A 72,089-nucleotide genomic window follows, 5' to 3' on the forward strand; every position below is an offset into this window, starting at 1 on the left:
AGCAGGGCACCATATCCACCTGTTTGCAATCATTACCCATGCCAGTCCTCTTTCAGGCCCAGGATATCCACCTCTGGGCACAGGACTGCCCGCATCCGACTCTTTTGGGTACAGGACTGTGCACATCCAAGACCAGTACCATGGACGACTTGCATCACTGTATACGCTGCTGGTGCCAGGCTATTCAGCTGCCCTGGGTGCTGGCTTCGCTGACCAGTACCTCCATGCACTCAGCCAGCACTCTGCAGGCCTCTGCTCTACACACCAGCACACTGACATGGCACCTCACACCTGACACACCCATACCACTTACTGCAGGGCTTTTAACACACAAACCTGTGGCCTTAACCCACATAGAAAACCCGGACCAGAAATCTGTGACTCCCATGCACACCTATGGACTTCATCCGTCTCCATGCACAACCTGGGGAGAACACACAGCGACCCCTACCAGTGTCACTGCCTCACATTGTAATCACAGCTACACCTGTGACTGCCATGCACACCTATGGCCTTCATACGCCTCTGTGCGCATTCTGGGGAGCACAAACAGTGCCCCCTCGCTGTAACAGGGGTCACTGCCTCACAGAATCCATGGTTACTTGTTATGGGTCAATAACTTTAATAGCCATGAATTTGTAATTCAGAACACTTGAGGAGAACTAATATCTACACTTACAATTTTTAAGCAAACCTTAAAATATAGAAATATTGTGTAGATTTTAAAGATTACATAACCATAATTTATCCATGTAAGTGGGCATAACTATGATATTTTCCGTAAAGATGTGAGAAGAATAGAATATTTCTGCCCGGTGGCCACTCATTGATAGTTGCTTTTAGTAAATGGAGCTTTACATATATCAGGAATTTGCATTTCCATTGCATTCATTGATTTCATACAATGTACAATAATTTGCATCCACAGTTCTGACTTCCCATTCTCTCCCCTCAGTTCTCGCCATGCTATTTAACGCCTATAAACAAAAGCTTATTTGTTTCATGTTAGCTGATATCGGATGAATGATCTACTAGAGAGTGTTGGCAGTGCTGCCGTCTCAGGGAATTGGGCTCCATATAGTGTAAAATTCCTAAGTGCTGTCAAAAGGAAGATAAGGCGCTCGGTGGGAGCAGGTGGATGACAACAACCTGGAAATCAAATTACTGTCTCCAAAGACAAATGTCTTCTGAGTCAAATTACAATTGCTGCAAATTATGTGGTATAATGAGGACAAGGGGCGTCACGCTGATGCAGAAGTGCAAGTATTTCAACTGGCAGCGAGGTTCACTCTCCAGGGAGAGTACCAGGTATGTGATGTATTTATTGTGACAGTGAGTAGATGTAGCATAACAGTGCGGAGAGTACGGAAACAATGATGAAAAGAAGAAACTGACAAATCTGCTCAACACTATACAAATCCAGTTTTATAAAACTTTCCAGGTATTCTACAATTTTTTTGCACACTATTAGAACTAAATCATTAGACTCTGTACACTTGTGTTAGGTGTCCTCATACTAGTGTTAGAAGTCTTCATAATTTTGTTGGCGGTCTTAATACCTGTGTTAGGGTCTTCATATTTGTGTTAGGATTCTTTATACTTGCGTTAGGTGTCCTCATACTTGTGTTATGTGTCTTCAAACTTGTGTTAGGAGTATTCATAACTGTGTTAGGGTCTTCATACCTGTGTTAGGGTCTTCATACTTATGTTAGGAGTCTTATACTTATGTTAGGGTCTTCATATTTGTGTTAGGATTCTTTATACTTATGTTAGGTGTCCTCATACTTGTGTTAGGAGTCTTATACTTATGTTAGGGTCTTCATATTTGTGTTAGGGTCTTCATACTTGTGATAGGTGTCCTCATACTTGTCCATTAGGGTCTTCATACTTATATTAGGGGTCTTTTTACTTGTGTTAGGAGTCTTCATACTCACATTAGTGGCCTTCATATTTGTGTTAGGGGACTTCATGCTAGCGTTAGGACTCTTTATACTTGTATTAGAGGTCTTCATATTTGTGTTAGGAGTCTTCTTATACTTGTGTTGGGACTCTTCATACTTGTGTTAGTGGTCTTTATGCTTGTGTAGACTACATGTGAATGCTTTTTCTGGTTTGCCAGGACCAGATGTTGAACAGTTCAGTGAGGGAGACCACCATTTAAATATTTTTTTTACTAAATGTGAACTTGGTAGGTAATATATAAAAGAGATAGCAGATACACAGTCTTATAAACATTTCCCTTACAGCTGAAAGCATTTTCCACACAGTATCCTCTCTTTGTTTCTCTATTGTTCTCTATATCCACCATGACTCTTTATTTGTCCTCTGTTTCCACTGTTTATCACTACTTTATCATAACCCCGCTTGGCACTGCAGTCCTGCTTACCAAGGGTCATGTACTCATCCCGTGTCTTCTTTCCCTAAGGGTGCTAGTATTCCCGGTACTTACTCCTCTTTTGCTGATGCTCTGGAACTTCCGCTTGGAGCATTTTACTCATCTCACACACTCAGTCCAGTTTAGACCCGTTACCTTCAAGAGTTATAAATTCTGGGCCATGTGACTAGACGTCTTCTCCCAGGACTCTGTCCGATCGATCACTCTATGTCTTAGTCACTTCTGCTCCAGATGCAATGAAGAAAGAAGTGTGTATATAGTATTTAGAATATCCAATTGTAAAAAATATAAGATTTTATTGAAGAACAAACAACATAATTGTTAAAAACAATTACCGTACATAAAAAGGTACCCACAGAAATAAATGAGTTGTTCGAAAAACTACCCTAGAGTAAGCCCTCATAGTTAATACAATATAAATGCCAAAGGACACGAAATAAACCTTTGTAGCGCTCATGATAAATGAGTATACTGCCCTAGAAAAATACAAGGACAACAGCTTTATGATAAGAACCACATGAATGTAAGGAATCATATGAATCGATGTGCAAATATGCAAAATAATTAGATAAATTAATGAAGATACATACCTCCTTATACAATCAAAACAATTATGCAGCTAAGCATAATTTGTATCCCAAAACAAATTGTTGAATGCACATTGTAACACTAAATGATAGGAGAAATATAAAGACATGCGATTGAAAAAAGGTTAAATACTATACCAAATTGCTTCTGTAGGAAATGAATGTAGACCCAAAATCATGAATGAGCTACAGAAATATCAGTTGTGAGCGCATCTGGCCAATGGAACATATAAAGTAAAGATCAAAGATCTAACAACCTCATAATCAAGATATTGTGGTACCTATCTGTGGCATGGTATATGGAGAGGGGACCCCAATGTGTATCGCCACAAAGCATGGCTTCCTCAGGGTGTTTGGTGAGAAATGTATGAAGTCTGTCTTATTTATATTCACCTTAACCCCTTAACCCCTTAACAACCGCCGATACACCTTTTAACGGCGCAGAGAAATAAGTGTAGCGGCCCTGGGTTAGGGTTGGGCTAAAGGTAGGGTTGTGGCTATGGTTGTGATTACGGTTAGGGTTGGGGTTATGGTTGGGTTGAGATTAGGGTTAGGGGTGTGTTGGGGTTAGGGTTGTGGTTAGGGTTATGGTTGGGATTAGGGTTAGGGTGTGTTGGGGAAGGGTTGGAGTTAGAATTGGGGGATTCCACTGTTTAGGTAAGTTAGGGGGTCTCCAAACGCGACACCATTGATTCCAGCCAATTTAGCGTTCAAAAAGTCAAATGATGCTCCCTCCCTTCTGAGCCCTGCCATGTGCCCAAACAGTGGCTTTCCCCCACATACGGAGTATTGGCGTACTCAGGAGAAGTTGCACAACAAATCTTGTACTCCATATTCTTCTGATACCCTTGTTAAAATAAAAAAAATTTGTTCCAAAGTAAATATTTTGTGAAAAAAGTTAAATTGCTTTAGTTCTTGTGAAGCACCTGAAGGGTTAATAAACTTCTTGAATGTGGTTTTGCACACCTTGAGGGGTGCAGTTTTTAGAATGGTGTCACTTTTGGGTATTTTCTGTTATATTGACTCCCAAACTCACTTGAAATGTCAGGTGGTTCCTAAATAAAATGGTTTTGTAAATTTTGTTGGAAAAATGAGAATTCGCTGGTCAACATTTAACCCTTATAACGTCCCAACAAAAAATGTATATTTCCAAAATAGTGCTGATGTAAAGTTGACATGTGGGTTATTTATTAACTATTTTGTGTGACACCAGTCTGATTTAAGGGTACAAAAATTAAAAGTTTGAAAATTGCAATATGTCACGAAAAACATTCTCAGAATCAGTAGGATACGTTGAAGCGTTCTAGAGCTATAACTTCATAAAGTGACCATGTCCAAAATTGTAAAAAATTGGCTTGGTCATTAGGTACCAAACTGGCTCTGTCACTAAGGGGTTAAATGATAATTACCATGTGTCTGGCCCGACAGGAGAGTGATGGATCGGAGTGTCATCTGGAAGTCTGAGCTGTGCTTGTGCACAGCATGTCTCTGCAAGAGAAATTGACATGCTGCAGTCTAGAGAGACGTGCCGCATGTCCGTCTCCACGAGAGGACCACAGGTGAATGTAGACTCATAGCGGGCATGGGATTTCTTGAAACCCTATCCACTATGCTGTAACATTTGGACGCTGCACAAGTATGTAGCGTCCAACCCACAGCGTTTACTGATCTTTTGCACATACCCTCATACCTCGAAAATCAGAAATGCGGTGTAAAGAAAGAACAAACTTTAGGCCTAGTCATCCAGGAAAGTACAGACGACTTTTGCATCTGCCAACTTTCCTTTTTGAAACATAACATAAAATAATAATAATATTAAAAATTATTATTATTATTATAACATAAAATACAAAGGAAATGTGTCATCTTTAACTTTTTGAGCTTTTTAGAGATCATTTCATGTTCAACTATTATCAGTAACAGTAATTTTGACCAGGGGTGCCCAAACTTTTTTTTTTTACATGCCACTGTATTTGTTCAAAACGCATTCTGTCTAAATGGTATCATTATGGCATCCAGTTTTTAGCCACCCATTGCGTTCTACGGGTAAGTCTCATATGAAAAAGGGAGACTCAATCCATATAAAAATTAGGAAATTCTTTTACATTGGTCTTTGTGCTATGTTTTGCACATGGACAGAATGTAGAACAAAAGGTGCATTCCCTTAAGAAGGCCTCACACTAAAAAAAACCTGTGTTCAGGGGCTAATGATAAATTATTGAATTGTCCACAGTGTCAACTAAAAACAGTCCCACGTAGGACCTATAAGTGCAAGTGCTGCATGTTTACATCTTGTATCCTCCTTGTCTGCTCCATACTTTTCACATTAGTGATGCAAGATACTGTCTTGTCCACTTCAATAGAACACACCGGTGCAATTTCTTGAATGGTTGGTAAAGTTTGGGTTTGAATGAACCAGCTTGCAAGCTGCTGTGAACATTGAAGAGGCTACAGCACACACACGAGTAGCACAGTCCCTACAAACAGCTAGTCGGAAAGGGGGCTGATAGTGGGACCCTCACTGATCTAATATTAGTGGTCTATCGCAAGGGCCACATGCACATGTTTTTTACATCAGTATTTGTAAGCCCAAACCAGGAGTGGGGGAAAAATACAGAAGTGGTGACGTGTTTCTGTTATACTTTTCCTCTGATTGTTCCGCTCCTGGTTTTGGCTTACAAATACTGAGGTAAAATACTGACCAAATACTGAACATTTGAATATAGCCTTAGAATAACAGGCTGAATTGTCCCTTAAATACAATTCTGAATCTCATATCTGAATGTTTATTATTGTCTCTTTTTATGGCATATTCTGTGCTGCAGGGAATGAAGGAAACTCCCATCTGTCAGTCACTATGGGCTATTAGCAAGGTGTCATATGATCTGCCAGGTATTCGTCTACGTAATCAGTCACTTGACTATTTTCTTACTCGCCCCACCCAGTATCCCAGGTTAGTCTGCTGGAAGTTGCCATTCAAGTTTTACTTGACAGGAAATGACAGGTGTCTGACTACGAGATCAGATCTGTGAATTTTTCTCGGCATTCAGAGCTCATTGTGAAGGATCTCACTGGATAAATATTCCTAACTGGGACGAGTCAGAACATCAGATACAACAATGAGTAAGATCTCCAAGCTTTTCAAGTCATCTGGAGGATCTGGTTCCTCTTCAAAAAGTCGTAAAGGGGGTCCGAGTCCTCAGGAAGCTTTATTCAGGCTCCGAGAAACTGAGGAAATGTTAACCAAAAAACAGGAGTACTTGGAAAAGAAAATAGAACATGAGCTTGCTACAGCGAGGAGGCACGGGACCAAAGACAAGAGAGGTAAGAGGAGGACATGGCTGAACCCTAACCCTGACCTGTCTGAGGTCTCATCTTTAGTAAATATCACATGTATAGGTTAGAAAACCTCTTTATCACCTTCTATCAACTCTATCTAAGATTATTTCCTGAATTAGACTAATATTTCTGAACCTAAAAACCCAAAGCCTCAACCTGTAACATCCTTTTCTTTGAGTTGTGGTCTTCTCTCAGTCTAGTTATTGATCTGTTCAGATCATTTTTAATTAAGACTGTTTTTGGTAAAGTATGATGACAACTATTACAGTGCCCATTACAATCTCCAAAAGGCTTCTTTACGGGCTTTCTCATAGTGTAGACTTATATATCTTGATATTCCTAGTCAGGCAGATCTACTGTGAGATGTTTTACTACCTAACTAGGAAAATTTGCCTTTAAGGAATCTAGAAAAGCCGGGAAATAAGTTGGAGTTATTATGGTGGCCTTTATCATTTATATACTGGGTTCTTACAAAAAAATAAAAAGGACAAATAAAACTTTATTACAGGTTGTTTTGTATTTTTCTAGTTTTAATTTTTTTTATGATAAATTATATTCATTCCAGGTGGAAAAACAATATTCTGAAAATCTTGATAATCAAGCTGGTTTATTGATTTATTAGCTAATTTATTCCTTTATTTTGTCATATTGGAATTTTTCTTAATTAACTCTTATATAATAAAAATGTTCCTCAGAAGAACATGGGGTTAAGTAAACCCAGGGACTTCTAAGAAAACATCACACTTAAGATCCAGGTCTATTCTTAGGCCCAAGCAGGAAAGGCGTGCCTTGTTTTCCTTCTATTATAATAACTGTGTGATTATAGTCATTGCACTACAGTTACGCTTCATAACCTCTGCTGGGAGAAACATAATAATAATAAATAATAATAATTTTATTTATATAGCGCCAACATATTCCGCAGCGCTTTACATTATAGAGGGGACTTGTACAGACAATAGACATTACAGCATAACAACATCGTCTTCAATGTACATGGGCTAAGGGTTTCAATACATGAATGTCTTCTAATGGATTATTAATGGATATGCCTTGCTAAAGAATTGGGTAGTGGAATAGTATCCTGGAGTAAGGGAACTCGTGTTTTGTCTATGTAGGTGGAAACCTAAAACCACTGATACTAAAGATTTGTATCCCTATCATTGTACTCAAAGGTGTGTAGAATGCCTCCTGTGTAACATGAAAATTCAGGATAAATTGCATTTTCATTGTCCTTTCCTCCTGTCAAGTTGTCATTGTGGGGAAATCTCTTGTAGGTTATGTTCATATTTAGCATTGCAAAACGCAGGCTATGGCCTGAAAACCAGAGCATAAATTACACATATTGTTGGTGCATTTTTATGTGTTTTTTATGCAGTTTTTGGTGCTAAGCCATTTTAATCTTAATGAAGAAAAACTGCAGTAAACATTCTGGAAAAAAATTGGCATGTTTCATTTTTTATTTTTTTAAACAGATAGAAAAAAAACGCAATGAGAAAAAAACCTACCATGTGAATGCAATTTTAGAAATCTGTTTAATTTTTTTATGTACAGTTATATGAAAAAGTTTGGGCACCCCTATTAATCTTAAGCTTAATGTTTTATAAAAATTGTTTTTTTTGCAACAGCTATTTCAGTTTCATATATCTAATAACTGTTGGACAACAGTAATGTTTCTGCCTTGAAATGAGGTTTATTGTACTAACAGAAAATGTGCAATCTGCATTCAAACAAAATTTGACAGGTGCATAAGTATGGGCACCCCACCAGAAAAGTGACATTAAAGGGAACCTGTCACCCCGTTTTTTGAGATTGAGCTATAAATACTGTTAAATAGGGCCTGCGCTGTGTGTTACTATAGTGTATGTAGTGTACCCTGATTCCCCATGTATGCTGAGAAATACATTACCAAAGTCGCCGTTTTCGCCTGTCAATCAGGTTGGTCTGGTCAGGTGGGCGTGTTCACAGCGCTCTTTTCTTCCCCAGCTTTCCGTTGGTGGCGTAGTGGTGTGCGCATGTCCAGAGTTCCGACTTCCCTGCGCCCACGTGAAGACACAGCGCGCGATCTGCGCTGTAATCCCTTGCATCCGTGGGGGCGGCCATCTTCCTGTGGCCGCGCGTGCGCAGATGGAGTACTCTGCTGCACGGGGCTTCAGGAAAACGCGCGTGCGCATTAGAGATCGCGGCGGCCATTTTCCCAAAGCCGAGTTTGCATCTCGGCTTTGGGAAAATGGCCGCCGCGATCTCTAATGCGCACGCGCGGCTGCCCGCGGCCATTTTCCTGAAGCCCCGTGCAGCAGAGCACTCCATCTGCGCACGCGCGGCCCCAGGAAGATGGCCGCCCCCACCGATGCAAGGGATTACAGCGCAGATCGCGCGCTGTGTCTTCACGTGGGCGCAGGGAAGTCGGAACTCTGGACATGCGCACACCACTACGCCACCAACGGAAAGCTGGGGAAGAAAAGAGCGCTGTGAACACGCCCACCTGACCAGACCAGCCTGATTGACAGGCGAAAACGGCGACTTTGGTAATGTATTTCTCAGCATACATGGGGAATCGGGGTACACTACATACACTATAGTAACGCACAGCGCAGGCCCTATTTAACAGTATTTATAGCTCAATCTCAAAAAACGGGGTGACAGGTTCCCTTTAATATTTAGTAGATCCTCCTTTTGCAAAAATAACAGCCTAGTCTAGTCGCTTCCTGTAGCGTTTAATGAGTTCCTGGAGCCTGGATGAAGGTATTTTTGACCATTCCTCTTTACAAAACAATTCCAGTTCAGTTAAGTTAGATGGTCGCCGAGCATGGACAGCCCTCTTCAAACGATCCCACAGAAGTTCAATGATATTCAGGTCTGGGGACTGGGATGGCCATTCCAGAACAGTGTAATTGCTCCTCTGCATGAATGTCTGAGTGGATTCGGAGCGGTGTTTTGGATCATTGTCTTGCTGAAAGATCCATCCCCTGTGTAACTTCAACTTTGTCACTGATTCATGAACATTATTGTCAAGAATCTGCTGATACTGAGAGGAATCCATGTGTCCCTCAACTTTAACAAGATTCCCGGTGCCGGCATTGGCCACACAGCCCCAAAGCATGATGGAAACTCCACCAAATTTTACTGTGGGTAGAAAGTGTTTTTCTTGGAATGCTGTGTTTTTTGGCCGCCATGCATAAAGCCTTTTTGCATGACCAAACAACTCAATCTTGGTTTCATCAGTCCACAGGACCTTCTTCCAAAAAGAAATTGGCTTCTCCAAATGTGCTTTTGCATACCTCAGCCGACTCTGTTTGTGGTGTGCTTGCAGAAACGGCTTCTTATCACTCTCCCATACAGCTTCTCCTTGTGCAAAGTGCGTTGTATAGTTGACCGATGCACAGTGACACCATCTGCAGCAAGTTGATGCTGCAGCTCTCTGGAGGTGGTCTGAGGATTGTCCTTGACTCACCATTCTTCTTCTCTGCCTTTCTGATGTTTTTCTTGGCCTGCCACTTCTGGCCTTAACAAGAACTGTACCTGTGTTTCTTCCATTTCCTTACTATGTTCCTCACAGTGGAAATTGACAGGTTAAATCTCTGAGACAGCTTTTTGTATCCTTCCCCTGAACAACTATGTTGAATAATCTTTTTTCAGATCATTAGACAGTTGTTTTGAGGAGCCCATGATGCCACTCTTCAGAGGAGATTCAAACAGGAGAACAACTTGCAAGTGGCCACTTTAAGTAGCTTTTCTCATGATTGCATACACCTGGCTATGAAGATCAACGCTCAGTGAGGTTAGAAAACCAAAAAAAGTGCTTTAGTAAGTTAGTAAAAAGTAGGTAGGAGTATTTAAAACAAGAAAATGATAAGGGTGCCCATACTTATGCACCTGTCAAATTTTGTTTGAATGCAGATTGCACATTTTCTGTTAGTACAATAAACCTCATTTCAAGGCAGAAACATTACTGTGTCCAACAGTTATTACCGTATATACTCGAGTGTAAGCCGACCCGAGTATAAGCCGACCCCCCTAATTTTGCCACAAAAAACTGGGAAAACTTATTGACTCGAGTATAAGCCTAGGGTGGAAAATGCAGGAGCTACCGGTGAATTTCAAAAATAAAAATAGATCATTCTTGCCCCATAGCTGTGCCATATAGTGCTCTGCACCGTTCATATTTCCCCATAGCTGTGCCATATAGTGCTCTGCACCGTTCATATTTCCCCATAGCTGTGCCATATAGTGCTCTGCACCGTTCATATTGCCCCATAGCTCTGCCATATAGTGCTCTGCACCGTTCATATTGCCCCATAGCTCTGCCATATAGTGCTCTGCACCGTTCATATTTCCCCATAGCTGTGCCATATAGTGCTCTGCACCGTTCATATTGCCCCATAGCTCTGCCATATAGTGCTCTGCACAGTTCATATTTCCCCATAGCACTGCGATATAGTGCTCTGCACAGTTCATATTTCCCCATAGCTGTGCCCCATATAGTGCTCTGCACCGTTCATATTTCCCCATAGCTGTGCCCCATATAGTGCTCTGCACCGTTCATATTTCCCCATAGCTGTGCCCCATATAGTGCTCTGCACCGTTCATATTTCCCCATAGATGCTCCACATAAATCTGTGCCGCTGCTGCTGCTGCTGCAATAAAAAAAAAAACGCCATATTCACCTTTCTTGCTTGCAGCTCCCGGCGTCCGGTCCCGGCGTCTCTCCGCTCTAACTGATCAGGCAGAGGGCGGCGCTCACACTATATGCGTCATCGCGCCCTCTGACCTGAACAGTCAGAGCAGAGAGACGCCGGGAAGATGGAGCGACGCCGGGAAGATGGAGCGACGCCCGGCGGCTGGAACTCGGACAGGTGAATATGCGATACTTACCTGGTCCCGGTGTCCGGCTCCTTCTCCCGCACAGCTGGTCTTCGGTGCCGCAGCTTCTTCCTCTATCAGCGGTCACCGTTACCGCTGATAAGAGAAATGAATAGGCGGCTCCACCCCTATGAGAGGTGGAGCCGCCTATTCATTTCTCTAATGAGCGGTCCCACGTGACCGCTGAACAGGGGAAAAGCTGCAGCACCGAAGACCGTGGGACAGGCGGGGAGCGCCAGGATCGCTGGAAGCAGGTAAGTATGCCTCAGCACCCTCTCCCCCTCACCCGCCGACCCTGCCACCCACCTTGACTCGAGTATAAGCCGAGAGGGGCACTTTCAGCCCAAAAATTTAGGCTGAAAATCTCGGCTTATACTCGAGTATATACGGTAGATATATGAAACTGAAATAGCTGTTGCAAAAAAACAATTTTTATAAAACATTAAGCTTAAGATTAATAGGGGTGCCCAAACTTTTTCATGTAACTGTATGTAGAATGTGTTGTTTGTTTTTCCTTAACAAGCCCTAACTCAAATAAAACGTAAATTCCCTGCTGATATCTCATTGAGGCCTTGCTCACACAAGCGTTAAACACGGCCGAGAGGTCTCCGATGTTTTATCGGACAGTCGTGAATTATTGGACATATCACATCTGCGATTATTTTCTCATGCTGATTCAAAAATTGCAAGGTCATTGTCTTGTTGGAAGGTGAACCTTCGGCCAAGTTTGAGGTACAGAGTACTCTGGAAGAGGTTTTCATCCAGGATATCTCTGTACTTGGCTGCATTCATGTTTCCTTCAAAGACAACCAGTTGTCCTGTCCCTGCAGCTGAAAAACTCCCCCATAGCAGGATGCTGCCACCACGTTTCACTGTTGGGATTGTATTGTTCAGGTGATGAGCAGTGCCTGGTTTTCCTCACACATACTGCTTAGAATTATCACAAAAATGGTCTATTTTCGTCTCATCAGACCAGAGAATTTTATTTCCCCTAGTCTGGGAGTCCTTATTGTGTTTTTTAGCAAGCACTGTGCGGGCTTTCATATGTCTTGCACTGAGAAGAGAGAGGCTTCCATTCGGCCACTCTGCCATAAAGGCCCGACTGGTGGAAAGCTGCAGTGATAGTTGATTTTGTGGAACTTTCTCCCATCTCCTTACTGCATCTCTGCAGCTCAGCCACAGTGATCTTGGGGTTCTTCTGTACCTCTCTCACCAAGGCTCTTCTCTCAAGGCTCAGCTTGGCTGGACGGCCAGGTCTAGGAAGACTTCTGGTGGTCCCAAACTTCTTCCATTTAAGGATTATGTAGGCCACTGTTCTCTTAGGTACGTTGAGTACTGCAGAAATTGTAACCTTTGCTAGATCTGTGCCTTGCCACAATACTGTCTCTGAGCTCCTTGGCCAGTTCCTTTGACCTCATGATTCTCATTTGGTCTGACATGCACTGTGAGCTGTGAGGTCTTATATAGACAGGTGTGTGCCTTTCCAAATCAAGTCCTATCAGTTTAAACACAGCTGGCCTCCATGAAGGAGTAGAACCATCTCAAGGAGGATCACAAGGAAATGGACAGCATGTGACTTAAATATGAGTGTCTGAGCAAAGGGTCTGAATACTTATGACCATGTAATATTTCAGTTTTTCTTTTTTATTAAATCTGCAAAAATTTCTATATTTGTTTTTTTTTAAGTCAAGATGGGGTGCAGAGTGTACATTAATGAGACCAAAAAGATTTTTTTTTAATTTACCAAATGGCTACAATGAAACAAAGAGTGAAAATATTAAAAGGGTCTGGATAATTTCCACACCCACTGTAAGTACATGTGTATCTGGGGAACCAACCTCTAATAACTTTTTGACCAAAAGCACCAAATGTACTGATCAGCCATAAATTTAAACCAACATATAAACATTGTGTAGGCTTTTTTTGTCAAAACTATTTTGACCTCTTGGTGAAGGATCTGGCAGATGTTAAATTAAATCTTGATCAGATTCTTTTTCCAACAGATCCAACAGATCCTAAAGATGGTAGATAGCTTCCGGATTCTCAGATCTCAGACCCAAGTCAACACCGTTTGTCAAGTGATTGCTAGTCAATTGTCTCAGTGTGGCTGGGCGGCATTATCCTGCTGAAAGCATTAGGGCGTAGACTTGACATGAGGAGGTATACCGTACTTGATCTGTAAATGTTTTGGCAGGGTGTATGAAACCAAGTATCAACTACATAAATGTATGAACACTAGGTTTGGTAGCAGAACATTGCACAGAACATCACATTATTTTTTACAACTTGCCTTCTTCCCATAGTGCAACCAGGTGACAAGTTAATGACTCAGACCTAGCCGTTCACATGATGTAAAAAAAATATATGACTCATCACACCCATCCATTCTTTAAATTGTGCCTTAAAGGGAACCTGTCACCCCGTTTTTTGAGATTGAGCTATAAATACTGTTAAATAGGGCCTGCGCTGTGTGTTACTATAGTGTATGTAGTGTACCCCGATTCCCCATGTATGCTGAGAAATACATTACCAAAGTCGCCGTTTTCGCCTGTCAATCAGGCTGGTCTGGTCAGGTGGGCGTGTTCACAGCGCTCTTTTCTTCCCCAGCTTTCCGTTGGTGCCGTAGTGGTGTGCGCATGTCCAGAGTTCCGACTTCCCTGCGCCCACGTGAAGACACAGCGCGCGATCTGCGCTGTAATTCCTTGCATCGGTGGGGGCGGCCATCTTCCTGTGGCCGCGCGTGCGCAGATGGAGTGCTCTGCTGCACGGGGCTTCAGGAAAATGGCCGCGGGCAGCCGCGCGTGCGCATTAGAGATCGCGGCGGCCATTTTCCCAAAGCCGAGTTTGCATCTCGGCTTTGGGAAAATGGCCGCCGCGATCTCTAATGCGCACGCGCGGCTGCCCGCGGCCATTTTCCTGAAGCCCCGTGCAGCAGAGCACTCCATCTGCGCACGCGCGGCCCCAGGAAGATGGCCGCCCCCACCAATGCAATGGAATAACAGCGCAGATCGCGCGCTGTGTCTTCACGTGGGCGCAGGGAAGTCGGAACTCTGGACATGCGCACACCACTACGCCACCAACGGAAAGCTGGAGAAGAAAAGAGCGCTGTGAACACGCCCACCTGACCAGACCAGCCTGATTGACAGGCGAAAACGGCGACTTTGGTAATGTATTTCTCAGCATACATGGGGAATCGGGGTACACTACATACACTATAGTAACGCACAGCGCAGGCCCTATTTAACAGTATTTATAGCTCAATCTCAAAAAACGGGGTGACATGTTCCCTTTAACAACAGCCTAAGGGTACCGTCACACTATACGATTTACCTACGATCACGACCAGCGATATGACCTGGCCGTGATCGTAGGTAAATCGTAGTGTGGTTGCTGGGGAGCTGTCACACAGACAGCTCTCCAGCGACCAACGATGGCGGGGTCCCTGGGTAACCAGGGTAAACATCGGGTAACTAAGCGCAGGACCGCGCTTAGTTACCCGATGTTTACCCTGGTTACAAGCGTTAAACTAAAAAAAAACAAACAGCACATACTTACATTCTGGTGTCCGTCAGGTCCCTTGCAGTCTGCTTCTCGCACTCAGTGACTGCCGGCCGTAAAGTGAAAGTGAAAGCACAGCCGCTGTGCTCTGCTTTCACTTTACGGCCGGCAGTCACAGTGCGGGAAGCAGACGGCAAGGGACCTGACGGACACCAGAATGTAAGTATGTGCTGTTTGTTTTTTTTTAGTTTAACGCTTGTAACCAGGGTAAACATCGGGTAACTAAGCGCGGTCCTGCGCTTAGTTACCCGATGTTTACCCTGGTTACAAGCGAACGCATCGCTGGATCGCATCGCTAGATCGCTAGATCGGTGTCACACACACCGATCTAGCGATGACAGCGGGAGATCCAGCGATGAAAGAAAGTTCCATACGATCTGCTACGACGTACGATTCTCAGCAGGATCCCTGATCGCTGCTGCGTGTCAGACACAGCGATATCGTAACGATATCGCTGGAACGTCACGAATCGTACCGTCGTAGCGATCGAAATGTTATAGTGTGACGGTACCCTAAGGCCGGAGTCACACTACCGTATAATACGGGCGAGTGCTATGAGATAAAAAATCGCATAGCACTCTGACTAATGTTAATCTATGGGGCAGCTCCCATCATCGTTTTTTTTTCTCGGCCGTATTATACGTGCGAGTGAAATCCCAGCATGTTGTGATTTGCACCGTATATCGGCCGAGTCTCTCCAATGAAAGTCTAGAAAAACTCGCACACCAGACGGACCATCAGTGTGACTTGCGAGAAATACGCACCGGTGTCCTTTAGAAAAGGCGGCAATTCAGTGTGGTGCAATGTAAAATCACACTGACAGGTGTTAGGTGTCGAGTTTCCGCCTCTGCACAGGGGGGATCTCGAACCATCTCCGCTGCGGTCTCCCATTCTTCTCCAGCCACAGTGGAGCGTGCTCAGCGGAGACGTCAGTCCCAGCGTCTGACTCAGGCTGATACTGGGCGACTGGTTACTACTGTTCTTCCAGGCTGTGCCTGTGTAGCTAGTGCTGATCAGCAGCAAGCAGATCTTTCTGGGACTAAGTCCTGCTTTTCCCATACTGGGCATGCCCACGGGACGACCTCCCATTGGAGGTCGGGGGTCACATGCGCAGGTCCTGAAGCAGTTCCTGTTGGACCACTAGGAAGCTCCTTGAATGCTAAAACTATAAAAGGTTCGCATGGCCGCACAGCCATGCACTAGTATCAAACCAATGTTAAAGAGCTCAGTGCCAGTGTGGTCGTGCTTGTATGTGATCAGGGTTTGGCTGAAATAAGCCCCTAGAATACCGGCACCTCCGGTGAGGAGTTTGTATGTTGGATTCAGGGCCTTGGCTGAAATAAGCCCCTAGAGTACCGGCACCTCTGGTGAGGAGTTGTTTGTCTGCTATTCTAACTGCATGACCACAGTTTTGCTCTGTTTGGTAGCTGTGATCCTCTGTGAGGTTAACAGGGCACAGCATCTTGTTATTCTAGCGAATATGTGAAGTAACAGGGTTCGCTAATACCGCCATATAGTACCGCCTATTACTAGCAGCAGGTTTCTCTCCTGCATGGTGGACCTCGGGTTGCGAACGCGCCAACTGTCTCATATATATATTCGGTGCATTCCGCCAACCCTAACAACAGGTTAAAATAGAATAGATAAAATAAATGTCTACACATAGTATAGAAAAATATTTAGAATTGAGAGTCCTCAGTGGTTGATACCTTTAATGGCTAACTGAAAAGATGGTAACAAATTGCAAGCTTTCGAGACTACACAGGTCTCTTCATCAGGCAAAGACTAAAACAAATTCTGAAGAATCACATATTTATGCACAACATAGCACAGAAAAAAAAGGGAAAAACCATGGATAAGACAGATGACATGAACTTATCCATGGTCACTCTGTCTTATCCATGGCTTTTCCCTTTCCCTCTGCTGGAGGTCATTTTGCAGGGCTCTGGCAGTGCTCCTCCTGTTCCTCCTTGCACAAAGGCTAAGGTAGCGGTCCTGCTGCTGGGTTGTTGCCCTCCTACCGCCCCCTCCACGTCTCCTGGTGTACTGGCGCCTCCAGCCTCTGGACAGTACGCTGACAGACACAGCAAACCTTGCCACAGCTTGCATTGATGTGCCATCCTAGATGAGCTGAACTACCTGAGCCACTTGTGTTGGTTGTAGAGTCCGTCTCATGCTACCACGAGTGTGAAAGCACAACCAACATTCAAAAGTGACCAAAACTTCAGCCAGAAAGCATTGGTACTGAGATGTGGTCTGTGGTCTCCACCTGCAGAACCACTCCTTTATTGAGTGTGTCTTGATAATTGCCAATAATTTCCATCTGTTGTCTATTCCATTTGCACAACAGCATGTGAAATCGATACATACAGTATATATATATATATATATATATATATATATCTACTATATAATTGTCTAAGGGTCACTTCTCTCTTTCTGTCTGTCCTTCTGTCTGTCTTTCTGTCATGGATATTCAGTGGTCGCTGCCTCTGTCTGTCATGGAAATCCAAGTCGCTGATTGGTTGCGGCAAAACAGCCACGACCAATCAGCGACGGGCACAGTCCGGAAGAAAATGGCCGCTCTTTACTCCCCGCAGTCAGTGCCCGGCGCCCGCATACTCCCCTCCAGTCACCGCTCACACAGGGTTAATGCCGCCGGTAACGGACCGCATTATGCCGCGGGTAATGCACTTCGTAACCGCTGCTATTAACCCTGTATGTCCCTGTATGCCTATGCGGCATCAATAGTAAAAAATGTAATGTTAAAAATCATAAAAAAACAAAAAACCTGCTATTCTCACCCTCTGTAGTCCGCTGAGCCGCTCGCGCCGGCCGCCATCTTCCGTTCCTGGCGATGCATTGCGAAATTACCCAGAAGACTTAGCGGTCTCGCGAGACCGATAAGTAATCTGGGTAATTTCGCAATGCATCCTGGGAACAGAAGATGGCGGCAGCTGTTGTGATAGGCAATTCAGTATCACAATGGACATAGCGGTCAGAGCACATACAGTGATCTGACAATAACCCAAAATAATAGAACGAGCTCTGAGACGTGGGAACTCTGCAGACCGCAATCCCTAATCCTCTCCAAACAACACTAGAGGCAGCCGTGGATTGCGCCTAACTCTGCCTATGCAACTCGGCACAGCCTGAGAAACTAACTAGCCTGAAGATAGAAAATAAGCCTACCTTGCCTCAGAGAAATACCCCAAAGGAAAAGGCAGCCCCCCACATATAATGACTGTGAGTTAAGATGAAAAGACAAACGTAGGGATGAAATAGATTCAGCAAAGTGAGGCCCGACTTTCTTAACAGAGCGAGGATAGGAAAGATAACTTTGCGGTCTACACAAAACCCTAAAGAAAACCACGCAAAGGGGCAAAAAGACCCTCCGTACTGAACTAACGGCACGGAGGTACACCCTTTGCGTCCCAGAGCTTCCAGCAAAACAATTAGACAAGCTGGACAGAAAAAATAGCAAACAAATAGCAAAGAAGAACTTAGCTATGCAGAGCAGCAGGCCACAGGAATGATCCAGGGAAAAACAAGTCCAACACTGGAACATTGACAGGAAGCATGGATCAAAGCATTAGGTGGAGTTAAGTAGAGAAGCACCTAACGACCTCACCAGATCACCTGAGGGAGGAAACTCAGAAGCCGCAGTACCACTTTCCTCCACAAACGGAAGCTCCCAGAGAGAATCAGCCGAAGTACCACTTGTGACCACAGGAGGGAGCTCTGCCACAGAATTCACAACAGTACCCCCCCCTTGAGGAGGGGTCACCGAACCCTCACCAGAGCCCCCAGGCCGACCAGGATGAGCCACATGAAAGGCACGAACAAGATCGGGAGCATGGACATCAGAGGCAAAAACCCAGGAATTATCTTCCTGAGCATAACCCTTCCATTTAACCAGATACTGGAGTTTCCGTCTTGAAACACGAGAATCCAAAATCTTCTCCACAATATACTCCAATTCCCCCTCCACCAAAACCGGGGCAGGAGGGTCAACAGATGGAACCATAGGTGCCACGTATCTCCGCAACAATGACCTATGGAATACGTTATGTATGGAAAAAGAATCTGGGAGGGTCAGACGAAAAGACACAGGATTAAGAACCTCAGAAATTCTATACGGACCAATGAAACGAGGTTTAAACTTAGGAGAGGAAACCTTCATAGGAATATGACGAGAAGATAACCAAACCAGATCCCCAACACGAAGTCGGGGACCCACACGGCGTCTGCGATTAGCGAAACGTTGAGCCTTCTCCTGGGACAAGGTCAAATTGTCCACTACATGAGTCCAAATCTGCTGCAACCTGTCCACCACAGTATCCACACCAGGACAGTCCGAAGACTCAACCTGTCCTGAAGAGAAACGAGGATGGAACCCAGAATTGCAGAAAAATGGTGAAACCAAGGTAGCCGAGCTGGCCCGATTATTAAGGGCGAACTCAGCCAAAGGCAAAAAGGACACCCAGTCATCCTGATCGGCAGAAACAAAGCATCTCAGATAGGTTTCCAAGGTCTGATTGGTTCGTTCGGTCTGGCCATTAGTCTGAGGATGGAAAGCCGAGGAAAAAGACAAGTCAATGCCCATCCTACCACAAAAGGCTCGCCAAAACCTCGAAACAAACTGGCAACCTCTGTCAGAAACGATATTCTCTGGAATGCCATGCAAACGAACCACATGCTGGAAGAACAATGGCACCAAATCAGAGGAGGAAGGCAATTTAGACAAGGGTACCAGATGGACCATCTTAGAAAAGCGATCACAGACCACCCAAATGACTGACATCTTTTGAGAAACGGGAAGATCTGAAATAAAATCCATAGAGATATGTGTCCAAGGCCTCTTCGGGACCGGCAAGGGCAAAAGCAACCCACTGGCACGAGAACAGCAGGGCTTAGCCCGAGCACAAATCCCACAGGACTGCACAAAAGTACGCACATCCCGCGACAGAGATGGCCACCAAAAGGATCTAGCCACTAACTCTCTGGTACCAAAGATTCCAGGATGACCAGCCAACACCGAACAATGAACCTCAGAGATAACTTTATTCGTCCACCTATCCGGGACAAACAGTTTCTCCGCTGGACAACGATCAGGTTTATTAGCCTGAAATTTTTGCAGCACCCGCCGCAAATCAGGGGAGATGGCAGACACAATTACTCCTTCCTTGAGGATACCCGCCGGCTCAGATAAACCCGGAGAGTCGGGCACAAAACTCCTAGACAGAGCATCCGCCTTCACATTTTTAGAGCCCGGAAGGTACGAAATCACAAAGTCAAAACGGGCAAAAAACAGCGACCAACGAGCCTGTCTAGGATTCAAACGCTTAGCAGACTCGAGATAAGTCAAGTTCTTATGATCAGTCAATACCACCACGCGATGCTTAGCTCCTTCAAGCCAATGACGCCACTCCTCGAATGCCCACTTCATGGCCAGCAACTCTCGGTTGCCCACATCATAATTTCGCTCAGCAGGCGAAAACTTCCTGGAAAAAAAAGCGCATGGTTTCATCACTGAGCAATCAGAACCTCTCTGCGACAAAACAGCCCCTGCTCCAATCTCAGAAGCATCAACCTCGACCTGGAACGGAAGAGAAACATCTGGTTGACACAACACAGGGGCAGAAGAAAAACGACGCTTCAACTCTTGAAAAGCTTCCACAGCAGCAGAAGACCAATTGACCAAATCAGCACCCTTCTTGGTCAAATCGGTCAATGGTTTGGCAATACTAGAAAAATTGCAGATGAAGCGACGATAAAAATTAGCAAAGCCCAGGAACTTTTGCAGACTTTTCAGAGATGTCGGCTGAGTCCAATCATGGATGGCTTGGACCTTAACAGGATCCATCTCGATAGTAGAAGGGGAAAAAATGAACCCCAAAAATGAAACCTTCTGCACACCAAAGAGACACTTTGATCCCTTCACAAACAAAGAATTAGCACGCAGGACCTGAAAAACCGTTCTGACCTGCTTCACATGAGACTCCCAATCATCCGAGAAGATCAAAATGTCATCCAAGTACACAATCAGGAATTTATCCAGGTACTCTCGGAAGATGTCATGCATAAAGGACTGAAACACTGATGGAGCATTGGCAAGTCCGAATGGCATCACTAGATACTCAAAATGACCCTCGGGCGTATTAAATGCAGTTTTCCATTCATCGCCTCGCCTGATTCGCACCAGATTATACGCACCACGAAGATCTATCTTGGTGAACCAACTAGCCCCCTTAATCCGAGCAAACAAATCAGATAACAATGGCAAGGGGTACTGAAATTTAACAGTGATCTTATTAAGAAGGCGGTAATCTATACAAGGTCTCAGCGAACCATCCTTCTTGGCTACAAAAAAGAACCCTGCTCCTAATGGCGACGATGACGGGCGAATATGCCCCTTCTCCAGGGATTCCTTCACATAACTGCGCATAGCGGTGTGCTCAGGCACGGATAAATTAAACAGTCGACCTTTTGGGAATTTACTACCAGGAATCAAATTGATAGCACAATCACAATCCCTATGCGGAGGTAGGGCATCGGACTTGGGCTCATCAAATACATCCCGGTAATCAGACAAGAACTCTGGAACCTCAGAAGGGGTGGATGACGAAATTGACAGAAATGGAACATCACCATGTACCCCCTGACAACCCCAGCTGGACACCGACATGGATTTCCAATCCAATACTGGATTATGGGCTTGTAGCCATGGCAACCCCAACACGACCACATCATGCAGATTATGAAACACCAGAATGCGAATAACCTCCTGATGTGCAGGAGCCATGCACATGGTCAGCTGGGTCCAGTATTGAGGCTTATTCTTGGCCAAAGGCGTAGCATCAATTCCTCTCAATGGAATAGGACACTGCAACGGCTCCAAGAAAAACCCACAACGCTTAGCATATTCCAAGTCCATCAAATTCAGGGCAGCGCCTGAATCCACAAACGCCATGACAGAATACGATGACAAAGAGCAGATCAAGGTAACGGACAGAAGAAATTTTGACTGTACTGTACCAATGGTGGCAGACCTAGCGAACCGCTTAGTGCGCTTAGGACAATCAGAGATAGCATGAGTGGAATCACCACAGTAGAAACACAGCCCATTCAGACGTCTGTGTTCTTGCCGTTCAACTCTGGTCATAGTCCTATCGCACTGCATAGGCTCAGGTTTAATCTCAGGTAATACCGCCAAATGGTGCACAGATTTACGCTCACGCAAGCGTCGACCGATCTGAATGGCCAAAGACATAGACTCATTCAAACCAGCAGGCATAGGAAATCCCACCATGACATCCTTAAGGGCTTCAGAGAGACCCTTTCTGAATATAGCTGCCAGCGCAGATTCATTCCATTGAGTGAGCACGGACCACTTTCTAAATTTCTGGCAATATACCTCTATCTCATCCTGAGCCTGACAAAGAGCCAGCAAATTTTTTTCTGCCTGATCCACTGAATTAGGCTCATCGTACAGCAATCCAAGCGCCAGGAAAAACGCATCGATATTACTTAATGCAGGATCTCCTGACGCAAGAGAAAATGCCCAGTCCTGAGGGTCGCCACGCAAAAAAGAAATGACGATCCTAACCTGTTGAACTGGGTCACCAGAGGAGCGAGGTTTCAAAGCCAGAAATAGTTTACAATTATTTTTGAAACTCAGAAATTTAGTTCTATCTCCAAAAAACAAATCTGGAATAGGAATTCTCGGTTCTAACAAAGAATTCTGAACCACAAAATCTTGAATATTTTGAACTCTTGCCGTGAGCTGATCCACACATGAAGACAGACCTTTAATGTCCATTGCTACACCTGTGTCCTGAACCACCCAAATGTCTAGGGGAAAAAAAGGCAAAACACAGTGCAAAGAAAAAAAAATGGTCTCAGAACTTCTTTTTTCCCTCTATTGAGAATCATTAGCACTTTTGGCTTCCTGTACTGTTGTGATAGGCAATTCAGTATCACAATGGACATAGCGGTCAGAGCACATAGAGTGATCTGACAATAACCCAAAATAATAGAACGAGCTCTGAGACGTGGGAACTCTGCAGACCACAATCCCTAATCCTCTCCAAACAACACTAGAGGCAGCCGTGGATTGCGCCTAACTCTGCCTATGCAACTCGGCACAGCCTGAGAAACTAACTAGCCTGAAGATAGAAAATAAGCCTACCTTGCCTCAGAGAAATACCCCAAAGGAAAAGGCAGCCCCCCACATATAATGACTGTGAGTTAAGATGAAAAGACAAACGTAGGGATGAAATAGATTCAGCAAAGTGAGGCCCGACTTTCTTAACAGAGCGAGGATAGGAAAGATAACTTTGCGGTCTACACAAAACCCTAAAGAAAACCACGCAAAGGGGCAAAAAGACCCTCCGTACCGAACTAACGGCACGGAGGTACACCCTTTGCGTCCCAGAGCTTCCAGCAAAACAATTAGACAAGCTGGACAGAAAAAATAGCAAACAAATAGCAAAGAAGAACTTAGCTATGCAGAGCAGCAGGCCACAGGAATGATCCAGGGAAAAACAAGTCCAACACTGGAACATTGACAGGAAGCATGGATCAAAGCATTAGGTGGAGTTAAGTAGAGAAGCACCTAATGACCTCACCAGATCACCTGAGGGAGGAAACTCAGAAGCCGCAGTACCACTTTCCTCCACAAACGGAAGCTCCCAGAGAGAATCAGCCGAAGTACCACTTGTGACCACAGGAGGGAGCTCTGCCACAGAATTCACAACAGGCAGCTGTGCTCGTATCGCCGGAGCTTCGGTGGATCCCAGGGGGTGAGTATATAACTATTTTTTATTTTAATTATTTTTTTAACAGGGATATGGTGTCCACACTGCTGTATACTACGTGGGCTGTGTTACATACCGCATGGCTACTATATACTGCATAGGCAGTGTTATATACTGCGTGGGCTGTGCTATATATTACGTGGCCACTGGTATATACTGCATGGGCAGTGTTATATACTACGTGGCTGCTATATACTGCATGGGCTGTGTTATATACTACGTGGCTGCTCTATACTGCGTAGGCAGTGTTATATACTACGCGGCTGCTATATACTGCGTGGGCAGTGTTATATACTACGTGGCTGCTACATACTGCGTGGGCTGTGTTATATACTACGTGGCTGCTATATACTGCGTGGGCAGTGTTATATACCACGTGGCTGCTATATACTGCGTGGGCTGTGCTATATATTACCTGGCCAGTGTTATATACTGTGTGGCCTGTGTTATATACTACGTCGCCTGTGTTATATACTGCGTTGCTGCTGTATACTACGTGGGCTGTTATATAGTACGTGGCTGTGTTATATACTGCATGGCCACTGTTATATATTGCGTGGCCTGTATTAACGCATCGGGTATTCTACAATATGTATGTATATAGCAGCCACATAGTATATAGCACAGGCCACTTAGTATTTGCTATATACTACATGGCTCCTATATACTACGTGGCCTGTGCTATATACTATGTGGCTGCTATATACATACATAAATACATATTATAGAATACCCAATGCGTTAGCATCGGGCCAACATCTAGTATATATATATATTTATATTTCATAGAAAGGTAGCAGAATAGCCTATAATTCAATTGCCGAGTTCTGTAAAATCATTGCAGAAGCTGACAGGATATGACACATGGTTTCCATACCGTATATAAGTTTCTGAACATTTTCCCATGCTGTCAAGTTCATTGCGGGTCAGGCTACTGCTGACGTCACTGAGGCTGCGCAGACTCCCCGCCTGACCCGTGGTGAACTTGACAGCATGGGAAAATGTTCAGAAACCTTCCCACGCTAATGAATCCATGTCCGGTCAGGCGGGGAGGCTGCGCAGGCAGCTTTTCATTCATTACACAGTAGTTTACAGTCGAGGCAGTAGCATTAGCACTGCTCCCGGTTGTAAACTATTTAACCCCTTGAGATGGATTGCAGCCTGAGACTTGACTGTACAACGGACAGGTATGGAATATTGTTGCTTTTTTATTTTGGATTTTTTACAGAAGAATGAGGGCTTCGCTTGGATTGAGAGTATAATAAAGATGGTAAACCTATGTGTTTAACCCCTTCCCGACCTGTGACACAGCGTATGCGTCATGAAAGTCGGTGCCAATCCGACCTGTGACGCATATGCTGTGTCACAGAAGGATTGCGTTCCTGCGGGCCGGGTGACCGGGGTTAATGAAAGTTCACCCGACCCGCAGGTGCAGGGGGACCTATACTTGACCCCAGGGGGGGTGGCTTTGCCCCCCCGGGTCTACGATCACCGCTGCTGACCTTTTTGTCACCCCCCTCTGATCTGATTGGAGCTAGCGTCCATGTGACGCTAGCCCTCCAATTAGATGTGGAGGGGCGGAGAAAAACAATGTCTGCCTCGCTCCTCAGCTTCATCCCATCCGTGGAAGCTGAGGAGCGAGGTGCCTGACTGCCCACCTGCCCCCCCAGACACCACGATCGCCGCCGCAGCCGCCGCACACCTCTTCAAAGTGTCGGCGCCGCTGCTGCCACCGCCTCCCCCACTGCCACTGCCAGTACCGCCGCTGCTGCAGAGGACAGGTACCTTCCCTCTCCTGTCCTCCACTCCCCCCAACCTCCGCTCACTCCCCCCTGCACCCCTGTTCACCCCCTGCTCCGGTGATCACCCCCCTGCCCCCCCTTTGTCACCTGCAGCTGCAGTGATTTTTTTCTGCTCTCCTACCGCCCCCTGCGCCTGTCTGCCCCTCCTCCCCTGGTGATCACTCTCTGCAGTGATCACCGCTAATCACCCCCTGCCCCCCCTGATCACCCCCCGCCCCACCTAATCACCCCCTGCCCCCCCTGTCCACCTGATCACCCTCCTGCCCCCCTTTATCACCTGCTGCTGCCTGCTCCGTTTTCTCCTCTCCTACCCCCCACGCCTGTCAGCCCCTCCTCCCCTAGTGATCACCCTCTTTAGTGATCACCCCCTGATCACCCCCAGCCCCCCCGCTCCCCCTAAGCCCCCCTGATCACCCCCTGCCCCCCACTGATCACCCCCTGCCCCCCCTTTGTCACCTGCAGCTGCTGTGCTTATTTCTGCTCTCCTACCGCCCCCTGCGCCTGTCTGCCCCTCCTCCCCTGGTGATCACTCTCTGCAGTGATCACCGCTAATCACCCCCCGCCCCCCCTGATCACCCCCCGCCCCACCTAATCACCCCCTGCCCCCCCCTGTCCACCTGATCACCCCCCTGCCCCCGTTTATCACCTGCTGCTGCCTGCTCCGTTTTCTCCTCTCCTACCCCCCACGCCTGTCAGCCCCTCCTCCCCTAGTGATCACCCTCTTTAGTGATCACCCCCTGATCACCCCCAGCCCCCCCGCTCCCCTTCCGCCCCCCTGATCACCCCCTGCCCCCCACTGATCACCCCCTGCCCCCCTTTTTCACCTGCAGCTGCTGTGCTTATTTCTGCTCTCTTACCGCCCCCTGCGCCTGTCAGCTCATCCTCCCCTTGTGATCACTCTCTTCAGTGATCACCGCTAATCACCCCCTGCCCCCCCTGATCACCTCCTGCGCCCCTGATCACCCCCTGCCCCCCACTGATCACCCCCTGCCCCCCTTTATCACCTGCAGCTGCTGTGCTTATTTCTGCTCTCCTACCGCCCCCTGCGCCTGTCAGCTCATCCTCCCCTTGTGATCACTCTCTTCAGTGATCACCGCTAATCACCCCCTGCCCCCCCTGATCACCCCCTGCGCCCCTGATCACCCCCTGCCCCCCACTGATCACCCCCTGCCCCCCTTTATCACCTGCAGCTGCTGTGCTTATTTCTGCTCTCCTACCGCCCCCTGCGCCTGTCAGCTCATCCTCCCCTTGTGATCACTCTCTTCAGTGATCACCGCTAATCACCCCCTGCCCCCCCCTGATCACCCCCTGCACCCCTGATCACCCCCTGCCCCCCACTGATCACCCCCTGCCCCCCTTTATCACCTGCAGCTGCTGCGCTAATTTCTCCTCTCTTACCGCCCCCTGCGCCTGTCAGCCCCTCCTCACCTAGTGATCACCCTCTTCAGTGATCACCACTAATCACCCCCTGCCCCGCTGATAACCCCCTGATCACCCCCTGCCCCCCCTGTCCACCTGATCACCCCCCTTTATCACTTGCTGCTGCCAGCTCCATCTCCATCTGACGCTGCATCTCCTCAGCCCCTTCCTGCCCCCCCGCGCTTGACAGCCCCCCCACGCCTGACAGCCGCCCGCGCTTGACAACCCCCCCGCGCCTGACAGCCCCCCGCACCTGACAGCCTCCTCCTGCAGAATAGTTTCACCAAACACTCGCACATACACACGCAACACTATAATAAAGTTTAAATTTTTTATTACACACACGCACACACACCCCACACACAATGTCCCGCTCATCCCAGTCACAAAGGCTGTACTCAGCTGAGGAGGCATATTCCTTTCTTGCCTCCGAAGCTGATAGTGAGGGAGAGGACCCCACTTTTCTGTATTTCTCCCACTCTTCCTCCTCTAGTGACACCGACTCGCCACCCCCAAGATGTCGCAGGTCGAGAAATCGTCCGGAGCCCAGGGGAGGAGAGCCGGAGCCCAGGGGAGGAGAGTCGGAGCCAAGTGTAAGTAACCCCCAACCTAGTGCTAGTCACGCCCAACCTAGCACTAGTGCCCCCGTCTGGACCCCCGTCCCTGAAAATTTTGCTCAACGGATTCCTGATTTCATTCCCCAATCAGGAATCCAATTTGAGACTGCCAACCTCCGGGAAATAGACTTTTTCAAAGTCTTTTTCTCGGAGTCAATTGTCAGTCTCATGGTGGAGCAAACAAATTTGTACGCCCTGCAATTTTTTTCCCAAAACCCAGTTTCATCATTTTCTGCTTGGAGTCCCGTTGACTCTGCAGAAATGTTGAAATATTGGGGACTGGTCCTTCACATGGGGATTGTGAAGAAACCAGAAATTCGCCAATACTGGAGTACTGATATTTTCTATCAAACTCCATTATACGGCTTGGTTATGCATCGCAAACGTTTTGAGGCGATTCATAAATTTCTCCACTTTAGGGACAATACGGACATCCTTCCTCGCGATGACCCGAATTTTGATAGACTGTTCAAAATTCGGCCAGTTATCGAACACTTCAGCAACAAGTTTGCTGAAGTGTACATTCCCCAAAGGGAAATTTGTGTGGATGAATCCCTCATCCACTTCAAAGGGAGGCTTCAGTTCCGTCAGTACCTGCCCAGCAAAAGGGCGAGGTACGGGATAAAACTCTACAAGATCTGTGAGAGTACCTCAGGGTACACTCTCAGCTTTAGGGTTTATCAAGGAAAGGACCGCAGTATCCAGCCCCCAGAATGTCCACCTGCTCTGGGGGTGAGTGGGAAAATAGTGTGGGATTTGGTCCACCCACTGCTTGATAAAGGTTACCATCTGTACGTTGATAACTTTTATACAAGCATCCCACTCTTTCAATCCCTCTCTGCCAGAGCTACCGTCGCTTGCGGTACCGTGCGCAGAAACAAGAGGGGTCTCCCTTTGTCACTAATTGAGCAGGCTCTCCCAAAGGGTGAGAGCCGGGCCCAATGTAGTGGCAACATGCTTGTGGTCAAGTTCAAAGACAAAAGGGATGTCTTTTTCTTGACAACAATCCATGGTCCCGGCACCACGGCCACCACCGTTCGAGGTACCCCAGTACAGGTCCAAAAACCGGACTGTGCCCTGGGGTACAACAAACACATGGGGGGAGTTGATCTTTCTGATCAAGTCCTCCAGCCCTACAGTGCCATGCGGAAAACGAAGGTGTGGTATAAAAAACTGGCTGTGCACATCGTACAAATGACACTGTATAACGCATACGTGCTATCACGATGTGCAGGCCAGACCAACAACACCTTCCTTCAGTTCCAGGAGGCGGTGATAAAGGCCCTGATGTTTGGAGGCGAGGAAGGAGCGGGCCCCAGCACCTCTGGAACTCAAGTTTCCCGTATGGTACCAGGGCAACATTTTCCCAGAGAGGGGATAAGAAAAAGGTGCCGAGTGTGCTATAAAAGGGGGACAAGAAAAACAACTCGTTTCCAATGTGAAACGTGTCCTGACAAACCTGGACTGTGTTTGAATGAATGCTTCAAAATTCATCACACGTCCATTGACTAAACACATCCTGACATGAACTCACCCACACCAGGCTGACATACACAACACCACCCTGACGTACACTATACCACACCACACACCAACGTGACGTACACTACGCCACACACACCAACCTGACACATTACGGCAGGTTGGTGTGTGTGGTGTAGTGTATGTCAGGTTGATGTTTGGTGTAGTGTACGTCAGGTTGGAGTGTGTGGTGTATACACCACACACACACCAACCTGACGTACACTATACCACACCACACCAACGTGACGTACACTACGCCACACACACCAGCCTGACACACTACGTCAGGTTGGTGTGTGTGGTGTAGTGTACGTCAGGTTGGTGTGTTTGGTGTAGTATACACCACAAGCACCAACCTGACGTACACTATACCACACACCAACCTGACGTACACAGCGCCACACACACCAACCTGACACGCTACGTCAGGTTGGTGTGTGTGGTGTAGTGTATGTCAGGTTGATGTTTGGTGTAGTGTATGTCAGGTTGGAGTGTGTGGTGTATACACCACACACACACCAACCTGACGTACACTATACCACACCACACACCAACGTGACGTACACTACGCCACACACACCAGCCTGACACACTACGTCAGGTTGGTGTGTGTGGTGTAGTGTACGTCAGGTTGGTGTGTTTGGTGTAGTATACACCACAAGCACCAACCTGACGTACACTATACCACACACCAACCTGACGTACACAGCGCCACACACACCAACCTGACACGCTACGTCAGGTTGGTGTGTGTGGTGTAGTGTATGTCAGGTTGATGTTTGGTGTAGTGTATGTCAGGTTGGAGTGTGTGGTGTATACACCACACACACACCAACCTGACGTACACTATACCACACCACACACCAACGTGACGTACACTACGCCACACACACCAGCCTGACACACTACGTCAGGTTGGTGTGTGTGGTGTAGTGTACGTCAGGTTGGTGTGTTTGGTGTAGTATACACCACAAGCACCAACCTGACGTACACTATACCACACACCAACCTGACGTACACAGCGCCACACACACCAACCTGACACGCTACGTCAGGTTGGTGTGTGTGGTGTAGTGTATGTCAGGTTGATGTTTGGTGTAGTGTACGTCAGGTTGGAGTGTGTGGTGTATACACCACACACACACCAACCTGACGTACACTGCACCACACACACCAACCTGACGTAGTGTCAGGTTGGTGTGGTATAGTGTATGTCAGGTTGGTGTGTGTGTGTGTGGTGTATACTACACAACACACACCATCCTGATGTACACTAAACCACATACCAACCTGACATATACTACATACTTTCGTTACGCAACGTGTCCGCTAATGATTGGAGCTAATTTTCCATTCAAAAAGTCAAATGGCGCTCCTTCCCTTCCGAGCCTTGTCGTGCGCCCAAACAGTGGTTCACCCCCACATGTGAGGTATCGGTATACTCAGGAGAAATTGCCCAACAAATTTTAGGATCCATTTTATCTTGCTGCCCATGTAAAAATTAAAAAAATTGAAGCTAAAATAAATTTTTTGTGGAAAAAAAATACTTTTTCATAATTACGGATCAATTTGTGAAGCACCGGGGGGTTCAAAGTGCTTATTATGCATCTAGATAAGTTCCTTAGGGGGTCTAGTTTCCAAAATGGGGTCACTTGTGGGGGAGCTCCAATGTTTAGGCCCACAGGGGCTCTCTAAGCGTGGCATGGTGTCCGCTAACAATTGGAGCTAATTTTTCACTCAAAAAGTCAAATGGCGCTGCTTCCCTTCGGAGCCTTGCTGTGCGCCCAAACAGTGGTTCACCCCCACATGTGAGGTATCGGTATACTCAGGAGAAATTGCCCAACAAATTTTAGGATCCAGATTATCTTGCTGCCCATGTAAAAATTAAAAAAATTGAAGCTAAAATAATTTTTTTGTCGAAAAAAAAGTACTTTTTCATAATTACGGATCAATTTGTGAAGCACCGGGGGGTTCAAAGTCCTCACTATGCATCTAGATAAGTTCCTTAGGGGGTCTAGTTTCCAAAATGGGGTCACTTGTGGGGGAGCTCCAATGTTTAGGCCCACAGGGGCTCTCTAAGCGTGGCATGGTGTCCGCTAACAATTGGAGCTAATTTTTCACTCAAAAAGTCAAATGGCGCTGCTTCCCTTCGGAGCCTTGCTGTGCGCCCAAACAGTGGTTCACCCCCACATGTGAGGTATCGGTATACTCAGGAGAAATTGCCCAACAAATTTTAGGATCCAGATTATCTTGCTGCCCATGTAAAAATTAAAAAAATTGAAGCTAAAATAATTTTTTTGTCGAAAAAAAAGTACTTTTTCATAATTATGGATCAATTTGTGAAGCACCGGGGGGTTCAAAGTCCTCACTATGCATCTAGATAAGTTCCTTAGGGGGTCTAGTTTCCAAAATGGGGTCACTTGTGGGGGAGCTCCAATGTTTAGGCCCACAGGGGCTCTCTAAGCGTGGCATGGTGTCCGCTAACAATTGGAGCTAATTTTTCACTCAAAAAGTCAAATGGCGCTGCTTCCCTTCGGAGCCTTGCCGTGCGCCCAAACAGTGGTTCACCCCCACATGTGAGGTATCGGTATACTCAGGAGAAATTGCCCAACAAATTTTAGGATCCATTTTATCTTGCTGCCCATGTAAAAATTAAAAAAATTGAAGCTAAAATAAATTTTTTGTGGAAAAAAAAGTACTTTTTCATAATTACGGATCAATTTGTGAAGCACCGGGGGGTTCAAAGTCCGCACTATGCATCTAGATAAGTTCCTTAGGGGGTCTAGTTTCCAAAATGGGGTCACTTGTGGGGGAGCTCCAATGTTTAGGCCCACAGAGGCTCTCTAAGCGTGGCATGGTGTCCGCTGACAATTGGAACTAATTTTTCACTCAAAAAGTCAAATGGCGCTGCTTCCCTTCGGAGCCTTGCCGTGCGCCCAAACAGTGGTTCACCCCCACATGTGAGGTATCGGTATACTCAGGAGAAATTGCCCAACAAATTTTAGGATCCATTTTATCTTGCTGCCCATGCAAAAATTAAAAAAATTGAAGCTGAATTAAATTTATTGTGAAAAAAAAGTACTTTTTCATAATTACGGATCAATTTGTGAAGCACCAGGGGGTTCAAAGTGCTCTTTATGCATCTAGATAAGTTCCTTGGGGGGTCTAGTTTCCAAAATGGGGTCAATTATGGGGGAGCTCCAATGTTTAGGCCCACAGGGGCTCTCTAAGCGTGGCATGGTGTCCGCTGACAATTGGAACTAATTTTTCACTCAAAAGTCAAATGGCGCTGCTTCCCTTCGGAGCCTTGCCGTGCGCCCAAACAGTGGTTCACCCCCACATGTGAGGTATTGGTATACTCAGGAGAAATTGCCCAACAAATTTTAGGATCCATTTTATCTTGCTGCCCATGTAAAAATTAAAAAAATTGAAGCTGAAATAAATTTATTGTGAAAAAAAAGTACTTTTTCATAATTACGGATCAATTTGTGAAGCACCGGGGGGTTCAAAGTGCTCACTATGCATCTAGATAAGTTCCTTGGGGTGTCTAGTTTCCAAAATGGGGTCACTTGTGGGGGAGCTCCAATGTTTAGGCCCACAGGGGCTCTCTAAGCGTTGCATGGTGTCCGCTAACAATTGGAGCTAATTTTTCATTCAAAAGTCAAATGGCGCTCCTTCCCTTCTAAGCCTTGCCGTGTGCACAAACAGTGGTTTATCCCCACATGTGAGGTATCAGTGAACTCAGGAGAAATTGCCCAACAAATTTTAGGATCCATTTTATCCTGTTGCCCATGTAAAAATGAAAAAATTGAGGCTAAAAGAAATTTTTTGTGAAAAAAAAGTACTTTTTCATTTTTACGGATCAATTTGTGAAGCATCTGGGGGTTCAAAGTGCTCACTATGCATCTAGATAAGCTCCTTGGGGGGTCTAGTTTCCAAAATGGGGTCACTTGTGGGGGAGCTCTAATGTTTAGGCACACAGGGGCTCTCCAAACGTGACATGGTGTCCGCTAAAGATTGGAGCCAATTTTTCATTGAAAAAGTCAAATGGCGCTCCTTCCCTTCCGAGCCCTGTCGTGCACCCAGACAGTGGTTCCCCCCCACATATGAGGTATCGGCGTACTCAGGACAAATTGTACAATAATGTTTGGGGTCCAGTTTCTCTTTTTACCTTTGGGAAAATAAAAAAATTGTTGCTAAAACATAATTTTTGTGACTAAAAAGTTAAATGTTCATTTTTTCCTTCCATGTTGCTTCTGCTGCTGTGAAGTACCTGAAGGGTTAATAAACTTCTTGAATGTGGTTTTGAGCACCTTGAGGGGTGCAGTTTTTAGAATAGTGTCATTTTGGGGTATTTTCAGCCATACAGACCCCTCAAACTGACTTCAAATGTGAGGTGGTCCCTAAAAAAAATGGTTTTGTAAATTTCGTTGTAAAAATGAAAAATCGCTGGTCAAATTTTAACCCTTATAACTTCCTAGCAAAAAAAAATTTAGTTTCCAAAATTGTGCTGATGTAAAGTAAACATGTAGGAAATGTTATTTATTAACTATTTTGTGTCACATAACTCTCTGGTTTAACAGAATAAAAATTCAAAATTTGAAAATTGCGAAATTTTCAAAATTTTAGCCAAATTTCCATTTTTTTCACAAATAAACGTAAAAATTATTGACCTAAATTTACCACTAACATGAAGCCCAATATGTCACGAAAAAACAATCTCAGAACCGTTAGGATCCATTGAAGCGTTCCCGAGTTATTACCTCATAAAGGGACACTGGTCAGAATTGCAAAAAACGGCCAGGTCATTAAGGTCAAAATAGGCTGGGTCATGAAGGGGTTAATTATTTCATTAAAATAATTTATTTTTAGGGTATGTGCACACGTCAGGATTTTCTTGCAGAAATTTCCTGACAAAATCAGGACATTTCTGCCAGAAATCCGCATGCGTTTTTTGCGCGGATTTTACGCGTTTTTTGTGCGGATTTTTAGCGGATTTTTAGCGTTTTTTCCGGACACTCCAATTTAATGGGAAATCCGTAAAAAATCCGCAAAAATAATGAACATGCTACTTTTTTTTGCGGAATGCATTTTTTTTTGCGGAAAAAAATGGAAACGTGCACAAAACATGCAGAATGCATTCTAAATGATAGGATGCATATTGTTTGTGTTTTTTTAGCGATTTTATAGCGTTTTTATCCGGAAAATCCGCAAAAAAAAACGCAAAAAATCCTGACGTGTGCACATACCCTTAATGTGTGTGTATTTTTTTTAACCCATTCATACTATTGGATTAATAATTGGATAGATGTCTTATTGACACCTCTCCATTACTAAGCCAGGCTTTGTGTCACCTTACAATAGCAAGGTGACATTAACCCCTTATTACCCCATGTGCCACTTCTACAGGGAAATGGGAAAAGAGAGGCTAAGTGCCAGAATAGGCGCATCTTACGGATGCACCTTTTGTTGGGTGGCTGATTAGCAGCTAGCATACACCTAATATTCAAGTCTATAATCACCTCATGCTGCGAGCTGGACCACGTTTACATTTAGTACTATTCCTATCTTTATCTCTATGCATGTGGCCTCCGACTAGCAGAATTGTTCATGCTTAAACTTCTATGCATATTTATTTTTAAGGCAGTAGTATTTCTGAATGTTGTACCTTTATCTGTAGACTGTTTCCTATCATAATCATGTCCAGTGGGGGGTTCTTCATGTGAAACCCTAGATGTCATCTTTGTTTTAAGTGATTCTAATTGTGTGCTGTGCCGTTTTTGGTTGACAAAATAAAATGTATTGTATTTTCAAAGATTGATTTAGTGGTGGTCCTTGCTGTATAGCTTGACGCTTTTTGTCTTTTGAGTCTCATGGTTGGTCAAGCTTTGGGTTGACCCCCTTCTTTGTACTATTATGTTTGAAGGTGCCCTCCATCCCCTCTCTGCTAAAGTTTTGTGGGGTGGCTGGGGGCAGATTTTTTTTTTAGGGGGGGGGGCAATAACCATGGTCCCTCTCTAGGCTATTAATATCTGCCCTCATTCACTGGTTTTCCCTCTCTGGGGGAGAAAATTGCGCGAGAGCCCACGCCAGTTTTTTACGTGAATTAATCCTTTAACACCTACAGCTCCAAAATTTTACACACACACATGACTAACATTATTAGTGGGGGATATAAAAAAATTCTAACGGATATGCAATGGTTCACTGTATGTAAACCATGTCTCATATCCTGTCGGGTTCTTTAATGATTTTACAGAACCCGATAATTGAATTATCAAAGCAAAAGGTGGCTACTGTGAAGAACCTAGAATATAAGACATATTTTCAGCTGTTTCACACTTTTTTGTTAAGTATATAATTCCACATGTGTTAATTCATAGTTTTGATGCCTTCAGTGTGAATTTACAATTTTCATAGTCATGAAAATACAGAAAAATCTTTAAATTAGGTGTATACATATATATATATTTATTTATTTAGACTGTATATATGTTTTCACGATTATTTGAGGCCATGGATCCATTATATGTCCATTTTGCAAGCCGGCGATAAAATCTCGCATTACGGATGACATACAAATGTCACACGGATAATTGGTGAGAAAAAATTGCATCCTCGTATTGCACACAGATGACATATGGATCACTGTTCGGGAACATTTGTGTGATTCTTGGCTGTGAAAAACGGACAGTTTTTTTTTTTTTAGACGTTGTGTGAATCCAGCCTAATACTCATGATAGAAATGAATCTTCGTTAAATAATGGCTTATACAACCAGTCTAAAAACATGTAGGAAACACTGTCAAGTCACAGTGAGATAGGACTCGCTGTGCCTTCCGGTTAAATTGAGTGGTGGTCATCCATGTGCCCTGTTCTTCCATTCACTGACACTGACAGCCAAGTACAGCACTTGACTGTCTTTATCAGACCCATAGACAACAATTGGAGCGGCATGTGTGACCTGTTCTCATGATTGGACCAGACTGTTCTTGCTAGAGTTGCGCTGCCCTGGTCGGCTGTCCGATTTTCATCAGTGTTTGGTCAGTATTTCAGTTTTTACAATTAGTGTTTACTCAGGGATTTTCTTGTATGCAAAATAAAATGCAAAGCTTCTCCTACCCACCATTACACCATTAATCACGGACAGCCCATGATCGTTTCATAGTGATTTTCATGGACCCAAACACTTGTATGTGTGATTTTGATTTGTGACTCATATAAAAAATTAAACATGTCTTTGTTATTTTTGTGTTTATATTTCACATTTTTCTTCCTCCACTTCTTCCAAGAGCCATCATTTTTTTTTATTTTTCCGTCAATATAGCCGTATGAGGGTTTGCTTTGAAAGGTTGTACTTTTGAATGATACTCATTCATTTTATCATGTAATGCACTGGAAAGCCGGAAAAAAATCCAAGTTCCTTGAAAGTTCAAAAAAAGGTCAATAACACAATTGTTTTTTGGGTTTCTTATTTACACTGTTCACTATATGGTAAATCTGACCTGGTAATATGAGTCTCCAGGTCAATAAAAGTACACAGATACTAAAAATGCATTTATTTATTTTTCTACTTAAGTAGTGAAAAAAAAAACAAAAAAAATTTTCTTGTGTCGCCATTTTCCAAGACCCGTACCACTTTCAATTTTTCGGATATGGGGGTGGCAGAGAGTTTATTTTTTGCACCCTGAGCTGACGTTTTTACTGATGCCATTTTGGGTGGTTCCTATATTTTAATCACCTTTTTTATCATCATGCCGTTTATCAATCATATTATTTTTATATTTGATACAACTTTTGTGAATGCAGTGATACCAAATATGGGAATTTTTTTAATTGTTTTATTTTTAATCGGTCAAAAGAGAGGTGATTTGGACTTTTGTGTTTTTAATTTTGATAACGTCATTTTTTTACTGTATCTAATAGACCGTTTATGGGATTTGAAGCTGTCATCGTCCGATCGCCTGTGTTATGTATGGAGATAATCCCTGTCTCTCCTATGAATGCCATCTAAAGCAGGGGTGTCAAACTGCATTCCTCGAGGGCTTCAAACCATGCGTGTTTTCAAGATTTCCTTAGCATTGCACAAGGTGCTGGAATCATTCTCTGCAGGTGATTAAATTATCACCTGTGCAATACAAGGAAATCCTGAAAACATGACCTGTTTGCAGCCCTCGAGGAATGCAGTTTGACACCCCTGATCTAAAGGCTTTCTTTCATAGGAGAATTGTAATGACAGGCACAGGGGTCATCATCATCAACACTCCCCTATCAAGTCTCGAGAGTGCGGATGGGCACATGGAATGATGTGCCCCCCTGCCAACACATGTTAATTCCTTCTGTCAGAAATTGACAGCAGGATTTAACAGGTGAACAGCCACGGGCGGAGCTCTCTCCTCTCCACCTGCGGCTCTTAACGGCACATGATGGCAGATTAAATCAGCTATCATGTACGGTAATAGATGCCGCCTCGATGTGCATCAAAGTCAGAGAGCTGACATATGACATACCAGTACTTTATATGTCAGTAAGGGGTTAAAACCGTAAGTACCACACCATGTTTTTTTTTTTTAAATTTCACGACCGGATAGCTATCATTAATGTATGTACACTGTTAGGAGTAAAATACTTACTGATCACTATCTTCTGCTGTTCCAAGCACCACTTTGGCCCTATTCTGCACACGTGACGGGAGTTGTGATTGGCCAAATTACTCCATTACCTGCTCGGCGGAGCGGAAGTCACTACTCAATGTCAGTGTATGAGACTCACAGTGAGGCTCTCATATGCTTACAGTAAAGAAGCACTCCTGTCAAATTTTTCAACCTCATAATATAATCAAATGATTAAGTACTGATGGTTGCCAGCCCCACATGTTCCAGCTCTAGCGTTTTCTGTGATGTATACGCTCTAGCCCCAGCATCTCCTATGTGATGTATATGCTGCAACTCCAGCGCTTACTGTGATGTATAAGCTCCTGCCCCAGCGTCTCCTGTCATGTATATGCACCAGGTCAAGTGTCTCCTATGTGATGTATATGCTGCATCCACAGCGTCTCCTATGTGATGTACTGTATATGTTTCAGCCCCATCGTCTCCTATGTGATGTATACCGCAGTCTAGGTGTCCATTATGTGATTTATAGAGCAGACCTACCACTGAATTCTATAACTGTAATGTGAGCAGTGATCAATTTCTCATTGTGAGGAGACCTGCAGTGTAATATACATCTCTGTTCTTAAAGGGAACCTGTCACCTGAATTTGGCGGGACTGGTTTTGGGTCATATGGGCGGAGTTTTCGGGTGTTTGATTCACCCTTTGCTTACCCGCTGGCTGCATGCTGGCTGCAATATTGGATTGAAGTTCATTCTCTGTCCTCCATAGTACACGCTTGCACAAGGCAAGATTGCTTTGCGCAGGCGTGTACTATGGAGGACAGAGAATGAACTTCAATCCAATATTGCAGCCAGCATGCAGCCAGCGGGTAAGGAAAGGGTGAATCAAACACCCGAAAACTCCGCCCATATGACCCAAAACCAGTCCCGCCAAATTCAGGTGACAGAGTCCCTTTAACTTACTGCTCCAAGTCCCTTTGCAAAACTTGGACTCACAATGTTGACTGTGCTCCAGACTAGGCTTGAGCGAAACGGATCGGACAAATTCAAAAGTCGCTGACTTTTGGCAAAGTCGGGTTTCATGAAACCCGACCCGATCCTAGTGTGGGATCGGCCATGCGGTCGGCGATCTTCGCGCCAAAGTCGCGTTTCGTATGACGCGTTTGGCGCCATTTTTTCAGGCAATGAAGGAGCGTGGGCAGAGTGATGACATAGGTCTTAGGGGCGTGGATGCCTATCGCCATCTTGTCGCTTGTGCGCTGTAGCGATTTGCAATGTATAACACCAGCTTTTCTGTTCAGGGACGGAGGAGAGAGAGAGAGAGAGAAAAAAAAAAGTTAGATTTCCCATTGACTTTGCATTGGGTTTCGTGTTTCGGTCGATCCCCGACTTTTCGCCATAATCGGCCGATTTCACTTGACTCGACTTTTGTGATAGTCGGGTTTCGCGAAACCCGACTCGACCCTAAAAAAGTAAAAGTCGCTCAACCCTACTCCAGACTGATGCAAATCTGGAAAAGTTGTGAGAAGCAACATGATCACCTAGCATCACATGCCAGACCAAACAGAAGCAGCTCCAGCCACCACATTAGGGGTGAGTTAAATAATTGTTTGATCCAATATACTAGTGTAATTTTTAGGTAATTTTTAGCTTTATAATTTTGTGCGGTGACTGAATGATTGCAGAAATATTCAAATGGCCCTCATCAGATAAAAGGTTCCCCACCCCGGTGTACAACGCTTACAAGAAAAGTGTATAAAAAAAGTATAAAAATATTTACAAAAATAAGCAAAACAATTATAAAATAAAAAGTATAAATTCTGTGTATAGGAAATACAGCAATCCTAGGGTAAATAGGTATTCAGATAGGGTCTCATCCCAAAAGCATCCATGTTGAGTAGAATCTAAAGAGGTGAAATCTAACTCTAGGTAAAGTAGAAACAAAGTCTGTTTGGCCGAAACATCACATGATTTATATACTATATACTAGACAACATAATTAAAAACTTTCTACTTTATCCACTTAAGAGTGATTTTCTGCATACAAAGGAGAAAGAAAAGAAAATACTTACAGGTTTTTCTTTTCTTTTCAATTATCTTTTTATTAAATGATTTAGAATATTACAAACAATTCTATGTAACAGTCATAAAGGATTACTGACATGCAGAGAATTATTACGTTAACAAATCTTTAAGAACGTCATACAAAAACTGAATTGCTGTACTTTAGAAGCTAATGTCTGCATCCGATTTTACATATAAACTTTAACTAGTAAGTGGTAAGATAAAGATGTAGGCTAAAGAAGGGAGGGAGAGAGATAAGAGGTTAGGAATAGAGGAAGTTAGGGGGGGAGGGGTAGGTTAAAGGACAAGGAGGGGTGGAGAGATGGGAACAGAAGGGTGAGCACCGAGGATGTGACTCATTTTGCCAATACTGAGTTTAAGAAGGTTGATTGAGATCTGAATTGAGTCCATGGTGACCAGACATTAAGAAACATAGTGTAGGTATTGTTGACTCTTGCCACTAATTCCTCCACGTAGTATAACTGATCTATTTTAAGGTAAAGTTGTTGGGTGGTGGGTGTAATAGTTGAGTTCCATTTGGAAGGGATCAGCGCTTTCCCGGCCGCTAGAATGTATTGAGCTAGTTTAGTAGCTTTACTGTCTTGAGGCCAAATCGGGAGATTTAGAAAGGTTTTTCCACCAACATAGAAGAGGATTCTTTACTGTTAGGGCAGTGAGAATCTGGAATTGCTTGCCTGAGGAGGTGGTGATGGCGAACTCAGTCGAGGGGTTCAAGAGAGGCCTGGATGTCTTCCTGGAGCAGAACAATATTGTATCATACAATTATTAGGTTCTGTAGAAGGACGTAGATCTGGGGATTTATTATGATGGAATATAGGCTGAACTGGATGGACAAATGTCTTTTTTCGGCCTTACTAACTATGTTACTATGTTACTATGTTACTATGTTTATGAATCAAAGAGATCCTGGCTTCTAGAAATTGGCAGGGGACATTTCCACCTTTTTGAAGAGAATTGCACATGTTAAGGAGATGGGGAAGTAATACTTCAGAGTTAGACTTATAGTAATACGTTGAAAAACCGTCTGGTCCTGGTGCTTTCCCTTTTGGGCAATTTGACAGGGCGGACCGGAGCTCCGCGAGCGTGAATGGTTTGGACAATAGGCGTTGTTGGGCATCACTTAGGGATGGTAGGTTTAAATCTCCCAGGAAGGTTTGAATATCTTGTCTCCTTTTGCATACCTCACTCTCTTCTTCTCCTGGACGCAATTGATATAGAGATTTGTAATAATGTAAAAATTATTTTTCTATCTGAGAGTAGTTTTCAGTTCTAGTACCTTCCCTAGTTTTAATAGCATGTATGAAAGTACGGGCCTGCCTTTTCTTTAATAATGACATCGTTAATTTTGAGGCTTTGTCGCCGTGGACAAATATACGGTTTTTCCAAGACGTGTAAAATTTGGTTGACTGTTCTCTGAGTAGATCTTTTAATTTTTGTCTTTCAGTCGTGAGTTCAATAAGTGTTTGTAGGAGTAGTGTTGACTTATGTTGTTTTTCTAGGCTGATTATTTTCTTATGAAGGAATTCAATTTCTTTATTTTTTGTTTTATTAAGGTAGGAAGCTATTGAAATGAGTTCACCTCGTAACACTGATTTATGGGCTTCCCATAGTATTAAAGGTGAGGTTTCCGTATTATCGTTCAGGTCAAAATATGTTCGAATGGCCTTGTTGATGCGAGCTTTGGAGGTGGGGTTGTCCAACAGTGTATCGTTCAGTTGCCACGATCTACATGGGGCGAATTGTTTAGAGAGGATTAATTCAATTGATACATATGAGTGGTCTGAGAATATTGAGGGAATTATGTCTACTTGTTGGACATTTGATAGTAATGATCTAGACTCTACTGAAACTGCCCCCACTAAAGTCTCAAATGACCTACTAACAGCTAAATCTAATGGTCACTACTCCATGCTAATTCTCTTGGATCTCTCTGCAGCATTCGATACTGTGGATCATCAGCTCCTCCTCACTATGCTCCGCTCCATCGGCCTCAAGGACACCGTTCTCTCCTGGTTCTCCTCCTATCTCTCTGACCGATCCTTCACTGTATGTTTTGCTGGTTCCTCCTCCTCTCACCTTCCCCTTAATGTTGGGGTTCCTCAAGGATCAGTCCTAGGCCCCCTCCTCTTCTCGTTGTATACTGCCCCTATTGGACAAACAATCAGTAGATTTGGTTTCCAGTACCATCTCTATGCTGACGACACCCAATTATACACTTCTTCTCCTGATCTCACGCCTGCCTTATTAGAAAACACCAGTGATTGTCTTACCGCTGTCTCTAACATCATGTCCTCCCTCTATCTGAAACTAAACCTGTCAAAAGCTGAACTCGTCGTGTTCTCTCCCTCTAGTAACCTACCTTTGCCTGACATTGCCATCTCCGTGTGCGGTTCCACCATTACTCCAAAGCAATATGCCCGCTGCCTTGGGGTCATCCTTGATTCTGACCTTTCATTCAGCCCCCACATCCGATCACTGGCTCGCTCTTCTTACCTGCATCTCAAAAACATTTCTAGAATTCGCCCTTTTCTTACTTTCGACTCTGCAAAAACTCTTACTGTTTCACTTATTTATTCTCGTCTGGACTATTGTAACTGTCTACTAATCGGCCTCCCTCTTACCAAACTTTCCCCGCTCCAATCTGTCCTGAATGCTGCTGCCAGGATCCTATTCCTCACCAACCGTTACACCGATGCCTCTACCTTGTGCAAGTCATTACACTGGCTACCCATCCACTCCAGAATCCAGTACAAAACTACTACCCTCATCCACAAAGCACTCCATGGCTCAGCACCACCCTACATCTCCTCTCTGGTATCAGTCTACCACCCTACCCGTGCCCTCCGCTCCACTAATGACCTGAGGTTAACATCCTCAATAATCAGAACCTCCCACTCCCGTCTCCAAGACTTTACACGTGCTGCGCCGATTCTTTGGAATGCACTACCTAGGTTAATATGATTAATCCCCAATCCCCACAGTTTTAAGCGTACCCTAAAAACTCATTTGTTAAGACTGGCCTACCGCCTCAATGCATTAACCTAACGATCCCTGTGTGGCCTATGTAAAAAAAAACAAAAAAACAAAACAAAAACAGGTTCCTCGCATTATGTTCTCATTCACTTTATGCAGTTAATAGCCCTCTGTGTCTGTACTGCTACATATTTAAGCTGTTAACATGAACACCTGAGCCTTACACTATGGCTGGTCCGAATAACTATAGCAATTGTTACCATCCACCTCTCGTGTCTCCCCTTTTCCCCATAGTTTGTAAGCTTGCGAGCAGGGCCCTTATTCCTCTTGGTATCTGTTTTGAACTGTATTTCTGTTATGTTGTAATGTCTATTGTCTGTACAAGTCCCCTCTATAATTTGTAAAGTGCTGCGGAATATGTTGGCGCTATATAAATAAAAAATTATTATTATTATTATCTAGGGGCGAGGAAGTAGTCAATTCGGTGATATGAATTGTGTGGGTGTGAGAAGAATGTGTAATCCCGTTTGGACGGGTTAAAATAGCGCCAGAGATCTATGAGGTTAAGAGAGTGTAGGGCGGACTTTATTCTTGTCAAATCTCTCATGGAGATAGCACTTGTCCCTTTGGTCGTATCTATTGAGGGTTCGAGAGCCAAATTAAAATCTCCTCCCATGATAAGTGTACCCTCCATGAATTCTCTTATTTTCTTAAATATAGATCGAAGCCATTTTAGATGTTTTTTATTTGGCGCATAAATGTTACATATGGTTACCGCTTCACCCGCCAGAATACCCTTAATTAGGATATATCGGCCATTCTCGTCTATCAATTGGTCATGCAGGAGGAATGGAATATCCTTAGCTATTGCTATAGACACTCCCCTCGATTTTACTTGGGGTGACGTAGCATGGTACCATCTGTTATAGTGAGCCATTTCAAAGGAGGGTAGTTTATCCTTAGTGAAGTGGGTCTCTTGAAGGAGTAGTAGGTCATATTTGTTTTTTTTAAATCTTGAAAGGGTTTGGCCTCTGGGGATCGGGGAATTGAACCCATTTGTGTTGTAGGTGAGTAATTTAAATACCTTTTGTGTATTAGTCATCTGGAGGTTTGGTCCATTTGCGACAGTCCCGCCAAGGTGCCTGAAAGAGGAGAGAGGAGGGAGAGGAAGCAAGGGCGGAAGGGGAAAGAGGAGGGGGTATAGAAATGTTGTAACAATGAATTAACATGTAGAAAAAAATCCATAACATTCTTTTAACTGAGTACATTTTGTAGTGAATCATATACCTGGGAGAGGTCAGGTATTACCTGCAGTGGGGGAGGCAAGTTCACTCTCATTAGTTATTACACTACTCTTGTCAAATAAGGGAAAAAAAAGGAAAACAGTTAAACATCATAGAAAAATCACACAAGTGGACATCCAACAAAATAGATGCTAGAGAAATTTCTAGTATTTACTTAAGCTTTCCTGGAAGTGTTAGACACGTCGACCAGGGGGAATATGGGCGGTTAGACCCCTGTAGAAATTCTCACTTAACGGCCAGTGCTTTCTTCATGAGTCTGGGTCTTTAGTAGGGGTCAATCTTGAGCCTTTACGTCTTGACTTTTGTGACCTTGGAGTGGAGACCTGTTGCCATGGGGGAGGGGGAGGGAGAGGTTGTATAGAAGAAGCTGCGTGGAAAGTCTCAATATCTGGAAACTGGTCTAGGGATATGTTTAGGTCTTTGCATAGTGACCGTATCTCGGCCGAGGACCTAGCCTGGAACCTTTTCCCTTCTGTGATGACTTGTATTCCAAATGGAAAGAGCCATCGGTATTGAAGTTTTTTTCTGAAGGAGAGCTTCAGTGAGTGGTTTGAGGAGTTGACGTTTCCTCAGAGTGATTGTTGATAGGTCTTGAAATAATTTCAGGTGCGAGCCTTCGAAGTTGATCTCCTGCGCTTCTCTTGCACGTTTTAATATCAAGTCCTTAGTGCGGAAATCAAGGAATCTACACAATACGTCACGAGGCGGGTCTCCCTGTTTGGGTTTAGGGCGTAATGCCCTATGTATTCTAACAATTTCGATGTCTTGAGGGTCTTGGTCTAGGAGGAGGGAGCGGAAAGTTTCAGTAGCAGCCTTGTTTAAAGCTTCAAAAGCTACCGACTCGGGCAGTCCTTTTATTCTAATGTTGTTCCTGCGTTCCCTATTTTCATGGTATTCAAGGGTGGAATGCATGATATGCATTTGTTCTTCTTGGGCTTTAATGCAGGCTAGAATAGCGTTAGAGTGTTCGGTATAGTTGGTCTGTGTATTTTCCAAAGTCTCTAATCTATGCCCTTGCTGGGTTATTTCCTGTTTAATGTCCGATAGTTCTTTACCTATGGGGCCTAAGGCCTTCGATAGAATGCGTTTGATAAAGGAACGTGTCACCGCTTGGTCCTTGCCGCTAGAACCAATGTCCGAGTCACTCTCCATTTCTGTGTCTGTTTCTCCCTCTTGAGCCGAATTTGGTGGGTAGTTTGTTTTGGCAGCACCTGGGGTAATGAGGCGCTTCTTCAAGTATTTGTCCAGGTCTGATTGGGTGTTTAAAACACTTGCTTTGATCTGTTTAGGTGTTTTTGTGCTGGATTTCACCATTGTGTGATATGCTGACAAGAGTAAAATAAGCTGCTGTTTCCTCCTCCGACTTGCAGGGGTGGGTTTCTAAACAAGCATTTTGTTAACTATAAGACACCAAAGGGGTCCGTTTAGATTTGAAAATAGCTAAGTGGGGGTTTGGAGAGTATTGGGAGTGTTTTAGGTCTATGAGTTGAAATTTAAACTGGGCAGGCAGTATAGGACCACTGATGCACTGGGGATAGACACAATTCTCCCAAGGTTAGTACTTATAAATTTCTGAGTGTTCGTTGTAAAGGGTAGGATGAGATCTCTTCACTGTGAGAGTCTTGTGAGGGCACTATGAGGCTCAGGTCATAGGTCGACGCTTCGTCCCTGCTTGTGGCAAAGTCTACTTTAATCCCCTGCCTACTTATACTGCTGGTTATGGGGTGCAATACTTGTAGGGGCTGGAAGCAGCAGATGGGAGCTGTTGTCCCGGTGGTATCAGCCTCTATCAAAATGCTGTAGGCTTGTTGCCACTGATTCTGGAGGGGAGCCGTGCTCTTAGGGGTTAGTAGGGCTCTTCTAATTCCAGACCCACGGGGATAAGTGTAATGGTCCCCAGATCTTCTTATGTGGAAGCCACCACTGCCTCTATTTCCTCAGCGGTAGAATGGCACAATGAGGTTTAGTGAGGCTTAGGTGCTTCTATGGGGTCTCGGTTACTCCTGCAGGGGAAGTGTGGGGACGTCTGATGAGTCTGAGCGGCGGTGTGGGAGAGAGGAGTTGGAGCGTGGAGGGGCCGGGATCAGCAGCTACAGGCGCGTCGCTGCAGCTGCTCTATAGCAGGATGTCAGTTCTCCGAGTGCTGGTCCCGGGACCTCTTACCTCCGAAGTGGGGGAGATCCGAAGCGGTGTATCTCCTCAGTCCTCCCTCTGCGACTCCAGGTGCCGCTCCAGTGATCTCGTCTTCCGGCGGGTCTCCGGGTACTACCGCCTTCTCTGCCGCCGATCGTCTCATCTGAGTGTCGCGTGGGAGGAGGAGAAGGCGCCGCTGCACCACTCGTCGCTCCTGAGACCCGGCGCCAGTGGGGGCAAGACCCGGCTCAAGGGCGTCTCGGGTCACGTCTCTCGGCCCTCTCAGATGTCCTCTTCAGCCCCTTCACCGCACTAGGCGCGGGCGGGGGGGGCTCTTTTCTTATCGCCGGCCGGGTCGCTGTGGGGGAGGAGCGGGTGCTCACTGCAACGCTCCGGCTCCTTGGTCCAGCGTCGGCGGGGATGGTGAAAGCTGTGGGAGTCCCGCAGGCTGGGTCAATTAGCTGCCGGTGTCCTGGGTGAAGGCAGTCAGATGATGCACCCAGGTATAAGGGCGGCTGAGGCTTGGGGCCTGCGCCTAGGCCCAGACCATGCGGCCTGACCTGGTGGAGATGAATAGGGAGGCCGAACAAAGCAATCTTGGTCTCGTAGGGGGTCTGATGCCACGTAGGGATGATTTCTGTTGGCAGCTGGGCAAAAAAAAGGTGATCCTGGGCTGATGTTGGCCGATTTTGAAGGATGAAGACCTGGAGCTCACAGGCCACACATCCTACACCATTGCTGTCCAGGCCATGCCCCTACTTACAGGTTTTTAATCTAACAATTCTCTTCTGTCTTTCTGGGGGCAGGAGAATGATGAAACACACTAAGATTAGACTCGGATGACCCTCAGCATGTGAACCCCTTTCCAATTCTCCCAAAAATTTATTTTTATATGCCCAGTCCTTGGCTTGAGTTTCCAGGATGACTTGTCATTTTTTAAAGACATTTTCGGTCTATGACTGGACAGTGAATTGCAAGTACAATGAAAATTAAATGGTTAATATTCTTGTATTACCCCTTAGTATAAACTCTATACTAAGGAGTAATACTAAGGGGTAATACAAGAATATTAACCATTTAATTTTCATTGTACTTGCAATTCACTGTCCAGTCATAGACCTAAAATGTCTATACTATAGAGGATGGTGATATCCTGTTTGGACAACATAAGTACATCTGCCCATCTTTTGACGCTTGTACCAGCTAGGCCTAGGTGTCAAGAATAGAGATGAGCGGATTGATCCAATGAGGATCAAGTTTGAATAGAATTTCCTGAAATTCATAGTTTCATGCAAATGCGATCATTTTGAAAATTGATTCGTGGTTCAGTAAAATAAAAAAATATAACTTGCCCTACACCATTTCACATTCTGCAGTAGCATCAGAGAGTGGGATAACTTCATTTTACATTGCCTCATGGCCTTCCCATAATGCCCTGCAGTTATGACATCAAGCATATTATCATACATTGTACAGTGGTAGTCAGTACCTGGGACATTGCAGATCAGTGGTTCCTAGTGGAGCACAGTTGCACGGCAGAGTCGTTTTCCATCCCTAGTGTCACTGGGCAAGTCTCTATGTCCGGTACAGTTTCAGCTCTTATGATCAGCAGAGTACTCTCTTTATCCTGTAAAGTTTCAGCTCTTATGATCAGTGTCCTCCTCTGGCTCTCTCCTGTAGAGTGTAAGCTCTTATGGTCAGCAGGGTCCCCTCTCTCCTGTAGAGTGTAAGCTCTTATGGTCAGCAGGGTCCTCTCTCTCTCCTGTAGAGTGTAAGCTCTTATGATCAGCAGGGTCCCCTCTCTCTCCTGTAGAGTGTAAGCTCTTATGATCAGCAGGGTCCCCTCTCTCTCCTGTAGAGTGTAAGCTCTTATGGTCAGCAGGGTCCTCTCTCTCCTGTAGAGTGTAAGCTCTTATGATCAGCAGGGTCCCCTCTCTCTCCTGTAGAGTGTAAGCTCATATGATCAGTGGGGTCCTCTCTCTCTCCTGTAGAGCGTAAGCTCTTATGGTCAGCAGGGTCCTCTCTCTCCTGTAGAGTGTAAGCTCTTATGGTCAGCAGGGTCCTCTCTCTCCTGTAGAGTGTAAGCTCTTATGATCAACAGAGTCCTCTCTCTCCTGTAGAGCGTAAGCTCTTATGATTAGTGGGGTCTTCTCTCTCTCATGCAGAGTGTAAGCTCTTATGGTCAGCAGGCTCCTCTCTCTCCTGTAGAATGTAAGCTCTTATGATTAGCAGGGTCCTCTCTCCTGTAGAATGTAAGCTCTAATGATCAGTGGGGTCCTCTCTCCTGTAGAGCGTAAGCACCTATGATTAGTGGGGTCTTCTCTCTCTCGTGTAGAGTGTAAGCTCTTATGGTAAGTGGGACCCTCTCTCCTGTAGAGTGTAAGCTCTTATGGTCAGCAGGGTCCTCTCTTTTCTGTAGAGTGTAAGCTCTTATGGTCAGCAGGGTCCTCTCTTTTCTGTAGAGTGTAAGCTCTTATGGTCAGTGCTGTTCTCTCTCTTCCGTAGATTGTAAGATCTTATGGTCAGTTTACCGTAGTTCTTTTACTCTCTCATCTCCGTTTTGTATTTTGCTAGCAATTATAAGCTTTTCATATTGAAATTCGTGTGAATTTATTCTCCACAATTCACATTTTTTTTAGAAAATTCTGCAAAGTCAGTGAATTAGAATTTTAAAAGATCCGCTCATCTTTAGTCAAGAATGACATTCAGCTAAGTTCCTGCCGGATCCACATGGATCAGCTTGCAAGTTCAATGTTTTTATCGTCTTTGTACAAAATTAGCCATATGGATGTCAGACTTGAACCTTAAAATTACATTTTCCACTCTGGACCCCAAGGAAAGAAAATAGAATTATTCCTAGATTTTACTTTACAAGGATCCCACTCTACCACTTGTGGTCTGCACTAGTCTTATTTAGTAGGTATATAAAATATTTCCACTCCTCTGTCAAAAATCTTTGGTTTAACCCTCAAGATATCTCTTTATTACCCCTAAGCATCTTTTATGGAAGACTTATACTATTTTTATCCCACTTATTGACAGTGTGTTGGGAAAAAAGACTAGTTTGAGTTATTACAGCTCAGTAGTCACACCCTGGACCTGTAAAGTATAGACATGACCAGTCAGACTACTCTCAAAGCAACATTTACAAGATTATTTATTGGAATATGATTGTTCTGTATACAAGTACAAAAGTCAAGTTTTATATCAGACAATAAAATGTCTAACACTATTAGTTGCAGCAACATTGGAGTGTACTTGTTTGTGTCTCAATCATACTCATAAAAGCTGAACAGCTGCTCGAACCATAGAATTTCTGTTAGTTTTTCATTTACCATGTTTATCTTCATAAGGAGAAAGAACATCAGCATGAGGTGGGGTGTCATGTCCGTCCCACCATTATGGCGGTCCATCTGCTCTGTGCATTCGGAGAATACAGGTGCAGTGTATTTTGCTTATACTCCAATCCCAAATAAATTGAGAGGTTTTCTATGTACTTTACTTAGATCATTTTTGTTAGGGTACCAGACAAAATAGGAAGTTGACAAATCTCCATGGCGCTGTAACCTCCCAAAAAGCAGCACTTCCGGAAGGATTTTCACTTGGGAATGAGGGCTTGGCTTCCAACAGGGGCATTGTTAGTAAACATTTTCAGTCTTGCAGTTTGCCTCAGAGGGCCAGCTGTAAGATTTCCCAAGCATGACAAAAATTTTAAATACTGTTACGTCCATAAATATTTGGACAGTTACACAGGTTTTGGCATTCTAGCTGTTTACCAAAATATAGTCAAGATACAGCTATATAATCATTATGAGCTTAAAGCGCTGATCAGCTGTTATTGTTGATGGTGGCGACACCGGCCAAAAGTACTCACTTGCCGAGCTGCTACTTGTAGTAGCCACCATAGGGTCCTATCTATCCACCTATTGATTTGAACACTGATAACAGCTGACTGGCGGGGTGTTGTGAATTCTGTTGTCAAGCTCCCTCCTGTGGTCATGAATGGTACTTCGGCTGGTTCTGTCCATGGGCTTTCTCTGTTGGTTGTGAGTGGGGCTGCGGCTTCTGAGTTTCCTTCTACAGGTGACGAGGTTAATTCGTTAGCTGGCTGCTCTATTTAACTCCACTTAGATCATTGCTCCATGCCACCAGTCAATGTTCCAGTATTGGTCTAGTTCACTCCTGGATCGTTCTTGTGACCTGTCTTCCCAGCAGAAGCTAAGTTCCTGCTTGTTTTTCTTTGTTTGCTATTTTTCTGTCCAGCTTGCTATTTTGATTTTTGTCTTGCTTGCTGGAAGCTCTGGGACGCAGAGGGAGTGCCTCCGCACCGTGAATCGGTGCGGAGGGTCTTTTGCGCCCTCTGCGTGGTCTTTTTGTAGTTTTTGTGCTGACCGCAAAGTTACCTTTCCTATCCTCAGTCTGTTCAGTAAGTCGGGCCTCACTTTGCTAAATCTATTTCATCTCTGTGTTTGTATTTTCATCTTTACTCACAGTCATTATATGTGGGGGGCTGCCTTTTCCTTTGGGGAATTTCTCTGAGGCAAGGTAGGCTTTATTTTTCTATCTTCAGGGCTAGCTAGTTCTTTAGGCTGTGTCGAGTTGCATAGGGAGCGTTAGGAGCAATCCACGGCTATTTCTAGTGTATGTGATAGGATTAGGGATTGCGGTCAGCAGAGTTCCCACATCTCAGAGCTCGTCCTATATTATTTGTAACTATCAGGTCATTCCGTGTGCTCTTAACCACCAGGTCCATTATTGTCCTTACCACCAGGTCATAACAGCAGGGGTGCTGGGTGTGAGACCTCGGCGGATCAGACATGAGGATAGGTTATCAATGTAAAAGTAGTGGAAAACCTCTTTAATTCGTAGCTGCCTCTTTTTAAAGAGAGACTAAGTAGTTTGATAATTATCTCAAAAGCCCCTTAATGGGCTGCATGGGCTATTCCCTCGTTATTCCAACATCAATTAAGCAAATAAAAGGTCTGGAGCTGATTCCAGGTGTGGCATTTGTATTTGGAACCAGTTTATGTGAATCCACAAAATGTGGTCAAAGGAGCTGTCAAACAAAAATCATTAGGCTGAAAAATGTAAATGAATGTCACATGTCGTGAAGTTGTTAATTAAACCTGAAAGTCGACATTTCAATTAAATCTCAGCTGTTTCATTTTAAGTCCAAAATGTTGGCATGCAGAGCCCAAATCACAAAGATTCAGTCACTGTCCATATATTTCTGGACCTAACTGTATGCCGAAATGCTGCCCACCTGCATTTATGCCAGAATGTCATGTAAAGGTCCCTTGGGTCTGCACAGCTCTGTATAAGAATCATTTGTGATATTGTTTATAGTTATTGCTTGTTTGTCCAGCCTTATAGGAGGAATGTGTTCTCTCCTCAGCTGCATTACAAGCATTGAAAAGAAAGAAGAGACTGGAGAAACAATTAACACAAATAGATGGGACACTATCCACCATTGAGTTCCAGAGAGAAGCTCTTGAGAATTCCCACACCAACACAGAGGTTTTGAAAAACATGGGCTATGCTGCTAAAGCCATGAAAACAGTGCACCAAAACATGTAAGTATGGCCCGTATACAGGACCAAGTATACATGGGCCTAATAACAATGATTGGAATGATATCACAGTGCAAAGATAATATAGTAATGTCACAGAAAATGAATAAGGAAAAAATAGCCCTCCTTTGCCATTGCTATGCCTGCTACCCCAAAAGTTACACCTCTACTATGCATGCCTGCCTACCATTAATCGTGAATGTGCTAAAGTCTGTTCATTCCAACATTTAGCTTCTTTGTATTTTTTTTAGATTAACAGCAATCTGCATTATAAAAACTCAAAAGGGAATCCGTCAGTAGGATCAACCCCAGTAAACAGTCTATATAGAAATGTGGGTGATAGGAAGGTGAATAAAATGATACTTTGATATTTGTGATCCGATGTCTTATTCCAGAGATATCCACATTTTTCTTAATAAGTAAATGAACTGTTAAGATCTATGGGCTGGATATAGATCTTCCTGACACTCTGCCTCCAGAGATTATTATAAATGAAAGTTACCAGTGTGAGACATGTAGTAGACCAGTAGAGCAGACTGTCAGTCATTACATGCCTCACACTGGTAACTCACCCTTTCATTTACAATAAGCCCTAGAGGCAGATTCTCAGGGAGATCTATGTCCGGCCCATAGATCTCAACAACTTATTTACATATTAAGAAAAATATGGATTTCTCTGGAATAATAGATTGGATTGCAGATATTAAGGTATCATTTTATTCAACTTTCTATGACTTGCGTGCTCATATAGTAGGAGGGTTGATCCTACTGACAGATTATTTTTAAAACACAATAATCTGTTACAGACAGGTCTGAGCAAAAACAGCACATTGTCCTCAGATTGTGAACTGAGAATATGATGATCATTCAGCCACCTCCTGTATACTGTGTCAGTCCGCTAGTAATTCAGTAACTGTGAGTATCTTAGATCATTAGCAGATTCTCCTACAAGGTGGTACTGGGCTTACTTGCTGACCAAACTCATAGAGAAGTACACAGGCTTCTCCCCCAATAGACCATGTTATCACACATGATAAGTAGCTCATGCATTGTAGTTAACACCATTGGGGACTTCTTTTTTTTAAAGGCGTGTTTGTCAGGCTAAAAATATTTTTTGCCGTTTGGTTTCATTAAAAATGTAGCAGTAATTAGCTTTTCTAGGCTTTTTGTTTCCTTGCCACCTTAACTTGGATGATTTTTGATAGCAAAACGCATATGAGAAGAGCACAGAAAAAGCCAGATATAAGACTTACAGGCTCACCTGGAGAATAGTCAGAAGAGCTTGTTGATGGAGGTGGAGAACTCTTTGGGTAAGTTCACACTAGGCGATTTTGCTGCGTTTTTTTATGCTAATTTTCAGCTGCTTTTTACAGTACCAGCAAAGCCTATGAGATTTCATAAATCTCATGCACACACATTGGTTTTTTGTTTGATCAGTATTTTGTGCTTTGCTGCGTTTTTTGGACATAGAGCATGTCACTTCTTTCAGCATTTTTCCTGTTTTTTTTTTTTACCCATTGACTTGAATGGGTGTTGAAAAAAACGCAGCAAAAACGCAGGTATCATTATTTGCTGCAATTTTTGCTGCTGAAAATCCAAGGACATTAGCATAGACCAAGAGAAAAAAAAGCAGCAAAAAACGCACCTAAACCTGCATTGTTGACGCAGCTTCTTTCCTGCCAAGAAGATCAGGTTTTGCTGCAGAAAAAAAAGCAGCAAAAATGCCCTGTGTGAACTTACCCTTTAAGTGCAGGAATTTCTCAAAAGAAGGAGAAAGCTGGCAGTAGGTAGTTTGTAGTAAGTAGTGGTACATGATTATTTTGGAATCAGAATTTTTTTTTGCTGTAAGTAAAATTGAATACGTTTATTGCCAATCTTATTGACTTCAAGACATGATGCAATTGAATTTCTATGTCACAGGATCTAAGAACCAGGGGTTCACCAGACTTGTACAGTCGCGGCCACAAGATTTGAGACTGACACAAATTTTGGTTTTCACAGCTTTAGTTTTTTAGATCTTTTAGTCGGAGGTTTCTATGGTCACTGAAGTACAATCTTTTTACTTCTTCCCTTTGCCCTGACGGCTGGATCTCAGCTTCTGGACCAAATCTTGACCGATGACCCACTAATGTCTAATCAGTGCTTGTAGTTGATCACAATTTCTCTGATTTTGTTTATCTTCCCGATTTTTGAGAATTGACAAAAGGTTCTCACTAGGATTGAGATCTGGGAGTTTCCAGGCCATGGACCCAAAATGTCAATGTTTTGTTCCCCTAGCCACTTAGTTATCAATTTTGCCTTGTGACATGGTCTCCATCATGCTGGGAAAAGCAGTGTTCATCTCCGAATTGTTCCTGGAGAAGTTCTTGTTGGAGGTTTGGTCCAGAAGCTGACATCCAGATCCCAGGGTGAATTGTAGAGGTCTTGAAAAATAAGGGTCAACCATGGAAATACTGAGTCTTTCCATAAACTTGATGTATTTGTCACTAAAAGTTTAAAAACTTCTGAAATGCTGATAATTGTACTTCTGTGACCAGAGAAACATCTGTCTAAAAGACGTAAAAACACTGAAGCAGAAAATTAATAAAACCCAAAATTTATGTAAGCCTCAAAACTTTTGGCCACGACTGCAGTCGGTTTGTGTCCTGACCTTTAGCTCATTTACAACAATCGAAACCTACAGGGAAATCCCTATGCCTGCACTACGCGATAACTCTGCCGCAGCCATTATGGCAATCGTTCAGCATTTGGTGGGAATTTTCCCCTATTTTAGCTGTTTTCCATCACTCCAGACTAGGACTACAGTTGTGATGTATTTGCTTTGTGTTTGCTCTGAACCATGTGCCGCATATTGATATATGTATTCTCAGCCGCCCGATAAAATATCTCTTTACTCCTTCATTGTTCTTTTTGATCATTCTGGAGAATACAAATAGCACCGAACTTGCAGCAATATTGATACATGTGGCCATTATACAAAGACGATTCTAAGGCCAGAGAAATAAAAGCTCTCTGTTGTGCTCTTACCAGTTAGGAGGATATAATTCTCGGAGCCGGCCAATGGCCGAATTCATGGTTTAATTAAGGACACATCCATTCTCTATGGACAAGAGCAATAGAAGCTCCAACTGCGACGTGAAGATTCTTTTTCTATAGATTTTTCCCCATTATATTTCTTACTAATATGTGAAATGTTGTTCCCCGCAGGGATCTGGATAAGATTGATGATTTGATGCAGGACATCCATGAACAACAGGATGTAGCAGAGGAAATTTCGAATGCCATTTCTCGCCCCGTTGGTTTTGGTGAAGAGTTTGATGAGGTAATTGCTGGTGACAAACGTCAGGATTTGTGTCTTCTTGTTAGTGGAATTCTTTTGTACTTTTATATTAGATCACGTTTACCGCTCTGTAAAAATGTTATTTCTCTCCATGATATTGAGTTTTGTAACAAATAATTATGCATTTAAAGCGGTTGTCCACCACTTTAACGTTGATGGCCTTTCCTTAGGAGAGGTCATCAATGTCTGATCGGTGGAGGTGCGACACTCGGCACCCCGCCGATAAGCTTTTCTCAGTGTCAGCTCAGTTACGGAGCTGCATAGCGAACCTCCATCTTCTGTATAGTGGCCGCGACCAGTACTGCACATCCATCCCCTATTGATTTGAATAGGGGGCTGACGTGCAGTACTCAGCCGCGGCCACTATACCGTAGAGGGAGCTGCGTAGTGCTCCGCCGGTGACCATTGAAGGCAGCTAGAATTTTATCATTTAATGGCATAAAGAGAAGAAGCCCTCCAGGGATTGGTAATGGCATATTAGCTTTTGTTATGTTTAATGTGGCTTGTACCTTAAAAAGAAGTTTTCATCAGTATTCTGCCAGCACCATAGTTGCTAGAACTTCCATTCAGACACTCCTCAATATGCACTATGTTTGTCAATTTTCAACAACTTTCCCGCCCTAAACTGAAAGCTCACATCTCTGTTATGCATATGTGCAGACTGTCAGACAGGAGACCAGGAGCAGAGGGACAAATACCAGCCCAAACGTCCTGTAATCCATCTTTGTGTCTCCGCTATTAGAGGCGAATTACAGGATTCCACATTAATACAGACGCTGGACTGCAAATAGGACTGAAGGGAGACACCCATTGGCGTGACTAGTGGAGATCTAAAACCCCACAGCGTTTTAAAGCACCACTCCATCATTGTTTTTTTATTGCAGCGCTGGTGTGATGTTCCCTGCCCTAACTCTAAGCCCTTCCTGCCGCCATCTTCACCTTTTATCACTGCTCCCGTTTGTGACCTGCGGAATCGCTCCAGTGTTTCATGTAGCAAGTCAGAGGTCACTGTTCAATGCAAGTGTATGAGAGTCTCTCATAGATTTGCACTCAGAGCTTGTGACGTAGCTTCTGACTTCCGGACAGTCAAAAATAGTGGTTACAAGATTGCGCTGCAGAATCTGAGCAGCACCGAAAAAGGTGAAGATGCCGGAGGGTGAGTTTAAGACCAGGGGCAGTGACATTACAGGAGAAGTACCAGCGCTGAAACCCCCCCTGCTGGATTGGTTCTTTAAAGGGAACCTGTCACCCCGTTTTTTCAGATTGAGATATAAATACTGTTAAATAGGGCCTGCGCTGTGCGTTACTATAGTGTATGTAGTGTACCCTGATTCCCCACCTATGCTGAGAAATACATTACCAAAGTCGCCATTTTCGCCTGTCAATCAGGCTGGTCAGGTCAGGTGGGCGTGGTGACATCGCTCTTTTCTTCCCCAGCTTTCCGTTGGTGGCGTAGTGGTGTGCGCATGTCCAAGTTCCGAATTCCCTGCGCGCACGTGAAGAAACAGCGCGCGATCTGCGCTGTTATCCCTTTCATCGGTGGGGGCGGCCATCTTTCTGGGGCCGCGCGTGCGCAGATGGAGTGCTCTGCTGCACGGGGCTTCAGGAAAATGGCCGCGGGATGCCGCGTGTGCGCAGGAGAGATCGCGGCGGCCATTTTCCCAAAGCCGAGATGCAAACTCCCGCGGCCATTTTCCATTCTTATAATTATCCCCCGGAGGAGGAGCGACTCTAAGAACAACCTGGCAGATATGTCATGCGGGAAGCAATACATTTGTACCATATTTACAGATTACGTAATTATTTATATAAGATGCTCGATAATTACATTGTGTTGCAAAATGTTCCAGATTGGTTAGTGTTACGTAAAACGTCTGCTTTATATAATGTGCCCTAAAGATTATTCCTGACTCTTACAGGATGAGTTATTGGCAGAATTAGAAGAACTGGAACAAGAAGACCTGAACAAACATATGTCAAGTGTCACGTTACCAAGTGTGCCATCCAAAAAACTGCCATCCAGACCAGGTAACAGCTCTGTCATTGAAATAATGCTTAGAAGAGCTCCATTGGCCTTGGTGCAGAATTTAGACCTGGGCCCCCACCTGCATGTTGGTCAGATGTATGGGCCCTTGTAGCATTATAGGTCCTATAACTGCATAAATGTTCACCCATCATGTAATAATATCTTCTACTTACACTCTCCTGTTTTGTCCTCCATCCTGGCTCCTTCTTGTAATAATGTCCCCCGTCCTGGCCACTTCTTGTAATAAGGTCCCCATCCTGGTCCCTTTTCTATAATAATGTCCCTCGTCCTGGCCCTTTTCTGTAGTCATGTCCCCCGTGCTGGGCCCCTTACTGATATAATGTCCCCTATCCTGGGCCCCTTCCTGGTCTAATTTTCTCCACCATGTTCCCCTCCTTGTATAATGTCCCCCATTCCTTTCCCAACACATAAAAAAAAGTTCTTATCTTCCTCCACTCCCACGATATGCGGCATCCTCTTCTACAGACTGAAGCTGACTTTGGCGCTCATGACGTCACTGCCATGCCACCCTTGATGGGCATGCCAACGTCAGCTGCCGAACTCTGATTGGCACACTGCTGCCCACCTCTGATTGACACAGTATACTTCAGGTGAATGTTCATCCTTGGACACAAATCCATCTGAAATGGCGCTGGCATCAGTGGGGCCCCCTCCCGCACGGGCGTACCCTCTGTGATAACAATCATTATACCCCTCTATGTAGTTGTCATTTCAGTTCCCTCCACTCATCTCCTCAACCTCCTACTTCTCAGTTATGTTCCACTATGCATTTTTTTTTTTATACTGGCACATGGTTTAATATTCAGTACTCTGGGAGTTGCTCTATTGTAATCAATGACCTGATATAGTATTACATTACCAGCGATAATAAAGACACTATTTTTGTTGTTCTTTTCATGCTATTCCTGGAGGACTTGAAAATGCAGAAAAATACAAATTTTAGGAATATAGGTTTTCTTTACATTAAAAGATACACTTTTGTAAAAAAAGATTTTACAATAGGGTTTTATTAAAAATGTTGGACAGTTCATTTTCTACAGCCTCTATGTACTGCGACCGAATGAGTAAATTGGAGATCAGCTTAGAAGATTGTTCAGGAGAATAAAGATAAAGGTTACAGTCATTAGAACTCACTGACAGATTTGACTGTTATCTCATTCTACTGTCTGTTATGTACAGTGGTAAATAAAGGATGTAGAAACCAAACAACCCATTTTTTCCCATTAAATATGTGTTCATTTCCTTTAACATGAGAGAGAACATTGTATTATAAAGCTGATCTTTCGGACAAGCACTAGGTTTGATTTTTATCCCTGGTTAGGAAATGATTTTTTTTATTAACATGATTAAAATGCATGTACATAGAGTTTCTATGTTAACAACAATTTACTATTTCTTTGCTAGCAGCATCGACAAGGAAGAGGGTGGAAGATGATGATGACATGCAGATGCTGGCGGCCTGGGCCAACTAATCAGGAACTATACAAGACAGTAATCCCCAACCAGTGCTGGCACATGGAGCCACATGCGCCCCCAAGCCTCCGGTATTTATCTCCCCAGTTGGTCACAGTTCCTCCAACTATTGGGGATCAAAGACATTGGCAGCAGTAATGAAACATGGCACCAGGTCAGCACCAAATAACGAGAAGTCGGCAGGCTAAGAACTGTTTGACTGTCACTGTGTGACTGTCACTTGGCTTCTGAGTAAGGATGCCATTATTGGCAATGATCGCTACAACCTGGAGTTCCACCAACAAAGCATTTATGTCATGTGGACTTGTTTTTAACACTGATGCTTTTTTTTATTCATTATTTTATCTGTACACATCAGTAAATGGATTGTACCTATGTAATATATGTAGTTGATAACTGTTCAGTCAAAAATGGCTCAGTCAATGGTTGGGGACCTGTGCTTTATACAGATTTGTACAGATATGTAAATGGTATGAGAAATATTACCTACCGTATATCTATATATGTGCTCTTCTACTGTAGCCCAGGGATAGCAAATGTAAGCTCTGCCATGATTATATATACACACACTCCTCAAGATTGAAATTTCAACACTAAGAAGATATACTTAAGGAAATCCCAGGCTGGGTAGATATGTTAATAAAATGCAATGGTTATATTGATTTGATCTCGGAACCAGTAATACGGCCATTTCTGCAAAGCGTCCCAATCTCCTCAGTCCAACAACATCAGGCCACATGTTGGTTGTGCTACTGTGAGCAGCCTGCATGGCCGGCCCTGCTAAAGTGCTGTCCTCACCTGCAGAGTCTCCAGACTTGTCTCCCATCAAACACATCTGGGACGTCATTGGTCGGCAATTTCTATAGGAGCTGCCAGCAGCGGATCTTGATCATTTGCTGCCCAAGTGCAGAACATTTCTCAAACAACCATTAGATAGCAGCCAAGATGTGTGAGGGCGTGGATTTCTGCATGTGGTGGTAATAATTGATGCTGGTGGATAAATCACAATGCTCTGAACATTTTGATCCCAATCTATCATTTGTTAAGTATCATTAACATGTCTATCCATCCTATGATTTACAAAGATCCACGACTTTTTCTTCTCGGTGTTTGAATTTCAATACAGTAATTTTTTATTTCATTATTTCAAATGGACGCATTTATTTTCTTATTGAAAAGGGAAGCCTAGCATTATATACAGTTTGTTTCCTATTAGGAAAAGTTTATGAATCCTTTATTCTACATGTTGCATTTTGTTGTAGGGTTTTCTGCTCTCTATTGTTTGCTGGACCTAATAAAACTGTGCTTCAGTTCATACCTACAATGTGTTATATACAACAAACTTCTTATAAGTGTTATGGTATCTCTTACGGAAGGAGTCTCTATACTGTGAGTCTAAAGCTTTAGCAAGACTACAACTCCCAGCATGCAGCCTATGAGTTCCAAAACTTTTATAGCTTTTCCTGGAAATGCTGAAGTGTTTTAAGGTATTCAGCATAATTTATTTTTGACATATTTAAGTACGTTTCTGATTTGTCAATAGGAAATCACTTGTCCATATGTCACCACCATTATTGGTTGTGCACATTATTATTATTATTATTATTTATTATTATAGCGCCATTTATTCCATGGCGCTTTACATGTGAGGAGGGGTATACATAATAAAACAAGTACAATAATCTTGAAAAATACAAGTCACAACTGGTACAGGAGGAGAGAGGACCCTGCCCGCGAGGGCTCACAATCTACAAGGGATGGGTGAGGATACAGTAGGTGAGGGTAGAGCTGGCCGTGCAGCGGTTTGGTCAATCGGTGGTTACTGCAGGTTGTAGGCTTGTCGGAAGAGGTGGGTCTTCAGGTTCTTTTTGAAGGTTTCGATGGTAGGCGAGAGTCTGATATGTTGTGGTAGAGCATTCCAGAGTAGGGGTGATGCACGAGAGAAATCTTGTATGCGATTGTGGGAAGAGGAGATAATAGGGGAGTAGAGAAGGAGATCTTGTGAGGATCGGAGGTTGCGTGCAGGAAAGTACCGGGAGACGAGGTCACAGATGTATGGAGGAGACAGGTTGTGGATGGCTTTATATGTCATGGTTAGGCTTTTGTACTGGAGTCTCTGGGTGATGGGGAGCCAGTGCAGGGATTGACAGAGGGGAGAGGCCGGGGAATAGCGGGGGGACAGGTGGATTAGTCGGGCAGCAGAGTTTAGAATAGATTGGAGGGGTGCAAGAGTGTTAGAGGGGAGGCCACAGAGCAGGAGGTTACAGTAGTCAAGGCGGGAGATGATGAGGGCATGGACTAGGGTTTTTGCAGATTCTTGGTTTAGGAATGTGCGGATCCGTGAAATATTTTTGAGTTGGAGGCGGCAGGAAGTGGAAAGGGTTTGGATATGTGGTTTAAAGGAGAGATCAGTGTCAAGGATTACCCCAAGACAGCGGGCTTGTGGGACTGGGGAGAGTGGGCAGCCGTTTACTGTAATGGATAGGTTCGTTGGGGAGATCGCGTGAGAATACATACAGAATACATTTGGTTTTACAAATTAATATTTTTTAAATGTTTTTTTTTTCTTTTACAAATTAATAGTTGTATGGCGGCAGAACCATAAAGTCATTATATACAAGAATACCACACACATCGTCCCAGTGTTTTAGATTTAATCTGATGAAAGGGACTGGTATTTATTTAACAATCAACCCTGTTTATTGCTATAGAAATTTGTGAATGAGGATAAAGTCATATTTGCAAGTATCTGAAAAGTGGGGCCCTGGAGTTGATGTTACTGGTGGGCTCTTGGCACCTCAGTCCGACACTGCTTCCATCCACCATCCATGGCCTCCAATGGAGAACGCTGCAACTTTTCTTCTGCTGACTTCATAAACAAATCACAAAATGAAGGGAATCTGTCTCCCTTTTGAGCATTCTGAGTTAATAATATGGGCATACAGGTTGTATACAGCTGAAATTAGCCACACCTGTATGCCTCCTGGATGATGCCTTGTTTAGAAGAAATCACCTTTTATAGCTTCGACACTCCAGGCTATGGGGTGTACGCTGCGCGGAAGACTGCCTCCAGGCTTCATTATACAAGATGTCTCTCCCCTTCTCTTAAGATGTCCCTTTGAGGTCAGGTGCATGGATGGAAATCCCGCTCCTGCCCATTCTGCCTGCCGTCGCTCCTCTGAGCTGTCCCTTACCTTTCTGTTGCACGGTCTTCAATTTCGATGTGATGTGCGCAGATCCAGAGAGTCAGGCGCACAGTGAAGGTGAATTCCTCACAGTGCAGAGGAACGAAAGATCCATGTGCACTGCCTCATTGAATAACATGGGGCGCGAGCGCTGTCCATCAGAAGGACAGATAACACTTGTCCGGCAATTACAGTCGTCTGCATGAGTCCTTAAAGCAAAAAACACAATGATAGATTTTTAGTTTAATAAATTGTTATTTTTTTTCATTATAGGGTTTAATGTGAATGGTCAGCACAGAACTTAGGGTGTAGAGAACGAGTATCTTCATGTGATGATTAATAAAATAATTAGTAGAAAGGAAGTGAAGAAAAACAAATGCACAAGTAATAAATCACGGCCTCTCCATGAAGTATGTGCTGGAAATGTAATGAATACATAGCACGTGGCCCCATCAGACCTCAGGAAAACTCTTCCATGATGTGTCACCAAGTGATAGGTGACTGCTCAATCACAAACTGCATGTTGTAGTTGTTTGTACCTTTGACTATAGAATGCTCTAGTCCAAGCCACAACGCTGCTATGGGACATGACGAGACCTGTTCTATTCATACCTGCATGTCCAGATAAATACAATAGCGATCAATGTACGATACAATCGTTTAGGTGGAGCGGTGAAGAGCATCCAGAAGTTTGCCAGCTGTTCTGACGCTACAACTTCCAGCATACCCTAAAATCCTGGGCTAAAACATGCTTGCAATTGTAGTATTCCAACAGTCATTAGCCTAGTTATAGTTACGCACCTGCCTCAGCTTCATAACCTTCTGCTATGGCTGCTGCCCGCTGCTGTGCTGCATGCCGGAATTGTAAGTGGCCTACATAGGCTCACCAAGACACACACCTGTGCCTTGGTTTTAAGACTCTTAGTTTTACTGTGCCCTATCTCCCTGCGGCCTCCAGTGCTTCTAAAATCTGCTCCATACCTGCTTTCCGATGCCCTATCTCCCTGCGGCCTCCAGTGCTTCTAGTATCTTCTCCATCTCTGCTTTCTGATGCCCCATCTCCCTGCGGCCTCCAGTGCTTCTAGTTTCTGCTCCATACCTGCTTTCCAATGCCGTATTTCCCTACAGCCTCCAGTGCTTCTAGTTTCTGCTCCATACCTGCTTTACGGTGTCCTGTTTGCCTGTGGCCTCCAGTGCTTCTAGTATCTGCTCCATACCTGCTTTCCGATGCCCTATCTCCCTGCGGCCTCCAGCGCTTCTAGTATCTGCTCCATACCTGCTTTCCAGTGTCTTGTCTGCCTGCGGCCTCCAGTGCTTCTAGTATCTGCTCTGTTATGACCTGGTGGTTAGGAGCACCCGGAATGACCTGATAGTTAAACCACATACAGGACGAACTCTGGGATGTGGGAACTCTGCTGACCGCAAGCCCTAATCCTATCACACACACTAGAAATAGCCGTGGAGCGCTCCTGACCAGACCTAGGCGCCTCGTCACAGCCTAAGGGCTATTTAGCCCTAGAGAAGGAAAATAAAGCCTACCTTGCCTCAGAGAAATTCCCCAAAGGTAAAGGAAGCCCCCCACATATATTGACTGTGAGTAAAGATGAAAGTCACAAACGCAGAAATGAAACAGGTTCAGCAAAGGGAGGCCAGACTAACTAAATAGACAGAGGATAGGAAAGGTAACTTTGCGATCAGCACAAAAACCTACAAAGACCACGCAGAGTGTGCGAAAAAAGACCTCCACACCGACTCACGGTGCGGAGGGGCCACTCTGCATCCCAGAGCTTCCAGCTAGCAAGACAAAATCATGAAAACCAGCTGGACAAGAAAACAGAGAACAGAATAAGACTATAAGGAACTTAGCTTCTGCAGGAGAAGGCAGGTCACCAGAGAGATCCAGGAGCGAACTGAACGAATGCAAAAACATTGACAGCTGGCCTAGAGTAACGATATGAGAGGAGTTAAATAGAACAGCCAACCAAAGGATAAACCACGTCACCTGTGTAAGGAACCTCAGAAGCCGCAGCTTCACTCATAGCCACCAGAGGGAGCCCATAGACTGAACTCGCCGAAGTACCATTCACGACCACAGGAGGGAGCTTGACAACAGAATTCACAACAGTACCCCCCCCCCTTGAGGAGGGGTCACCGAACCCTCACCAGAGCCCCCAGGCCGACCAGGATGAACCAAATGAAAGGCACGAACAAGATCGGCAGCATGAATATCAGAGGCAAAAACCCAGGAATTATCTTCCTGACCATAACCCTTCCACTTGACCAGGTACTGGAGTTTCCGTCTCGAAACACGAGAATCCAAAATCTTCTCCACCACATACTCCAACTCCCCCTTGACCAACACTGGGGCAGGAGGATCAACGGATGGAACCATAGGCGCCACGTATCTCCGCAACAACGACCTATGGTACACATTATGGATGGCAAAAGAAGCTGGAAGGTCCAAACGAAATGACACAGGATTAAGAACTTCAGAAATCTTATATGGCCCAATGAACCGAGGCTTAAACTTAGGAGAGGAAACCTTCATAGGAACGTGACGAGATGACAACCAAACCAAATCCCCAACACGAAGTCGGGGACCAATACAACGCCGGCGGTTAGCGAAACGTTGAGCCTTCTCCTGGGACAATGTCAAATTATCCACCACATAAGTCCAAATCTGCTGCAACCTGTCCACCACCGTATCCACACCAGGACAGTCCGAAGGCTCAACTTGCCCTGAAGAGAAACGAGGATGGAAACCAGAATTACAGAAAAACGGAGAAACCAAAGTAGCCGAGCTGGCCCGATTATTAAGGGCGAACTCAGCCAAAGGCAAGAAGGACACCCAATCATCCTGATCAGCAGAGACAAAGCATCTCAGATATGTCTCCAAAGTCTGATTAGTTCGTTCGGTTTGGCCATTAGTCTGAGGATGGAAAGCCGAAGAAAAAGACAAATCAATGCCCATCTTAGCGCAAAAGGACCGCCAAAACCTCGAAACAAACTGGGAATCCCTGTCCGAGACGATGTTCTCTGGAATGCCATGCAAACGAACCACATGCTGGAAAAACAATGGCACCAAATCAGAGGAGGAAGGCAATTTAGGTAAAGGTACCAAATGGACCATCTTAGAGAAGCGATCACAAACCACCCAAATGACCGACATCCTTTGAGAAACAGGGAGATCAGAAATAAAATCCATGGAAATATGCGTCCAGGGCCTCTTCGGGATCGGCAACGGCAAAAGCAACCCACTGGCACGAGAACAGCAGGGCTTAGCCCGAGCACAAGTCCCACAGGACTGCACAAAAGAACGCACATCCCGTGACAAAGAAGGCCACCAAAAGGATCTAGCCACCAAATCTCTGGTACCAAATATTCCAGGATGACCAGCCAACATTGAACAATGAATCTCAGAGATAACTCTACTAGTCCATCTATCAGGGACAAACAGTTTCTCCGTAGGACAACGGTCCGGTCTATCAGCCTGAAACTTTTGCAGCACACGCCGCAAATCAGGGGAAATGGCAGACAAAATTACCCCTTCTTTAAGAATACCCGTCGGCTCCGGAACACCCGGAGAGTCAGGCACAAAACTCCTTGACAGGGCGTCAGCCTTCACATTCTTAGATCCTGGAAGGTATGAAACCACAAAATCAAAACGGGAGAAAAAGAGCGACCATCGAGCCTGTCTAGGATTCAACCGTTTGGCAGACTCGAGGTAAGTCAAATTCTTGTGATCCGTCAAGACCACCACGCGATGTTTAGCTCCTTCAAGCCAATGTCGCCACTCCTCAAATGCCCACTTCATGGCCAACAACTCCCGATTGCCCACATCATAATTGCGCTCAGCAGGCGAGAATTTTCTAGAAAAGAAGGCACAGGGTTTCATCACCGAGCCATCAGAACTTCTTTGCGACAACACAGCCCCTGCTCCAATTTCAGAAGCATCAACCTCAACCTGAAAAGGGAGCGAAACATCTGGCTGGCACAACACAGGGGCAGAAGCAAAACGTCGCTTCAACTCCTGAAAAGCCTCTACAGCCGCAGAAGACCAATTGACGACATCAGCACCTTTCTTGGTCAAATCAGTCAACGGTTTAGCAATCCTGGAAAAATTAGCGATGAAGCGACGGTAAAAATTAGCAAAGCCCAGAAACTTCTGCAAGCTCTTCACAGATGTCGGCTGAGTCCAATCGTAAATGGCCTGAACTTTAACAGGGTCCATCTCGATAGTAGAAGGGGAAAAAATGAACCCCAAAAGTGAAACCTTCTGAACTCCAAAGAGACACTTTGACCCCTTCACAAACAAGGAATTCGCACGAAGGACCTGGAACACCATTCTGACCTGCTTCACATGAGACTCCCAATCATCTGAAAAGACCAAAATGTCATCCAAATATACAATCATGAATCTATCCAGGTACTCTCGGAAGATGTCATGCATAAAGGACTGAAACAGATGGAGCATTAGAAAGCCCGAATGGCATAACCAGGTACTCAAAATGGCCCTCGGGCGTATTAAATGCCGTTTTCCATTCATCACCCTGTTTAATTCGCACAAGATTATACGCACCACGCAGATCTATCTTGGTGAACCAACTAGCCCCCTTAATCTGAGCAAATAAATCAGACAGCAGCGGCAAAGGATACTGAAATTTGACTGTGATCTTATTAAGAAGGCGGTAATCAATACAAGGTCTCAAAGAACCATCCTTCTTGGCCACAAAAAAGAACCCTGCTCCCAACGGTGATGACGACGGACGAATATGACCCTTCTCCAAGGATTTCTTTATATAACTCCGCATAGCGGCGTGCTCTGGCACAGATAAATTGAACAATCGGCCCTTAGGAAACTTACTACCAGGAATCAAATTAATAGCACAGTCACAATCCCTATGAGGAGGTAGGGCACCGGATTTGGGCTCTTCAAATACATCCTGGTAATCTGATAAAAACTCAGGGACTTCAGAAGGAGTGGAAGGCGAAATTGACAGCAATGGAACATCACCATGTACCCCCTGACAACCCCAGCTGGACATCGACATAGATTTCCAATCCAACACTGGATTATGGACCTGTAGCCATGGCAACCCCAAAACGACCACATCATGCAGATTATGCAAGACCAAAAAGCGAATATCCTCCTGATGTGCAGGAGCCATGCACATGGTCAATTGAGTCCAGTACTGAGGCTTATTCTTGGCCAAAGGCGTAGCATCAATTCCTCTCAATGGAATAGGATACTGCAAGGGCTCTAAGAAAAAACCACAGCGCCTGGCAAACTCCAAGTCCATCAAATTCAGGGCAGCGCCTGAATCCACAAATGCCATTACAGAAAAGGACGACAGAGAGCAAATCAGAGTAACGGACAAAAGAAATTTAGACTGTACCGTACCAATGGTGGCAGACCTAGCGAACCGCGTAGTGCGCTTAGGACAATCGGAGATAGCATGAGTGGATTCACCACAGTAAAAACACAGCCCATTCCGACGTCTGTGTTCCTGCCGTTCAGCTCTGGTCAAAGTCCTATCACACTGCATAGGCTCTGGCCTATGCTCAGAGAACACCGCCAGATGGTGCACAGCTTTGCGCTCACGCATGCGCCGATCGATCTGAATGGCCAAAGACATAGACTCATTCAGACCAGCAGGTGTGGGAAATCCCACCATGACATCCTTAAGGGCTTCAGAAAGACCCTTTCTGAAAATTGACGCCAGGGCACACTCATTCCACTGAGTAAGCACAGACCACTTTCTAAACTTCTGACAGTACACCTCCGCTTCATCCTGACCCTGACATAAAGCCAGCAAGATTTTCTCTGCCTGATCCACTGAATTTGGTTCATCATAAAGCAATCCAAGCGCCAGAAAAAAACGCATCAACATCACGCCGGATCTCCTGGCGCAAGAGAAAATGCCCAGTCTTGAGGGTCACCACGTAACAAAGAAATAATGATTTTTACTTGTTGAGCGGGGTCACCAGAGGAGCGGGGTTTCAAAGCTAGAAACAGTTTACAATTATTTTTGAAATTCAAGAACCTAGATCTATCCCCAGAAAATAATTCAGGAATAGGAATTCTAGGCTCTAACATAGGATTCTGAACCACAAAATCTAGAATGTTTTGTACTCTTGCAGTGAGATGATCCATACAAGAGGACAAACCTTGAATGTCCATAACTACACCTGTGTCCTGAACCACCCAAAGGTCTAGGGGAAAAGAGAAACAAAACACACTGCAGAGAAAAAAAAATGGTCTCAGAAGTTCTCTTATTCCTCTATTGAGAGGCATTAATACTTTGGGCCACCTGTACTGTTCTGACCTGGTGGTAAGGACAATAATGGACCTAGTGGGTAAGAGCACACGGAATGATCTAATAGTTACTAATAATATAGGACGAGCTCTGAGATGTGGGAACTCTGCTGACCGCAATCCCTAATCCTATCACACACTAGAAATAGCCGTGGATTGCTCCTAATGCTCCCTATGCAACTCGACACAGCCTAAGAAACTAGCTAGCCCTAGAGATAGAAAAATAAAGCCTACCTTGCCTCAGAGAAATTCCCCAAAGGAAAATGGCAGCCCCCCACATATAATGACTGTGAGTAAAGATGAAAATTACAAACACAGAGATGAAATAGATTTAGCACAGTGAGGCCCGACTTACTGGACAGAGGATAGGAAAGGTAACTTTGCGGTCAGCACAAAAACCTACAAAAAGACCACGCAGAGGGCGCAAAAAGACCCTCCGCACCGACTCACGGTGCGGAGGCGCTCCCTCTGCGTCCCAGAGCTTCCAGCAAGCAAGACAAAAATCAAAATAACAAGCTGGACAGAAAAATAGCAAACCAGAGAAAAACAAGCAGAAACTTAGCTTCAGCTGGGAAGACAGGTCACAAGAACGATCCAGGAGAGAGCAAGACCAATACTGGAACATTGACAGGTGGCATGGAGCAAAGATCTAAGTGGAGTTAAATAGAGCAGCCAGCTAACGAATTAACCTCGTCACCTGTAGAAGGAAACTCAGAAGCCGCAGCTCCACTCACAGCCACCAGAGGAAGCCCATGGACAGAACCAGCCGAAGTACCATTCATGACCACAGGAGGGAGCTTGACAACAGAATTCACAACACATAACTGTCCTAATTTTATCACTGGTCCTCTTCATCGCTGATCACTGGTGATGTAGAGAAAGGGGACTGGCTCAACTATTGACTTTTTGTGGACTGCCAGCCCCTTGGGTCTTGTGCCAATACATAGGGGTGAAGAACATTTGAGCAATCCTGTCACTGGAGTGACCGTATATGACTGAAAAATGTATTACAGCATGTCAGTACATTTATAACATTTACACATCCAACATTTTTAAACTACTTTTATGTGACTAGACAACACTTTTTAAAGACCTTTTAGAAGGCAAAAAAACATTATTACGGTAAGTTATATTAGTCAATACAGTAACACAGACGCCACAGTAGAAAAATACAGAGACTGTTGTACAAGGATTTATAGAACAGAAATATTATCATTTGTAGTTTTAAAGATCTATAAACCATAAAGACATTTACATCAAATTAATATATGTCTACGGGGGAGTTAATTGAAATGGCTGAATGATGGCTACTACACTCCTAAGGATTCCTACACCTCTAATATACTTACATGAAATAATCTGGTAGAGTCAACAATGAGATGAGAGAATAAAGGACCTATATGGGCTTATACAATGGAGAGTATGGCATCCCAAGTCATATTACAGGGATCTTATTACTCCGCCGTCCCATAGTAAGTATAGGATGGTGCTTCTGTAGGAGGAAGACCGGACCGCGGGTACCTGTACCAAACCGAGTCTGGCTTAACCTTCATTGAATATATTGTTTATATAGTCAAGTGACAATGATCTGTATGTTTGGAACTCGATCATTTCTCTTAAAAGATGTGAGCAGAAGAATATTATTTCTGCCCAGTGGCCACTCATTGACAATTGCTTTAGTAACTCGAGCTTTACATATATCAGGAATTTGCATTTCCATTGTATTCATTGATTTCATACAAAAGTACGATAATTTGCATCCACAGTTCTGACTTCCCATTCTCTCCCCTCAGTTCTTGCCATGCTATTTAACGCCTATAAACAAAAGCTTATTTGTTTCATGTTAGCTGATATCGGATGAATGACCTACTAGAGAGTGTTGGCAGTGCTGCCGTCTCAGGGAATTGGGCTCCATATAGTGTAAAATTCCTAAGTGCTGTCAAAAGGAAGATAAGGCGCTCGGTGGGAGCAGGTGGATGACAACAACCTGGAAATCAAATTACTGTCTCCAAAGACAAATGTCTTCTGAGTCAAATTACAATTGCTGCAAATTATGTGGTATAATGAAGACAAGGGGCGTCACGCTGATGCAGAAGTGCAAGTATTTCAACTGGCAGCGAGGTTCACTCTCACCGATACCAGGTATGTGATGTATTTATTGTGACAGTGAGTAGATGTAGCATAACAGTGCGGGGAGTACGGAAACAATGATGAAAAGAAGAAACTGACAAATATCAACACTATGCAAATCCAGTTTTATAAAACTTTCCAGGTATTCTACAGTTTCTTTGCACACTATTAGAACTAAATCATTAGACTCTGATTATACTTGTGTTAGGATAATTCATACCTGTCTGTTAGGGGTCCTCATACTTGTGTGTGTTAGCATTGTAAGGGGGTACAAGGACTAGTTGTGCCCACTTGCCCGTGTTTTTACATCCCTGGCAAGCTGGTATATTTAATACGTTATCCTGTGAACTGTATAATGCTGCAATATTGTATATGACTGTTAAATGTAATTGTGTAGGGAAAGTGTAGTTTTTACATTAGCTCACTAGACGGGGGCACAATAGTATAAGATAGCAATAGGATAGGAATTAGTTAATTAGGAGGGGACAACTGTGTAAGGTGTAGAGAGCTTCCTGCATTTGGTCAGTGGAGCCTCAGAGCCCATACAAGGCAGTTGAGCCATGTAACGTTTTTTTGTCAAGTAAAGTAGCCCAGCTCGTCCAGGGCCTAGGAGTAATGATTGCCGGTGAAGCAGAGGAATACAGGGCAGCTTAGTCATGATGGCGGTCAGCTACTTAGGAAGACGCATGCATGTCTGGGGCAAAACAGACCAGGAACTCCTACAGTTAGACTGGTCAGACCAAATGCTGCAGTACCGAGGACAATTGTGCGACCCGGTGATATTCCTGAAGAGAGGGACAGAAAATGTTGTGTCTAGTGAAGTATCTTGTGCTGTACCTAAATGTGAACTGGACGAGCTGAGAAAGGAACTGAGTAAAATCATTTGTTGTAAGTTGGAACTTGACTGTCTCTCTTTATGTAGAATCTCCAGAAAGAAACCCCAGTGAATCAGGGAGACCGAGATGGACAGGAAAGAGGACAAAAAGGTACGCTACCGCTGGGACATTGTGTGCATGTGACGGAGGGCCAGGGTGCACTGAAGCAGCCACCATTGAAAGCCATGACTACAGCCCTGGCCCCCGTTATAGCATTCTTCATACTTGTTGTTTTAGGAGTCTTCATACTTGTTGTTTTAGGAGTCCTCATACTGGTGTTTTAGGAGTCCTCATAATTGTGTTAGGAGTCCTCATACTTGTGTCAGGAGCCTACTTTGGTTGCTTTGTTCGTCATTCAATATTTCACACAGCACAAATGACACAGTTTGGTATCCAGTATGCCTCTTGTAACATTAAAGTCAATTTCCAACTTACTTCCTTTGTGGAACATTTATCACAAAGAACACAAATTTCTAACACTGCTTGTATGATGTTCAATAAACTGCCCACATCCCAGTGTGAACTGTACCCACACACTAGAAATGTTGATCATCTGCTTTCATATGATCATTTTCAATTTCGTAATAGTGCAATCAACATAACATACATCTTTTTTTATTCAGTACAGTAAACCACATGGTGTATGTCACAATTTATGAAATTGCCAATCATCCGGCACTCACCATGAATTGCAAAGTCTCTTACCATTTTGTGCAAAAGTATTGCACCAATTTCCATTGCATTTGTAGAAGCTAGTCTATGATACCCATGTTTCTGTAAAAATAAACTTGGTGATAAAAATATTACTAATGGGCAGGCCTCTTTTTTGCAACAGCTAAGCAACTCATGCCAGCCCCGAAGACACAATAGCACTTCGTAAGTTCCGGGGAACCAATGTGCGCCCCAAACACAGTGGATATAGAGGTATATGGTACAAGATCTAAAGAAAAGGGGGCTATGCTTTTGAAACGTCTTGTATTTTACTATACAAATAAATATACCTCTATACCCACTGCATATGGGGGGCCCATTTGTTCCCTGGAACTTTTACAAATTCCTATTGCTATAATGTATTCACAAATTTGTAAAAAATTATTTTGCTTGTGACTAGAGTTGAGTGA

The 72,089-nt window shown here is 44.3% G+C and overlaps 1 protein-coding gene across 2 annotated transcripts; it reads left to right on the plus strand.

Moving 5' to 3' along the window:
- The first annotated feature begins 5,807 nt into the window (after window positions 1-5,807).
- On the plus strand, window positions 5,808-59,786 carry CHMP4C (charged multivesicular body protein 4C). Of its 2 annotated transcripts, none has more exons than XM_069731536.1 (5): window positions 5,808-6,306; window positions 51,428-51,605; window positions 54,810-54,924; window positions 56,862-56,970; window positions 58,394-59,786. In XM_069731536.1, exons 1-5 carry the CDS (start codon window positions 6,102-6,104, stop codon window positions 58,459-58,461), a joined length of 675 nt encoding a protein of 224 aa, XP_069587637.1. In that variant the 5' UTR covers window positions 5,808-6,101; the 3' UTR covers window positions 58,462-59,786. The 2 variants fall into 2 exon arrangements, with proteins under 2 accessions (XP_069587637.1, XP_069587638.1); XM_069731537.1 differs by having other exon boundaries at window positions 5,928-6,306; window positions 58,397-59,786.
- The last annotated feature ends 12,303 nt before the right edge of the window (window positions 59,787-72,089 follow it).

The sequence above is a fragment of the Ranitomeya imitator genome, chromosome 6 (assembly GCF_032444005.1).
Source record: "Ranitomeya imitator isolate aRanImi1 chromosome 6, aRanImi1.pri, whole genome shotgun sequence".
Classification (NCBI taxonomy): domain Eukaryota; kingdom Metazoa; phylum Chordata; class Amphibia; order Anura; family Dendrobatidae; genus Ranitomeya; species Ranitomeya imitator.

Excerpts from the sequence above, each read along its gene's own strand:
- CHMP4C (XM_069731536.1), top strand. The coding sequence starts at position 6,102 with ATGAGTAAGATCTCCAAGCTTTTCAAGTCATCTGGAGGATCTGGTTCC. Across the intron at positions 51,606-54,809 it reads AAAACAGTGCACCAAAACAT|GGATCTGGATAAGATTGATG; the intron begins GTAAGTATGGCC and ends TGTTCCCCGCAG. Across the intron at positions 54,925-56,861 it reads TTGGTGAAGAGTTTGATGAG|GATGAGTTATTGGCAGAATT; the intron begins GTAATTGCTGGT and ends TGACTCTTACAG.